We start from the raw sequence: 70,928 nt of genomic DNA, 5'->3' as shown, positions 1-70,928 counted from the left end.
ACAAAGGTCATGTGGTTTGGTAAGAAGAATGCTCCTCTCCGCACCGGTGTGATAACTACCTCTGAGGGTTTAGCGCTTGAGGTAGTCACCTCATACAAGTACTTGGGAGTATGGCTAGACGGTACACTGTCCTTCTCTCAGCACATATCAAAGCTGCAGGCTAAGGTTAAATCTAGACTTAGTTTCCCTTATCGTAATCGCTCCTCTTTCACCCCAGATGACAAACTAACCCTGATTCAGATGACCATCCTACCCATGCTAGACTGTAAACTGGTCATCTCTGTATACCCCTCGCAAGACCCACTGGTTGATCCTTATTTATAAAACCCTCTTAGGCCTCACTCCCCCCTATCTGAGATACCTGCTGCAGCCCTCATCCTCCACATACAACACCCGTTCTGCCAGTCATATTCTGTTAAAGGTCCCCAAAGCACACACATCCCTGGGTCGCTCCTCTTTTCAGTTTGCTGCAGCTAGCGACTGGAACGAGCTGCAAAAAAACTCAAACTGGACAGTTTTATCTTAATCTCTTCATTCAAAGACTCAATCATGGACCCTTACTAACAGGCTGCTTCATGTGATGTATTGTTGTCTCTACCTTCTTGCCCTTTGTGCTGTTGTCTGTGCCCAATAATGTTTGTACCATGTTTTGTGCTGCTACCATGTTGTGCTGCTGCCATGTTGTGTTGCTACCATGTTGTTGTCATCCTGTGTTGTCATTTGTTGCTGCCATGCTATGTTGTTATCTTAGGTCTCTCTTTATGTAGTGTTGTGGTGTCTCTGTTGTCGTGGTGTGTGTTTTGTCCTATATTTTTATTTTAATCCCCCGTCCCCACAGGAGGCCTTTTGGTAGGCCGTCATTGTAAATAAGAATTTGTTCTTAACTGACTTGCCTAGTTAAATAAAGGTTAAATAAATAAATAAATCTCTCTCGTTTCACCGAAAACCGTGATATTAGGTTCTCAAAAACATATCATCAAAAAGGCAATTGTTTCAAAAAGTTAGTTGTTACACATGTAACAAGTTTGACTGAGTGCAGTACTTCCACATGGTACAGGAACTGAAATGTACTAATAATAAAAAGGAAACTATTTTACAGATGTGTTTTGTGGGACCAGTTCCTGGAACAACAACATGGTCTGTGATTTTAGTTCACTATGGTGACGCTAAGCTTGTGCGGCAAACAAACCGCATCTACGACCGCACAAATAATAGGACTGATTTTGACAGAGTTTAAAAGGTTATTTAATATATTCTTAGTGTTTTCTAATTGGTATACACACTACCCACTGGGCAAACACTGGTTTAATCAACGTTGTTTCCACGTAATTTCAAACAAAACATTCAAAGTCATGATTGGATTTACAAAAGGTCATCACCGTAAGGGAATTCTGTTGTTTTTTTCACCCAACTTTGAACCTAAATCCAATGACAGGGTGACATTTTTGGTTGATTTCACGTTAGTTGACAGCTCAACCAAATGTAAATCAAAACTACACGTTGAACTGACGTCTGTGCCCAGTGGGTAACTTATTATTATCACAAAATGTTATATTTTGCTTAATTTGTTTTACTACCCGAGTTTCACCATTTGCACCGAAGATATGACTTTGAATAGGTCTCCTGTAAAAGCACTCTTTCCTCCCTCACCTCTCGATTTTGCTCTTTAGTGGAAGAAATCTGCGGGGGGTCACCACAGCACACTACACAGCTAGCCGCTAACCTGACACAGTCAGACACAGCTGGAATCAAAGGGGGTGACAAGCTCTATCTAGATATTAAACTATAGCAATACCTACAAATGTATTATTTGCATACATGTGTCTGCTACAGTTTTCTATCATTCTATCATGACTCAGGATGAGACCCAGATGCAGACACGTGGGGCAGATGGTTCAAGTCTCTGAGATATTTTGAATATACAGGGGCAGGCAAAAGGCAGGTCGAGGACAGGCAGGGATTCGTAATCCTGGTAATAGTTGGCAGACGTAGACGGCAGGCAGGCTCAGGGTCAAGACAGGCAAAACAGGTCATAACCGGGGAGATTAGAACAACACAGTACATTTCACACACACACAAACATCTTATTCGAATGGCTTACCTGGTGGACATTTGTTGCAGCACCATTAGCTTACTGGCAGTGACCAAGCATACTGTGTCTCCTTGTTGCACGTGAGGGATTGGACAAGAGAGAGGAGAGAAGGGAGGGATAGAAAGATGTGGGTGATCCACCAGAAGAGATACATCTGAGAGGGATGAAGAGAAAAAGAGGAAGACAGTCAATATTTAACAGATATTTACGGGATATTTTACAAGACTTTCAGAACATCGACATATACCGCATTCATTAAGATACTGTATCATCAAACAATATATTATCAAGAGATAAAGCATTGCAATGGCAGAACATTATCTTAGACCCCTAACACTAGCTATAAGAGACAGTTTCAAGGACATGACAAACAGGAGACCACCTAATACATGATACAGTCTCCAGACAAAACATCTATATGCTGACAGTTAAAAACTTAGCGGTACCAAAACCTCACATTTCTTGTGCGGCTCACTCAACACTATTGTTCAGAATCTCTGTCTTTTACTGTTACAACAAACAAGGCCACCCAGGACTCTAACAAAAGACTTGAACAAAACTTGGTTCACTAGGATCGGACTTCCTGTGTCTCAGTGAGTGTAAGAGGATGAGCGATAGATAGCTGTGACCCTAGACCAGGGGTAGGTAACCCTGGTCACGGAGTGCCGCAGGCACTTCATGTTTTTTATTTAACCAACCTGGAAAACCAGGTGTGTTGAATTTAGGCAATCACTGAACTGATCAATTAGCTCAGTTGGTCAGGTGTGGTGCCTAGTTGGAACAAAAGCCTGCAATAGATCGGCACTCCAGGAACAGGGTTTCCTACACCTGCCCTAGACCCTTTGACTGAAAAGAGATTTGAGTGTGTCAGAGTACTCATCCCAACATGACAATCGACGGCTGCACCATCCACTCCAACTCCACAGTCAGGAACCTTGATGTTACATTTGACCCAAGTCTTTCATTTGAACCCCACACCCGGAACATCACCAAGTCAACCTTCTTCCACCTCAAAAACATCTCACGACTCAGACCCTCTCTCATTGACCCCACTGCTGAAACCCTCATTCACGCCTATGTTTTATCACACCTGGACTACTGCAACGCCATTCTCTACAGACTCCCCACCAAAACACTTTACAGACTTCAACATATTCAAAACTCAGCTGCACGAGTCCTCACATACACCAGACCTTGGGACCACATCACCCCCACCTTTATTAAACTCCACTGGCTCCCAGTTCAATACAGGATCATCTTCAAAATTGTTCATGCTCACCTACAAAGCACTCAATGGACTGGCGCCCACATACCTTACTGACCTCCTGCACCCCTACACTCATAGCCACAGGAAGTAAAGGTGCTGAGGGTGCTGCAGCACCCCCTGAAAAATCAGAATTGCTCAAAAGTTTTTAATTTTGTTTATATACACTACCGGTAAAAAGCTTTAGAACACCTACTCATTCCAGGGTTTTTCTTTATTTTTACTATTTTCTATATTGTAGAATAATAGTGAATCTATCAAATCTATGAAATAACACATATGGAATCATGTAGTAACCAAAAAAGTGTTAAACAAATCAAAATATATTTTATATTTGAGATTCTTCAAATAGCCAGTCTTTGCCTTGATGACAGCTTTGCACACTCTTGGCATTCTCTCAACCAGCTTCATGAGGTAGTCACCTGGAATGCATTTCAATTAACAGGTGTGCCTTCTTAAAAGTTAATTTGTGTAACACCAAGGTTCCTGACTGTGGAGTTGGAGTGGATGGTGCAGCCGTCGATTGTCATGTTGAGATGAGTACTCTGACACACTCAAATATTTCAGTCAAAGGGTCTAGGGCAGGGGGTAGGCAACCCTGTTCCTGGAGTGCCACAGGTATTGCAGGCTTTTGTTCCAACTAGGCACCAAAACCTCCTATTGGCTCAGCCGAATAACCCTTTTAGGTTCTAGATAGTACCTTTTTTTTCTGAGTGTAAAGACACACCTCTTCATACAGGCTTACCCAGATTCTCTGTTGTCTTAGCTTTTACCCTCTGTAGTTCACTTCCCTAGTTAGTCTGTTTAGTGTTCTCCATGGTTAGTCTGTCCTCATGTTTAGTGTACTTTTATATACTTACTTATTTTAATGTGCGATTGTATTGCTTTTTATCCTGCTGATGTTCTTGTGTATGTAAAGTGACTGAGTGTTGTGAAAAGCAATTGAAATAAAATGTACTGTTATTATTATTATTATTAATGTCAAAGATGAGTATAAGGGAACCTCTCTCTCTCTGAACCACTGTGCCACTTAAAACCCTAAACTTGCCCACTTCCTCACCCTTTCTTTCCACTGCCGCCTGCCTGCCTGTCGTATATCTCTAATGGCTGCTCAGTGAAACGACCTGTCCTGATTTGTCATTGACGCTTGCTAAAAAACTTTAATGAGCAAGCCTTCCTTCATGACCTGGCCTCTGTAAATTGGTATAGAATCAGCTTGATCCCCTCTGTCGAAGACGCTTGGACCTTCTTTTTTTATATTTTCAGTGGTATTGTTAACAAACGCCCCCATAAAGAAAATTAGAATTAAAAACAGTTTCAGCCCCTGGTTCAACCATGATCTGGCAGAGTTACTCCACCTCAAGAATTCCATTTGGCGAAAGGCTCAGCCCACGTATACTCAGGCTGACTGGCTCTCGTTCAGGCAAATGAGAAATAAGTGCACTCAGGCTATCCGGAAGGCCAAAGTTAGTTACTTTAAGGAGCAGTTCTCTCTCTGTGGGTCTAACCCCAAGAAGTTCTAGAAAACTGTTAAAGGGGGGGTGTCACCACAGCCACTACACAGCTAGCCGCTAACCTGACAGACTGACACAGTCAAACACAGCTGGAATCAAAGGGGATGACAAGCTCTATCTAGATGTGAAACTATAGCAATATTATTCCAGTCATCTGTAATCATCTGAACCCTGTTAAATCTTGCACAGGAGCTGATATCCTTGCTATCAATTATATTCTGAGTAATTGCTTCATTACCAGAGTAATTATGCTTATTTCTCCAATCATCAACTTGACAGAGGTGTACATCCACAGACATGGTGTGTCTGTGTGTGTTTGGCCACTGGGGTGATGTGTTGTGTGTGCTCTGCTGTAGCCTTTGTGTGACAGAGATGAGTTTGTAGAGTCCACAACAGATCCACACAGATATATTTCTATATATGGTCTGGTCTAGATGTGTGTGTTGAGGATGTTGTAGCGTGTGATCCCTATAGTGTGTGTTTGTGTGCGTGTGTAGGGGACAGGCATATAACTCTTTTACATAGTCTGCTGCACTTTTGTGGGTTTCCTGTGTGTCTCTTTGCCTGAGGCCTTTTAAGCTTAAAGCGCTGGTTTCATACTAGTATTACTCAGTGCTTGACTTGGGCCCGAGCTTACCTGAGCGGAATACAGCTTGAGTTCCGGTTCCTCTTATAAAATATTAAATCAAAAAGTATTGTGGAGCTCCTGCACCTAAATATAAACAGTACCGGCACCCAAAATGAGTACCGGCACCTATTTCAGTCAAGCACTGCTATTACGATCAATTATGTCATATTGTGTCTACGGCTACTACACACAGACCACAAGGGGTGGGAGGTTGCCTAGCGGTTAAGAGTGTTGGGCCAGTAACCGAAAGGTTGCTGGTTCAAATCCCCAAGCTGACTAGGTGAAAAATCTGTCTGTGCCCTTGAGCAAGGCACTTAATCATAATTGCGCCTGTAAGTCACTCTGGATAAGAGTGTCTGCTAAAACGCAAGGGAGATTCAGCGCTGAAATGGTGGCCAGTCAGACCACGGGATCAGATCCTATTAGCAACATATAAAACCAGTATTACTTTGTAATAACTGTGCTCAACCATGTAGTGTGTCTAAAGCCTGACTGATTTGATTTGTTTTTTGAAATAATGAGAACTTGTATAAATAAATAAATATTATTGGAAATATTGAAAAATAAGAAATTTCCATGGTGATGGACCCTGATGCAGAGTGGGAGTGACTCATCCAGCAGATGAAGATAATTTGATTGACAGTGAGACGGTTAAAGACCTGGAGAATAAACCCTCCTCCTCACAGCTGCCCATGTACCTTAATGTTGATGATGTGGTTGTTACTGATAAGGAGCACATGGCTGAGCTCTTTAATCACCACTTCATTAAGTCAGGATTCCTATTTGACTCAGCCATGCCTCCTTGCCCGTCCAACATTTCCTCATCTACCACCCCTTCTAATGCGACTAGCCCTGATGCTCCTCCCTCTTTTTCCCCCTCTACAAAGTTTCTCCCGGCAGGTGGTCACTGAGTCCGAGGTGCTAAAGGAGCTCCTTAAATTTGACCCAAAAGAAACATCTGGGTCAGATGGTTTAGACCCTTTCTTCTTTAAGGTTGCAGTCCCTATCATCGCCAAGCCTATCTCTGACCTTTTTAACCTGTCTCTCCTCTCTGGGGAGGTTCCCATTGCTTGGAAGGCAGCCACGGTGCATCCTTTATTTAAAGGGGGAGATCAAGCTGATCCAAACTGTTATAGGTCAATTTCTATTTTGCTCTGTTTATCAAAAGTTTTGGAAAAACTGACTGACTTTCTTGATGTCTATAGTATTCTCTCTGGTATGCAATCTGGTTTCCGCTCAGGTTATGGATGTGTCACTGCAACCTTAAAGGTCCTAAATGATGTCAACATTGCCCTTGATTCTAAGCAATATTGTGCTGCTATTTTTATTGACTTTGCCAAAGCTTTTGATACGGTAGACCATTCCATTCTTGTGGGCCGGCTAAGGATTATTGGTGTCTCTGAGGGGTCTTTGGCCTGGTTTGCTAACTACCTCTCTCAAAGAGTGCAATGTATAAAGTCAGAACATCTGCTGTCTCAGCCACTGCCTATCACCAAGGGAGTACCCCAAGGCTCGATCCTAGGCCCCACGCTCTTCTCAATTTACATCAACAACATAGCTCAGGCAGTAGGAAGCGCTCTCATCCATTTATATGCAGATGATACAGTCTTATACACAGCTGGTCCCTCCCCGGATTTTGTGTTAAACGCGCTACAACAAAGCTTTCTTAGTGTCCAACAAGCTTTCTCTGCCCTTAACCTTGTTCTGAACACCTCCAAAACAAAGGTAATGTGGTTTGGTAAGAAGAATGCTCCTCTCCCCACCGGTGTGATAACTACCTCTGAGGGTTTAGCGCTTGAGGTAGTCACCTCATACAAGTACTTGGGAGTATGGCTAGACGGTACACTGTCCTTCTCTCAGCACATATCAAAGCTGCAGGCTAAGGTTAAATCTAGACTTAGTTTCCCTTATCGTAATCGCTCCTCTTTCACCCCAGATGACAAACTAACCCTGATTCAGAGTCCATCCTACCCATGCTAGACTGTAAACTGGTCATCTCTGTATACCCCTCGCAAGACCCACTGGTTGATCCTTATTTATAAAACCCTCTTAGGCCTCACTCCCCCCTATCTGAGATACCTGCTGCAGCCCTCATCCTCCACATACAACACCCGTTCTGCCAGTCATATTCTGTTAAAGGTCCCCAAAGCACACACATCCCTGGGTCGCTCCTCTTTTCAGTTTGCTGCAGCTAGCGACTGGGAACGAGCTGCAAAAAACTCAAACTGGACAGTTTTATCTTAATCTCTTCATTCAAAGACTCAATCATGGACCCTTACTAACAGGCTGCTTCATGTGATGTATTGTTGTCTCTACCTTCTTGCCCTTTGTGCTGTTGTCTGTGCCCAATAATGTTTGTACCATGTTTTGTGCTGCTACCATGTTGTGCTGCTGCCATGTTGTGTTGCTACCATGTTGTTGTCATCCTGTGTTGTCATTTGTTGCTGCCATGCTATGTTGTTATCTTAGGTCTCTCTTTATGTAGTGTTGTGGTGTCTCTGTTGTCGTGGTGTGTGTTTTGTCCTATATTTTTATTTTAATCCCCCGTCCCCACAGGAGGCCTTTTGGTAGGTCGTCATTGTAAATAAGAATTTGTTCTTAACTGACTTGCCTAGTTAAATAAAGGTTAAATAAATAAATACATCTCTCTCGTTTCACCGAAAACCGTGATATTAGGTTCTCAAAAACATATCATCAAAAAGGCAATTGTTTCAAAAAGTTAGTTGTTACACATGTAACAAGTTTGACTGAGTGCAGTACTTCCACATGGTACAGGAACTGAAATGTACTAATAATAAAAAGGAAACTCTTTTACAGATGTGTTTTGTGGGACCAGTTCCTGGAACAACAACATGGTCTGTAATTTTAGTTCACTATGGTGACGCTAAGCTTGTGCGGCAAACAAACCGCATCTACGACCGCACAAATAATAGGACTGATTTTGACAGAGTTTAAAAGGTTATTTAATATATTCTTATTGTTTTCTAATTGGTGTACACACTACCCACTGGGCAAAAACTGGTTGAATTAACGTTGTTTCCACGTAATTTCAAACAAAACATTCAAAGTCATGATTGGATTTACAAAAAGTCATCACCGTAAGGGAATTCTGTTGTTCTTTTCACCCAACTTTGAACCTAAATCCAATGACAGGGTGACATTTTTGGTTGATTTCACATTAGTTGACAGCTCAACCAAATGTAAATCAAAACTACACGTTGAACTGACGTCTGTGCCCAGTGGGTAACTTATTATTATCACAAAATGTTATATTTTGCTTAATTTGTTTTACTACCCGAGTTTCACCATTTGCACCAAAGATATGACTTTGAATAGGTCTCCTGTAAAACCACTCTTTCCTCCCTCACCTCTCGATTTTGCTCTTTGGTGGAAGAAATCTGCGGGGGGTCACCACAGCACACTACACAGCTAGCCGCTAACCTGACACAGTCAGACACAGCTGGAATCAAAGGGGGTGACAAGCTCTATCTAGATATTAAACTATAGCAATACCTACAAATGTATTATTTGCATACATGTGTCTGCTACAGTTTTCTATCATTCTATCATGACTCAGGATGAGACCCAGATGCAGACACGTGGGGCAGATGGTTCAAGTCTCCGAGATATTTTGAATATACAGGGGCAGGCAAAAGGCAGGTCGAGGACAGGCAGGGGTTCGTAATCCTGGTTATAGTTGGCAGACGTAGACGGCAGGCAGGCTCAGGGTCAAGACAGGAAAAACAGGTCGTAACCGGGGAGATTAGAACAACACAGAACATTTCACACACAAACTAACGTCTTATTCGAATGGCTTACCTGGTGGACATTTGTTGCAGCACCATTAGCTTATTGGCAGTGACCAAGCATACTGTGTGTCCTTGTTGCACGTGAGGGATTGGACAAGAGAGAGGAGAGAAGGGAGGGATAGAAAGATGTGGGTGATCCACCAGAAGAGATACATCTGAGAGGGATGAAGAGAAAAAGAGGAAGACAGTCAACATTTAACAGATATTTACGGGACATTTTACAAGACCTTCAGAACATCGACATATACCGCATTCATTAAGATACTGTATCATCAAACAATATATTATCAAGAGATAAAGCATTGCAATGGCAGAACATTATCTTAGACCCCTAACACTAGCTATAAGAGACAGTTTCAAGGACATGACAAACAGGAGACCACCTAATACATGATACAGTCTCCAGACAAAACATCTATATGCTGACAGTGAAAAACTAAGCGGTACCAAAACCTCACATTTCTTGTGCGGCTCACTCAACACTATTGTTCAGAATCTCTGTCTTTTACTGTTACAACAAACAAAGCCACCCAGGACTCTAACAAAAGACTTGAACAAAACTTGGTTCACTAGGATCGGACTTCCTGTGTCTCAGTGAGTGTAAGAGGATGAGCGATAGATAGCTGTGACCCTAGACCAGGGGTAGGTAACCCTGGTCACGGAGTGCCGCAGGCACTTCATGTTTTTTATTTAACCAACCTGAAAAACCAGGTGTGTTGAATTTAGGCAATCACTGAACTGATCAATTAGCTCAGTTGGTCAGGTGTGGTGCCTAGTTGGAACAAAAGCCTGCAATAGATCGGCACTCCAGGAACAGGGTTGCCTACCCCTGCCCTAGACCCTTTGACTGAAAAGAGATTTGAGTGTGTCAGAGTACTCATCTCAACATGACAATCGACGGCTGCACCATCCACTCCAACTCCACAGTCAGGAACCTTGATGTTACATTTGACCCAAGTCTTTCATTTGAACCCCACACCCGGAACATCACCAAGTCAACCTTCTTCCACCTCAAAAACATCTCACGACTCAGACCCTCTCTCATTGACCCCACTGCTGAAACCCTCATTCACGCCTATGTTTTATCACACCTGGACTACTGCAACGCCATTCTCTACAGACTCCCCACCAAAACACTTTACAGACTTCAACATATTCAAAACTCAGCTGCACGAGTCCTCACATACACCAGACCTTGGGACCACATCACCCCCCACCTTTATTAAACTCCACTGGCTCCCAGTTCAATACAGGATCATCTTCAAAATTGTTCATGCTCACCTACAAAGCACTCAATGGACTGGCGCCCACATACCTTACTGACCTCCTGCACCCCTACACTCATAGCCACAGGAAGTAAAGGTGCTGAGGGTGCTGCAGCACCCCCTGAAAAATCAGAATTGTTAAAAAGTTTTTAATTTTGTTTATATACACTACCGGTAAAAAGCTTTAGAACACCTACTCATTCCAGGGTTTTTCTTTATTTTTACTATTTTCTACATTGTAGAATAATAGTGAATCTATCAAATCTATGAAATAACACATATGGAATCATGTAGTAACCAAAAAAAGTGTTAAACAAATCAAAATATATTTTATATTTGAGATTCTTCAAATAGCCAGCCTTTGCCTTGATGACAGCTTTGCACACTCTTGGCACTCTCTCAACCAGCTTCATGAGGTAGTCACCTGGAATGCATTTCAATTAACAGGTGTGCCTTCTTAAAAGTTAAATTGTGTAACACCAAGGTTCCTGACTGTGGAGTTGGAGTGGATGGTGCAGCCGTCTATTGTCATGTTGAGATGAGTACTCTGACACACTCAAATCTTTTTTCAGTCAAAGGGTCTAGGGCAGGGGTAGGCAACAGGTTTTAGTTTAGTGTTCTCCATGGTTAGTCTGTCATCATGTTTAGTGTTCTCCATGGTTAGTCTGTCCTCATGTTTAGTGTACTTTTATATACTTACTTATTTTAATGTGTGATTGTATTGCTTTTTATCCTGCTGATGTTCTTGTGTATGTAAAGTGACTGAGTGTTGTGAAAAGCAATTGAAATAAAATGTACTGTTATTATTATTATTATTATTATTAATGTCAAAGATGAGTCATAAGGGAACCTCTCTCTCTCTGAACCACTGTGCCACTTAAAACCCTAAACTTGCCCACTTCCTCACCCTTTCTTTCCACTGCCGCCTGCCTGCCTGTCGTCTATTTCTAATGGCTGCTCAGTGAAACGACCTGTCCTGATTTGTCATTGACGCTTGCTAAAAAAATTTAATGAGCAAGCCTTCCTTCATGACCTGGCCTCTGTAAATTGGTATAGAATCAACTTGATCCCCTCTGTCGAAGACGCTTGGACCTTCTTTTTTTATATTTTCAGCGGTATTGTTAACAAACACCCCCATAAAGAAAATGAGAATTAAAAACAGGTTCAGCCCCTGGTTCGACCGTGATCTGGCAGAGTTACTCCACCTCAAGAATTCCATTTGGCGAAAGGCTCAGCCCACGTATACTCAGGCTGACTGGCTCTCGTTCAGGCAAATGAGAAATAAGTGCACTCAGGTCTAACCCCAAGAAGTTCTAGAAAACTGTTAAAGGGGGGGGTGTCACCACATCACACTACATAGCTAGCCGCTAACCTGACACACTGACACAGTCAGACACAGCTGGAATCAAAGAGGATGACAAGCTCTATCTAGATTTGAATCTATAGCAATATCATTCCAGTCACCACAGCACACTACACAGCTAGCCGCTAACCTGACAGACTGACACAGTCAGACACAGCTGGAATCAAAGGGGATGACAAGCTCTATCTAGATATGAAACTATTGCAATATTATTCCAGTCATCTGTAATCATCTGAACCCTGTTAAATCTTGCACAGGAGCTGATATCCTTGCTATCAATTATATTCTGAGTAATTGCTTCATTACCAGAGTAATTATGCCTATTTCTCCAATCATCAACTTGACAGGGGTGTACATCCACAGACATGGTGTGTCTGTGTGTGTTTGGCCACTGGGGTGATGTGTTGTGTGTGCTCTGCTGTAGCCTTTGTGTGACAGAGATGAGTTTGTAGAGTCCACAACAGATCCACACAGATATATTTCTATATATGGTCTGGTCTAGATGTGTGTGTTGAAGATGTTGTAGCGTGTGATCCCTATAGTGTGTGCGTGTGTAGGGGACGGGCATATAACCCTTTTACATAGTCTGCTGCACTTTTGTGGGTTTGTGTGCGTCTCTTTGCCTGAGGCCTTTTAAGTTTAAAGTGCTGGTTTCATACTAGTATTACTCAGTGCTTGACTTGGGCCCGAGCTTACCTGAGCGGAATACAGCTTGAGTTCCGGTTCCTCTTATAAAATATTAAATCAAAAAGTATTGTGGAGCTCCTGCACCTAAATATAAACAGTACCGGCACCCAAAATGAGTACCGGCACCTATTTCAGTCAAGCACTGCTATTACGATCAATTATGTCATATTGTGTCTACGGCTACTACACACAGACCACAAGGGGTGGGAGGTTGCCTAGCGGTTAAGAGTGTTGGGCCAGTAACCGAAAGGTTGCTGGTTCAAATCCCCAAGCTGACTAGGTGAAAAATCTGTCTGTGCCCTTGAGCAAGGCACTTAATCATAATTGCGCCTGTAAGTCACTCTGGATAAGAGTGTCTGCTAAAACGCAAGGGAGATTCAGCGCTGAAATGGTGGCCAGTCAGACCACGGGATCAGATCCTATTAGCAACATATAAAACCAGTATTACTTTGTAATAACTGTGTTCAACCATGTAGTGTGTCTAAAGCCTGACTGATTCGATTTGTTTTTTGAAATAATGAGAACTTGTATAAATAAATAAATATTATTGGAAATATTGAAAAATAAGAAGTTTCCATGGTGATGGACCCTGATGCAGAGTGGGGCCATGGAGTGACTCATCCAGCAGATGAAGATAATTTGATTGACAGTGAGACACTTGCATTCACATAATGTGGAATTCAGGTCTTACTGTCACTGATTTTTAATGTAAATATACTTACAATAATAAAAATGTCTTAAACTCTTCACAATATAGAAATAAGAAATCACGTGTAATAAAAAAATTTGCATTTAGAAATATTTGATACTGGAAAAATTTCATTAAATAAATGTGATTCAATTTCATTAAATAAATGTGATTCATAAATCACAAACAATGGTAAAACTCTTATGAGCATCATTTATAAAAAGGTTTGGGCTCCCTCTGTTGGAGAGAAAATATTGATAATGAACATACATGTAGTGGGAATAATAACAATGACAGCAGCAATTTACCCGCTGGCACAATGTGCAAAATGTAATGCATGTTGACACAGCATTCAATCATGTATACTTTACTTTGCATAATTTGTACCAATTCAAAAGCAACGTGTATAATACATGGTTGTACACCCTAAACTCCGCTAGGGACTGTTGTGCACACACACACCCACTCTATTGCGGAAGGAAGTCAGAAGGGAGGTTACAGTTGGAACTCCAGGTTACGGCTCTCCAAAAAGGCAAATTTTACCTGTTTCCAAACTAAAGTTTTGTGTTGGCGTCAACAAATCTATAAATAATAAAGGTAAACCGTCTAACAGAACGGAAGAGTGTCTCTGGACAACTGTCAGCGTATAAAAAGGAGTATTTTGAAGAAAGCGAAAGTAAACTTTACGCGTTATCTGAAGGGGCCTGCAGAGCGGACAGCGACACCATGGCTGAATGTGCTTGGAATGAGGAAATGTCAGAGGGTCCATTCTTCCTTCAGGAGGACCTGACCTGTCCGGTGTGTAAAGATCTTTACCGGGAGCCCGTGCTTCTTTCCTGCAGCCACAGCTTCTGCAAGGAGTGCTTGGAGCAATGCTGGAAGGTGCCGGGGCAGAAGTGTCCCGTGTGCAGGAAGAGCTGCGACGGCGAGCAACCAATCTCCAACCGGGCGCTGATGGCCGCCACCGAGTCCTTTCAGAAAGAGAAGGGCTGGCGGGGACGGAACGCAATCAGTAACGTGTCTCTTTGTAACCTGCACCGTTTGGAGCTTCAACTTTACTGCGTAAAGGACGAGGAGCCGGTGTGCGTCGACTGTGTCCCTCTACATCGGACTCACGAGCTGCTGCCACTCAACATGGGGGCGCCGTTTTGTAAGGTGAGAGTGAGGAGATTCGATTATCTGGGCCGGGTTTCCCCGGTGGGAGGTGTCTTGTTTTGTACGCTTTGTACAAAATAATAAAATGCAGGACGACAGGATATTTATAAACGTACCTCTTTATTAACTAGCTATAACGTGCATGTCCATGTGTCTCTGGCCATGATCATCTTAGAATGACCTCACCACCTGGGTGGTCTTAACCAATCATTGCACAGTATGATGCATCCAATTACAATTCAGTATGGTGACACATATGAATATTACATCCCCCTTCTTTAAAAAAAAAAGAAAAAATATGTGGAACAATAAAGCGTTTCTTTTGAATATATGCTCTGTAGTTTGAACTCGAGGTAAGTAACCATTTAAACTGCACCAACTGCATCAACATAACAGACAAACAATGATTCAGCATATTGTTATTTTTAGAACAAATATTTCTCAGCAACTCAGCTTTTCACTGTAGCAATGACATCTCAACATATCAAACAAATACAATACCAAAGCATTTCAAGTTAACTTTCAATAACAAGTTTACAGTCTGGAAACTCTTTTAGGGCAGCGATCCGCCTACACCCTTTGACATTTCACAGGTCTAGGACAGCTCTAGGCTTGACCTCTCTTCCTGACCTTGTGTGATATGAAGCTGAGCATGCTTCTGTGTCAGTCAACAGTTCTTGTGGTGTTGCAGGTAAGTATGGTGTATGTTGTGTTGTGTCTGTGTTTAGTCCATCCCGTTCTCTTTCAGGGGAACAGTTCATCTCGTCAGTGTGTTGTTCTTTTTGTGTTCAGTAGGTGACGACGATTGCGGCGGTACACCGCTCCTTCTGCGGTGCGAACGTGATATGAACGTTCAGTGTCAGCTGGTTGGATGACGACTGCTGGCTTCCAGTAGCCATGCTCCTGGATTCTAACTGACTCTCCGTCGTTCAGTGGTGGCAGTGGTCTGGCTGACCTGTCGTAGTATCGCTTTTGCTGTTGCTGTCTCTGTGCACGTTTTGCATGCACTTCCTTGTAGCTGACGACCTCAGGTTGCAGCTGCTGGTTGGTGCTGGGGAGGATTGAGCGAAGTCTGCGGCTCATCAACAGCTGGGCTGGTGATTTGAAGTTGTCAACTGGAGTGTTGCGGTATTCAAGGAGACTGAGGTAGGGGTCTCTCTTGTCTGCTTTTGCTTTGTCCATGAGTGATTTAGCGATCTGCACAGATTTTTCAGCAAGGCCATTACTTTGAGGGTAATGTGGGCTTGTGGTGACGTGTGTGAACTCCCCATGCTTTTGTGAAGGATTCAAACTCATTTGATTTGTAACAGGGCCCATTGTCAGATATTAAAGTCTCTACAATGCCATGCCTGGCAAAGGCTGCTTTCAGCTTGTGTATCACAGCTGCAGATGTGGTGCTGTGAAGCTTGTCGAGTTCAAAGTATCTGCTGTAGTAGTCCACTGTTATAATGTAGTCCTCGTTGTTCCACGTGAACAGATCGGTTGCCACGACCTGCCAGGGTCGGTCTGGGATACGGTGAGGGTAACATTGGCTCTTTGGTGTTCGAGGGGCGTCGTTCAAGACACGTGGGGCATTTACCAACCATGTCCTCTATTTGTTTGCACATTCCGGGCCAAAACAAAATGTCCCGTGCTCTCTGTTTGCACTTTTCCATGCCCATGTGTCCAGCATGGATCTTTGTCAAAATCTCTTCTCTGAGACTGGTAGGAATGATGATTTTCTCTCCTTTGAAAATGATTCCGTTGATCTGTGATAGTTCGTCACGATGGTTCCAGAACTCTGAGACGCTCTGAGGGCATTTTCTCCTCTCCTCAGGCCATCCTGACTGTATGACTTTCCTCAGCTGTGTGAGTTGTGTGTCTTTTTCTGTTTCTGCTCGGATCTCCTTCAGTTTTGTGTCACTAACTGGTAAGTTGCTGTACACAGTTTGCACCTGCATGTCCATGCCTTCACTGAGGCTGCTGTCCTTGTAGGTAAGAAACTTCCTGGAGAGTGTGTCTGCGACAGGGATGTCTTTGCCTGGACGGTGAGTGATTGTGAAGTCGTATTTTTGTAGTTGAAGGATCATTCTCTGTAGCCTTGGCGGGGCTGCGGCTAACGGTTTCCTCATGATTGACTCGAGGGGCTTGTGGTCTGATTCCACAATGACTTGTCGTCCATAGACATACTGATGGAAACGCTTACATCCGAACAGAATGGCGTACAGCTCCTTTTCGATTTGAGCGTAGTTGATTTCACAGTCTGTGAGAGATTTGGAAGCGTAGCCGATGGGTTTTCCTTCTTGCAGTAGCACTGCCCCTAGTCCATACTTTGACGCGTCCACCTGGAGTCTGAGCTCTTTGTTGGGGTCGTAGTAGGCAAGGATTGGTCCTGGTTCTCTCGTGATCAAGTCTTTCACTTTCTGGAAAGCGATGTCGTGTTGGTTGTCCCAGAGGAACTCACTGGACTGCTTTAGCAGCTGACGCAGGGGTGCATTAGCATTGGAGAGGCTGGGTGCGAACTTGGCTAAGTAGTTGACCATGCCAAGCACTGTTTCCAGCTCTGCGCGGTTCTTTGGTGGCTCCATTTCCTTTATGGCTGAGATCTTCTGCGGATCTGGCTTGATTCCATTCGCTGTGAGAAGATGCCCGAAGTAGCTGACCTCTGTAGCGCCGACTGTGCTCTTCTCGGGGTTGAGCCGGACTCCTCTCTCGCGGGACCTTTGCAGCATCGCGCTGAGGTTTCTGTCGTGTTCCTCTTTGGTTCGACCATAGACAAGGATGTCAGTCCACAATTGCCACGACTCCGTCGAGGCCTTCGTACACCTCGTCGATCTTTCGCTGAAACTCGTCTTGGGCTGAGATAATCCCAAAAGGCAGGCGACGGAACCTGTAGCGTCCAAACGGTGTGTTGAACGTTGTGAGCTTAGATGACTCTTCTGTGAGCTTGATAGCCCAGTAGCCTGATCTGGCGTCCATGACACTGAAGTAGCGTGCGCCCGCTAGCTTGTGTGTGATGCCATCTAGCGTCGGTAAGGGGTAATGGGGGCGTTTGATAGCCTTGTTCAAGTCTCTTGGGTCGAGACATACTCTGAGCTTGCCTGTCCGTGGTTTCTCCACCACCACTAACGCGTTGACCCAATCCGTCGGTTCTGTAACCTTGGTGACGATGTCAGATTGCTCCATGCTCTCCAACTCTTTCTTCAGACGGGCGCGGAGAGCAAGTGGAATCTTTCTCGGTGGGTAGATCACAGGGGTTGCGTCTGGGTTAAGGTGAATGGTACATTCTCCTGGGAATAGTCCTATTCCTGTAAAAACATCAGCAAACTCCTCCATGACATTCTCTATCTCTACTGGTGCTGTCACTGATAAAACTAGCTTGATAAGGTCCATGTCTAAACATGCTTTAAGACCTAGCACTGCAGGTGCTCGAGTGTCAACAACGTAAAAGTCCAACATCATGTCCCTTTCCTTGTATTTGCATTTGAGAGTGCATGTGCCTTTTACTGGGAGCTGTTCACCACCATAACCAGTCAGTCTGCGCGTGGTGGGCTGTAGCTCACACTCAGATGTCAAGCTTCTGTACTTACTCAGAGGAATAATGTTTACTTGTGCACCAGTGTCTAGTTTGAATTTTAGCTCTGTGCCTTGTCTTCCTATCTCAATGTCAGCAAAGGCTTGCTCTGTCTCTGATATCTGACTTTTCTGTGTCACTGAATCAATAAACAGTTCATCAGCATTTGACTCTTTGATTGACATTTCATCTTCACTCACTGTATGTACTGTTTTTCCACGGTAAACTCTGCACACTTTTGCAAAAGTGATTCCATTTTCCACATTTAGTACACTGTTTGCCTTTAGCTGGGCAATTCCCCTGTTCGCCATGCACTTTGTATCCACAATATCCACATGTTTTGGGGGCGTTTGGAGTCTGTGTCGCTCTGTTTTGGAGTTCTGTCTGTCTCCGTTCTGAAACATGCTCTCTGGGCACTGGAGGTGTGCTTTGATGTCTGCCTGACTGCGTGCACTGCTTGTTCACGTGATGCGCTCATGCTGCCGCCTGGAAATGGTTTTCATCTGAACCTGTGCTAGCTCGTGAGATCTGGCTATGTCGATAGCTTTGTCCAGCGTTAACTCTGATCCAACATTCAAAAGTTTCTCTCTCACTCGCGGTGATTGTATTCCAAATACAATACGGTCCCTGACCATCTCATCCTTGTTTGCATAATCACAGTCTTTCACAAGCAGACGCAGCTCAGTGACAAACTGTTCAAACGATTCACTAGCGCCTTGTACTTTCTCATGGAATTTGTACCTAGCGAAAATTGTATTGGTCTTTGGCAAAACATATGCTTCAAAACGATCGTAGTATGTTTTCAGTACCTTTGATTCAGCCTCGGTAAGTGTCCATGTGTTGTAAATGTCTCTCCCTTTTTCACCGATCCAGAGGAGCAGGTAGCTGCACTTTTCCTCTTCTCCTCTTTCCTTCAGAGGACCTCGTGAACATCAGCTCCACATGCTGTTTGAACTTACGCCATGCATCGGGTAGATTTGTAGACCCCCAATCCATTCGGAGGTGAAGGAACTCCAGCAAAATCCATCTTTTAGTCCTTTTACTCTGACACCATGTCTTGTTTTGTACGCTTTGTACAAAATAATAAAATGCAGGACGACAGGATATTTATAAACGTACCTCTTTATTAACTAGCTATAACGTGCATGTCCATGTGTCTCTGGCCATGATCATCTTAGAATGACCTCACCACCTGGGTGGTCTTAACCAATCATTGCACAGTATGATGCATCCAATTACAATTCAGTATGGTGACACATATGAATATTACAGGAGGAGGTTGTGGGCGGGTGAAAAGTGATTGCATTCGTTTTGGACCGGTTTGCCTCCCGGGCTTGAGCCAGGTGCCACGTTCTGGCCGACGCCGAAGTCGGCTCAAAACAAAAATTGACATAGGTTAAGCACGTGGAGTAATTAATAGGATGCTGTGTTTTGACATACAAAGTGATTGCTTTTGATAAAAAAACGCTTTATCTGCCTTCCCAATGAAAACTATTTTGAAAATTATAACATTTATTTTATGGAAAATAGATGTTGTATGCACCATGCTGCCTTGTTGACAACATGACAAAGCGCTGCAGATTACTGTTCATTTGAGAAGGGCGCTACTCCCTCACCGCTTTGGCCCTTCATAGGATGTTTGAAGTCAGATACAAATCTGATTCCTGGGCATGCGACTTGTGTCTGAACTGCTGTGGCTAGCCAAAAGTGACTCGTTTTGAAAGTTGGATCATCTTAACCTTTGAGGCTTTAAAAGTGTTATTACACTATGATTTTGAACATTCAAATCACCTGGGAAACGTCCATGGCAGGCCTTCTTCTTCTTCAAGATTGTATTGGCGGACTACATCCAAAAGGCATATTGTCGCCACCTACTGGGTGGGGTAGAACTGAGAACGAAAATTAATAAATAATAATAATAATAATACAAAATAAAACACTCATATTATTCTCAAAAAACAAAACAAAAGTCAATGTACTCCTTCACTTAGTCAAATGTACTCCGATCCCTACACAGGTTCTGGGGCCTGAGAGGGGGAAGCATCTTCAGACATTATTCCCTGCAATGTTTCAGATGTGAAATCCTGGTGATCTAAGAAACTTTTAGCCGCTTTCACAATGATTTCCAGTTTCTTTGATTTTTTTTGGTGTTAGTTTGTCCTGTACAATTAAACACCTGCACAATGAACGCAACAAAATCAACCTTCACGATCAGTGTTTCATGATCTCTCAACTGACTGACATCCACAGACTGTTGGGTATCCACTGCCATAGCTTCATCATCTCTACTCACTGCTTCGACAATTTTCACTGACTCTGAATAAGGGACCTTCTCAACAGCCCTGATCCTTGCTACTTCATCCTCCTTCACCCTAACAGGGCACTCAGGGAACTCTGGAACGTGATTCCCATCACAATGGCAACATTGTGCATCCTCAGACTCGTCATCAATTATATTCCGTTTGCAAACACTTGACACATGGCCAAACTTTTTACATTTATGACATTGAAGTTGCTTTTGTACATAAGCTCGCACCACATATCTCATATAGCCCAGCTTTACATGGGTTGGGAGAAATTCTTCATCTTCAATAACACAGAAAGGCTTTCCTCCTTTCCATTCACAGTGTGGGTTAAGCAACATGAATCAACTATTCCTGGCATGTACATGAAAAACCATGAAGCCTCAATAGCCATAGAGATGCCAGATATGACACCTTTTATTGGTGACCTACTCCGATAATCATAGCATTCCACTTCATAGATTGATAATTTGTGCTTTCTCCTTTTGTTCTGTTGACACACATGAAATCAACATCATACCACTCCTGGTCAATCTGACTCCACTTCTCCCAATGCATACTTCACCATCTTTGTGACCGCAAACGGGTTTCCCCAAAAAACATCCTTGCTCATGAATCACACTCCAACAAGGAATGAGGCGTTATCATACCGAAGCTTATCTTGATTTACAACTTTAGCCCTTTTAGCTCCATTCTTAGAGGATATTAGTGAAATACTGAAATATCTATCTTCACTCGTACCAACAGAATCAAGCGTTGCTTCTGCTTCCGCCATTGCTCTCCCACCCCAAGTTAGTGCTTATAGCAATAAAACTTTCCCGGCAGGCATTGTTGTCTCCTTAGCTTGCTACATAACTTCTGAGTGATAGGAACCACGAGCACCACCACCAATCAGCCTACACCACTGTGGCCACACCTGTCGTTACTATGACAACTAGCGTAGCCATGTCAGCAAATGACTGCTGTCTGAACACACACATCTGATTTGGTCACTTGTAACTTGCTGTTTGGACAGTCAGCATTCCAAAACTGATTTTAAAAACAAAACTGATTTCAGCATTAAGGCCTGCAGTGTAAACAACGCTTTATTGCCCCGAGTCCCCCCTTAGTCAACACCCAATTGCTTAGGACCTGAAACAATACTGCAAATAAGTTGATGTATGTTTTTTATTATCTGGTAGTCACTAGATCACAAACTAATATGGATATTAATTGTGTTTTATGTGTTCTATTGCAGGAAGAACTGACCATTAAAGTCAACATATTGGAGGAGAAAGTGGAGTCCTTCAAGAGAATGAAAAAGAAATGCTCTAACACAGTCGATTTCATAAAGGTACTATAATATTGTATCTGCTTGACCTGCTGACATCTACACAGTAGGACCTAACCATTACCATGACTAATGCCCATGTGTCAATGTCATGTGGACAAATCTTGGTGAAGGTTTTGTGTAAGATAATGGGATTTGTTAGAACTCTTTGATGCCCTCACTAGTTATATCTAGATGTGTGTGCCCTATCCAGAGCCCAACAGTTTGATGTTCATCATACTGTCATTTGTTCTGTAATGAGATATGTGAACCAACCTGTTTGACTGGTTATGAGTATGGACAAGCTGAGAGTCCTTGAGCCTCCAGAAAGAATGGGAAATAAACAGAATAGTTGACTGTAGATCAAACCTAGGGCCTGGAGTCCTAACAAGGAAAAACTCCAGGAAAGCCTCTAGATGAAACTATAATTATAGTCTATAGATGAGTAATGTTGTATGAGATATGAATGACGAGAGGTATGTCAGTATCATTACAGAACATCACTCTTCCTCCAACCTCTCTCGTACCCAGAGCCAGGCCGAACAGGCAGAGAAGCAGATCAAGGCAGAGTTTGAGAGGCTCCATCAGGTGCTGTGTGTAGAGGAGGCTGCCAGGCTGAAGGCCCTGGCAGACGAGGAGGAGGACAAGAGATCCAGTATGGAGGACAGGATCAACTCCTTGACCCATGACATCGCTGCCCTCACTAAGCTGGTTCAAACAGTGAAGAGGGAGATGGGGACAGAGGATTTAACCTTCTTGAAGGTAAGCAGGAGGGGTCCCATGGGGGGGGGTCTCCCTCTCTCATAGGGGTGGGGTCTCCCTCTCTCATCCTAACTGTACATTGTCACTGTGCATGACAGTGAGACATTTTTGAACGGATGCATTTGTCGATCTTATTCACAATGAACTAATGGATTCAATTGTGTTGTTATTTTTCAGAACTTCCCAGCCTTAAAGAAAAAGTAAGTACAGTAACATCCTATCAGTTGCCCTACAGTTCATGTACCCTCCCTCTAATATCATGGTCATCTTCTATGATGGCATGTTTTCACAGAGCCCAGTGGCCTCGTGAAGACCCCCAGAATCCTTCAGATGCTCTCCTGAACATGGCCAAGCACGTGGGCTCTCTGGGCTACAGCATTTGGAAGAGCATGCAGGCTCACGTCACATGCAGTGAGTACATGTACTAAAGGACAAGGGGTTAGGTTAGGGTTATAACTTGATACATAAGTTATGACACACAATACAATGGGTGTGGATGGCTATATAACGTGTAAGGGGTCAATGTTTTGAATGAAGGAGGAAACACTTTGAGCAACAGTTACGCTTCAATCATAATGTTTTGTAACACATCTCTCTCTCTCTCTCCAGTCCCAGTGGTGATGGACCCTAACACGGCCTCTCCCTGGCTCTCCCTGTCCCCAGACCTGGCCAGCGTACGGGACAGCCCAGAGCGGCAGTCCCTCCCGGACAACCCCGAGCGCTTCGACCCCTGTGTCTTCGTCCTTGGAGCTGAGGGCTTCCGCTCCGGCAAGCACCGCTGGGAGGTCCATGTCGGAGACAACCCAAAGTGGATCCTGGGAGTCTGTAAGGAGTCTGTGGCTCGCAAGAGGAAGTTCACCGTGTCCACAGACAGGGGCGTGTGGACCATCGGGCTGAGCAAAGGGGTGTACAACGCCCTGACGGGCAAACGCACAGTGCTGGCCGTGGAGAGGCGGCCGGAGAGGATCCGGGTCAAGCTAAACATGGATAAGGGGGAGGTGTCATTTTGGGACGCAGGCAACGGTGGGAAGCACCTGTGCACCTTCACACACGAGTTTACAGAGAGAGTGTTCCCCATATTTGGTCCTGGGCTCCACAGCACCCCGATGGAGGTTAACCCGGCCAAGGTGACCATTCATACTGCCTGACAGGGCAGTGTGACAGTCACTACAGAGTGCTAAGAGTCTGGTTCAATAGCTGATAGGCAGTAGTAGTACTCACTTATATAGAGGTCACATGTTATAGAAGGCAGCCTAACATGGATGTGTATATACAGTATATATATATATATATATATATATGTGTCTAGGGAGTCTATGTAGGGTCAGTGCAAGATGGAGTCAGTGCGGGTAGTTCGGGTACCATTCATTTACTAATTAGTCTATGCCAAATTGTCTTAGTCTTTGTACAAGCCTATTCTATATGATGCTTAATTTGCTCATCTAATGTAAAAAAAAAAATCTAATAAGGCACATGATTGCATATTTTCTTGACAGTGTTGTATGATATTATAGTGACTTGATGTAATGTTTCAAATAAAAATCTAAGTGACAATTTGATCATATGACATGAAATAATGCATTATGATAATTTCTTACTTTTCATTGTCTTAGGTTTGAGTGAATGCCGAAGTGTTTTGCTCTCAATCAAATTGATTTTATTTATATTATTCATTATTCATTCATTCTTTTCTTTTTTTTAACATACTATGGGAAACTAGAGTTTGTATTTTTATAGTCTGCCATAAAACCTTAAAGAAGAAGAAGAAGCAGCGCGTACAATGGAATATTTTTTGTTTTTGTTTCAATACCCCGTACAGTAGGTGGCGGCAATACACCAATAGGTGTAGTGTGCCATAAAACTTTAAAGAAGAGGAAGAGGAGCCTTTTGTGTGGGAGGCTGCCATATACAAAAACAACAAACATCACCTGGCGTCAGGCAATAAGCAAGTAACATTTCACGCTGGCTGGTGTGCTAAGGCGTAAGAGCATACATTATGGCTAAATTATGAAGATGTGTCTGAAGCTGCGACAGACATATTTCATTATTATGATTTAGCTAACCATCATTGAATAGATGGCCAACGACTGCGCTTTTGTATCTGGAGTAAAGTTAGCTTGCTCGCTAACTGGCTAGCAGCCAACCAGTAAGCGCGAGCCCCTACGGAGGGTGGTCCGTGTCCTCCCGTGATTCCGGACGCCGGGGACTGGAGGCCAGTGCTGGATTCCGACGACCCTCTTTGGTAGCCATTGCTAGCTAACCTTAGCTATCTCACAAGCAGTTTTGCATTGTGTCGCTCACAACTCACTGACAATGTAAAATATCATGGGGACGGAGACACGGGATCTGGTGAGTATCACAAATGCATGGGAAGGTAAGCTAATGTAACGGTTCTAGGCTCTACTAGTGTGGTGATTGGTGTCGCTTTCAAGATAACAGCAAATCCGCTACGCTAGCTAACGTTCAATAGTCGCTTGCTGGCTATCTGGTTATAACTAACTAGCTACTAGCAACGTGCAAAGTTTGTATTTAGCTATTCTGTTAACGTTAGCCAACTAATGACATTACGTTAGCTAGCCATAGCAATAACAGGTAACGTTAGCTAGTTAGTTAGCGTTTGTCTGCGGATAGTTAGCATTGTTTTGATAGCTACTAGCTAGCTGCTCGCTCACCGTTTCCTGGCATTTAGCTATATATGCGTTTTTGTATTCTTTAAAATGATTTGCGAAACGTGATTCAATTGAGATGTTTGCTGATTAGTAAGCTAGAAACAGAGCAGCACCCATAGACAGAATAACTGCGATGATGATTCGCTATTAATATCTATCTAGAAAACGTATTAATTTATTAAAGTGTAACTAGGAACTATTTGAATATGTCGGAAATTTTAATAAATGAGATTTTGTCATATTGACAGAAGCCGAATCTTCTACAATGTGGGGGTGACACGTTGTCAGTTTACTATATAACCTCTGGCTCTGACTGTTGTCACTTTACAAAATGTGAATAATTAATTTACCTTTCTTAGAGACATAAATAATTGGATCAGTAGTAACACTAGTCTCATATGAAAAGCACATTCCTTAAGTTGTCACTGTGCCATGGACATAAATTAAATAATCTCTTCTCTACCTGCCAGCACACATTTTTTAGCTTGTTTGGTTACTGCTGTATGTGACTGCAATATATATTTGGCAGATTTTTGATTGCAAGTTATTGCCTAATGCCAATCGAGTTTTAGATATTTGACTCTGTGCATATGGTGCTGTAACAAGAATGCAACACTGATGTGACATATAGGCAAAACTAGAGCATCTTTCATCCTATGTTGAAATGTAACCTCTTTATAAAATATTTGTAGCAATGTAGTCCATCTCACTGAAGTTGCATTGCTTTTTTAACCATTTCTAGGTTCCCGGCTTGTGAGCAAGATAATCGGACAACCCCATCTTCTTCACCTTCTCCACTTATTCCAGGTGGGGGAGAGGATGGCCTCCCTCCTCCATGGCCCCCTGCTGGGGTTGCTGCTGGTGACTGTGGCCCCTGGGTGTTGGGCAGGAGACTGTAAGGGCCACAGACAGGTGCTGAGGGGCCCCCCAGGGTACGTCACAGATGGGCCAGGGAACTACTCTGTAAACGGGAACTGCGAGTGGCTCATCAAAGGTGAGTGAGACACTGGTGGGAAAACTGAGTGCTGTGATAAGTGTGTGTTGATAGATTAGTTGTCTTGGTTGATTGTCAGTTTAATGTGAATACATGGATCCCAAAGATATGCCAAGGAAATTCCTGTGTAGAGCAAATTAAGTAAACTCTAAATTATATCAGACTGACGTTTCTTTCCTGTATTCTCTCCAAGCCCCCAGCAGCAATTACCGTATCGTCCTGAACTTCACCTTCATGGAGACAGAATGCACCTACGATTACCTGTTCGTCTACGATGGAGACTCCTACCAGAGCCCCCTACTGGCCAGTCTGAGTGGCACCACCCTGCCGCAGCCCATAGAAGCCAAGTCTGGCAAGGTAACCACATCATTATCTATGGAAGGGGGAATTAGACATGTTCTGAGATGTCGGATATCAACCTCCGACTGCTGGGGATTTGAGTGGGGAAACTTTTCATACCAGCATTAAATGGATGGATGGATGGATTGATGGGTTTCTATGGCCTCAATTCATTTCAGCACACATAATTCAGAGTGACAGCTAGAGGTTTCTGACTCGACGGGCTGGATGGATTACAATATCATGAAAAAAATTAAATAAAGTTGTTAATTGCCCCCTTCACATCCTTTCTCTCTTCTCCTCCCTCCAGATGCTGCTCCACCTCTTCAGCGATGCCAACTACAACCTCCTGGGCTTCAATGCCACCTACTCGTTCTCTGTGTGCCCTGGAGCCTGCGGAGGTCACGGGCGCTGTGACACAGCCTCATCCCTGTGCCAGTGCCACCTGGGCTGGGGAGGAGCCGACTGCGCCACCCCTCTGTGTCCCCAGGCCTGCATCCTGCATGGCACCTGTGACAAGGTAAGAAGATGAAGGGAGACTTTATTATCCACATTGAAAACTGTGCAGTTTTTAGACAACATACAGACAACATGTTGGTTTATTACAGTGCAATAAAACAAAGGTTGGGATGAGTTAGGCGAGGATGGAAAGTGGACAGCCAACTGAGATGCTGGAGACAGCTAGCTGAGGGAACCTATGTACAAGGCTACCTAAGGAGTTAATTATTAAGCAGGGTATACATTTGAGTTCAAACACAGAAGGGGAAACCAGCACAGCAGCAACATAAATAGGGGTTGAATGACCCTCCTTTCCTTTACATATTGTAATATCGTTGATTGCTGATTTCTCTCACACTTTCTTTCTTTCTCCTTCTTTCTCTTCCTCTCTCAGAGAGGAGAGCGTTGTCTCTGCAGCTCGGACTTCCTGGGCCAGAGCTGTCAGTTGGGTCTCCGTGATGACAGTGGGGCGGGGCAGTGGTGGCAGGTGAGCGGGGGCGACCCCTACACTCCCCCCCGGACCGGCTCTGCTGGGGTCTACCTGTCCTCCACTGGAGCCATGTACCTGTTTGGAGGTGAGGGATAGAACACAACTGTTTGTTTATTTTTATATAGTGGTGGATCCCATTGTACATAAAAAAAAATATTTTACATGCCGAAGGTATACCAATACTGTATACTATTCAAATTCAGGTCTTGTTAGTCAGGATGTTAGGGTTGATTTGTTTTCACTTTATGTGCTGATTCATTGTCTAACTGGACCCGGTATCGACCCAGTCAGGAGTATTGTTTGGCTTGGTTAACATTAACCCAGTTTAGATGAGGCGAGTACACGGCTTCACAGAAGACCTTATTGCTGTTGGACAACTGTCTCTGCATAGTAAGCATTGTGGCTTTCAATACATGTCATGATGTAATAGGTTAACTGGTTCTGTATGGTTGGTGCTGTTTGATATTTCAGGGTTTGACTTGAACCGAGCTCTGGGGGACCTGGTTAAATACAACTTCAGCATGAACCAGTGGGAGAACAGATCTTATGGACACTCCCCAGTAAGTGCCTGCCCCATGCTTATAATATATATGCATGATATAATCTTAATACAAGATGTCAAAGACTGTTCTCTTTTAGTTATTCTTTCCTGTGTTTATCTTATGCTTTGATATTTTATTGAAGATCCCAGCAAAATTTGGATTTTCATTTATCTGACTTTCATTTAACTACATGTCCAGCCCTTATATTTAGCCTCACAATATTTTCAAGACAACCAGGGCTACAAGTAGAACACAAAACAATTTGACATAAACAGTTGCATTCATGAGTTATATTGACAAATGTCGATAAAAAAATAAGGTCCGCCAAAGCAAAAACCTGATAAAAAGGAATTTATATGAATGCTGTAAGTACAGAAATGGTTTGCTCATTGGGAAATTAAATATCCAACTAGTCAGTGACAACTGTTTGGTGTTTGTGACAGCAACTATGTGAGCTTATTACAGTATTATAGACACTATGTCCTGGGATTTCCTATGATCTTCTATGTAGAAGAACCCCTTACCTTCTAACGACTCTTGTGTAGCTTGTGAGTGTCATAGAGCAAAATATGTTACATGTGCATGTTCGTGTGAGTCTCAGCTTTTAATAGTTTGTAGCTCAAACCATTTGGACTCTACAGATGGTTTTGTATAAAAGACCCCTTCGGGATCCGCCATTGTCTCACAAACACCACTCTAGCTTCGCCCCCATTATTCACACAGACTAAAAGGGGTTAGTTAAAAACGCGCCGGCGATGCGGTGGGACTCATTGGACTAAACCAATGCTCCTAAACATTTCTCTTTCCCTCCCTCTCCTGTGAACCACTTTCTACATCTCTCCCTATCTTACTGTCTCACTCTCACCCCTCCTTTTTCTCTTTCTTCTTGTTCCCACTTCCTCTCATCCTTCCCTTTCTTCCTCCTGCCCACCCCATCCCAACTGTCATCTCTCTTCTCATCACCCCCCTCTTCCTCTCTTCTTTCTTTCCCCCCTCCCTCTGTCAGGCGGCTCGTCACTCCCACACAGCAGTTGAGTGGAAGGGGAACATGGTGATCTTCGGAGGAGAGCTCGCGAGCGCCGCTTTAGCCAGCGATGTCTGGATGTACCGCCCAATCCAGGATGACTGGCAGCAGCTCGGCCAATCCCATTTGCACGGGGCACCGAGAGTGGCCAACCATGCAGCAGCTGTAGTGGACAACTATCTCTACATATTTGGAGGTAAATTACTAATTGAAATGCAATGTTGTTACCTGAATTTGTAGAATATTTTTAAACTGCAAACATTACTTTATAGGTGTGTGTATATGCAGTGAAAACCTCTTGCAGAATATGTTCAAGTGCTGCAAAGAAAGACTTAGTTAAGCTGCATCTGTTGTGGGGATGTTGGAGGGGAGGGGGGGGTATGGAATGGACCACAGGAATTATTTGCTAGGATAATAATTGCTTGTCAATGAATTAAATGTAATACAATGGCAATCCGGGTTATATGTTAAAATCCTATGCTTGAACTGCCAGCGTTATTACGCATATTAATTGATAATGATGGAAAATAGGATATGCATAATTTTTTTAAAATAGTTATATATATAGAGGTGACAGCATTGGAAATGCTTTTGGTGGTTAATCTGCTTCTGTTTTGTGGGTGGCACTGTGTGCTGTTTTCGATGGATGGGTCCTGGCCTCTCGGGGCCTTAGGGATCCGGAGGGACGTGGGTGGGATGCTGATCACTGGGATGACGGCTCAACTTGGGATGGTGAGGGGCTTTAGCAGGGGAATTAGTGGAGAACAATTGAAGGGTTACTCTGTAGCAATGCAAATATCACAGTACAGCTATATGGACACTCAATCATTACGGTATTTTTTATTGGTACATTTACAAACATATATAATGATAAATAGACTTGAAACTTGTATCTCATTATGGTGTATGGTGAAATAAGTATAGCCAGTTATAATTGTAATGGCTTAGTTGATAATAACAAAAGAAAAACAATATTTACATGGCTCAAAGAGAAGGAATATAATATCTATTGTATACAGGAAACTCATTCAACAATTCGAGATGAAGTTGCGTGGAAAAAAGAATGGGGGGGGGGGGGGAATATACTTCTCCCATGGGCAAAGAAATTCAAAAGGGGTGATGATATTAATTAATAGTAATTTCGATCCGAATGTGCAAATTGTCCAAATAGATACGCAAGGTAGATGGATTATTTTAAATATGTTATTGGACCATAAACAGATATGGCTCATTAACCTTTACGTACCAAATAATGATGATCCTCAATTCTTTGACAATATATATAATAAATTATCAACCCTGCAAGCAATTCAAGACAATATTATTATGGTGGGGGATTATAATACTGTTTTAAATAGCTCAATGGACCGTAAAAGAAATCACACCACAAACAATCACCCACATGCTCTTAAGGAAATCGTGAACGTCATGGATACATTAGAACTAGTAGATATATGGAGGCTTAAATCTCCTGAGTGGCGCAGTGGTCTAAGGCACTGCATCGCAGTGTTAACTGTGCCACTAGATCCTGGTTCGAATCCAGGCTCTGTCACAGCCGGCCGTGACCGGGAGACTCATGGGCGGCGCACAATTGGCCCAGCGTCGTCCAGGGTAGGGGAGGGAATGGCCGGCAGGGATGTAGCTCAGTTGATAGAGCATGGTGTTTGCAACGCCAGGGTTGTGGGTTCGATTCCCACGGGGGGCCAGTATTTAAAAAAAAATGTATTCACTAACTGTAAGTCGCTCTGGATAAGAGCGTCTGCTAAATGACTAAAATGTAATGTAAAATGTTAAATATCCTGATCTAGTGAGATATACAGTGGGGGAAAAAAGTATTTAGTCAGCCACCAATTGTGCAAGTTCTCCCACTTAAAAGATGAGAGAGGCCTGTAATTTTCATCATAGGTACACGTCAACTATGACAGACAAATTGAGAAAAAAAACAACAGAAAATCACATTGTAGGATTTTTAATGAATTTATTTGCAAATTATGGTGGAAAATAAGTATTTGGTCACCTACAAACAAGCAAGATTTCTGGCTCTCACAGACCTGTAACTTCTTCTTTAAGAGGCTCCTGTAGACCTGCACCAGGCTGGGAAGACTGAATCTGCAATAGGTAAGCAGCTTGGTTTGAAGAAATCAACTGTGGGAGCAATTATTAGGAAATGGAAGACATACAAGACCACTGATAATCTCCCTCGATCTGGGGCTCCACGCAAGATCTCACCCCGTGGGGTCAAAATGATCACAAGAACGGTGAGCAAAAATCCCAGAACCACATGGGGGGACCTAGTGAATGACCTGCAGAGAGCTGGGACCAAAGTAACAAAGCCTACCATCAGTAACACACTACGCCGCCAGGGACTCAAATCCTGCAGTGCCAGACGTGTCCCCCTGCTTAAGCCAGTACATGTCCAGGCCCGTCTGAAGTTTGCTAGAGTGCATTTGGATGATCCAGAAGAGGATTGGGAGAATGTCATATGGTCAGATGAAACCAAAATAGAACTTTTTGGTAAAAACTCAACTCGTCGTGTTTGGAGGACAAAGAATGCTGAGTTTCATCCAAAGAACACCATACCTACTGTGAAGCATGGGGGTGGAAACATCATGCTTTGGGGCTGTTTTTCTGCAAAGGGACCAGGACGACTGATCCGTGTAAAGGAAAGAATGAATGGGGCCATGTATCGTGAGATTTTTGAGTGAAAACCTCCTTCCATCAGCAAGGGCATTGAAGATGAAACGTGGCTGGGTCTTTCAGCATGACAATGATCCCAAACACACTGCCCGGGCAACGAAGGAGTGGCTTCGTAAGAAGCATTTCAAGGTCCTGGAGTGGCCTAGCCAGTCTCCAGATCTCAACCCCATAGAAAATCTTTGGAGGAGTTGAAAGTCTGTGTTGCCCAGCGACAGCCCCAAAACATCACTGCTCTAGAGGAGATCTGCATGGAGGAATGGGCCAAAATACCAGCAACAGTGTGTGAAAACCTTGTGAAGACTTACAGAAAACGTTTGACCTGTGTCATTGCCAACAAAGGGTATACAGTGGGGAAAAAGAGTATTTAGTCAGCCACCAATTGTGCAAGTTCTCCCACTTAAAAAGATGAGAGAGGCCTGTAATTTTCATCATAGGTACACGTCAACTATGACAGACAAAATGAGAAAAAAAAATCCAGAAAATCACATTGTAGGATTTTTAATGAATTTATTTGCAAATTATGGTGGAAAATAAGTATTTGGTCAATAACAAAAGTTTCTCAATACTTGTTATATACCCTTTGTTGGCAATGACACAGGTCAAACGTTTTCTGTAAGTCTTCACAAGGTTTTCACACACTGTTGCTGGTATTTTTGCCCATTCCTCCATGCAGATCTCCTCTAGAGCAGTGATGTTTTGGGGCTGTCGCTGGGCAACACAGACTTTCAACTCCCTCCAAAGATTTTCTATGGGGTTGAGATCAGGAGACTGGCTAGGCCACTCCAGGACCTTGAAATGCTTCTTACGAAGCCACTCCTTCATTGCCCGGGCGGTGTGTTTGGGATCATTGTCATGCTGAAAGACCCAGCCACGTTTCATCTTCAATGCCCTTGCTGATGGAAGGAGGTTTTCACTCAAAATCTCACGATACATGGCCCCATTCATTCGTTCCTTTACACGGATCAGTCGTCCTGGTCCCTTTGCAGAAAAACAGCCCCAAAGCATGATGTTTCCACCCCCATGCTTCACAGTAGGTATGGTGTTCTTTGGATGCAACTCAGCATTCTTTGTCCTCCAAACACGACGAGTTGAGTTTTTACCAAAAAGTTCTATTTTGGTTTCATCTGACCATATGACATTCTCCCAATCCTCTTCTGGATCATCCAAATGCACTCTAGCAAACTTCAGACAGGCCTGGACATTTACTGGCTTAAGCAGGCGGACACGTCTTGCACTGCAGGATTTGAGTCCCTGGCGGCGTAGTGTGTTACTGATGGTAGGCTTTGTTACTTTGGTCCCAGCTCTCTGCAGGTCATTCACTAGGTCCCCCCCGTGTGGTTCTGGGATTTTTGCTCACCGTTCTTGTGATCATTTTGACCCTACGGGGTGAGATCTTGCGTGGAGCCCCAGATCGAGGGAGATTATCAGTGGTCTTGTATGTCTTCCATTTCCTAATAATTGCTCCCACAGTTGATTTCTTCAAACCAAGCTGCTTACCTATTGCAGATTCAGTCTTCCCAGCCTGGTGCAGGTCTACAATTTTGTTTCTGGTGTCCTTTGTCAGCTCTTTGGTCTTGGCCACAGTGGAGTTTGGAGTGTGACTGTTTGAGGTTGTGGACAGGTGTCTTTTATACTGATAACAAGTTCAAACAGATGCCATTAATACAGGTAATGAGTGGAGGACAGAGGAGCCTCTTAAAGAAGAAGTTACAGGTCTGTGAGAGCCAGAAATCTTGCTTGTTTGTAGGTGACCAAATACTTATTTTCCACCATAATTTGCAAATAAATTCATAAAAAATCCTACAATGTGATTTTCTGGATTTTTTTTCCTCAATTTGTCTTTCATAGTTGACGTGTACCTATGATGAAAATTACAGGCCTCTCTCATCTTTTTAAGTGGGAGAACTTGCACAAATAGTGGCTGACTAAATACTTTTTTGCCCCACTGTATAACAAAGTATTGAGAAACTTTTGTTATTGACCAAATACTTATTTTCCACCATAATTTGCAAATAAATTCATTCAAAATCCTACAATGTGATTTTCTGGATTATTTTTTCTCATTTTGTCTGTCATAGTTGACGTGTACCTATGATGAAAATTACAGGCCTCTCGCATCTTTTTAAGTGGGAGAACTTGCACAATTGGTGGCTGACTAAATACTTTTTATCCCCACTGTATATAGGTTGTATGTTGGGAGCTTTTGGAAAAGAGCACAGTTAGAAAGATATGGCATATAGAAGCAAACCGGATGGACATAAAGAAAATGATCGGAGAGGTTGAGAGTAGAAGAAGTTCAGGAGCAAAAAAAAAATATGGATGGATGGATGGATAGGCCGGAAGTAGAGGCCTGGGCATTGTTGTTCACTAATTTACTCCAAGTAGGGAAAGGATGGCGGGGTTGAAAAGTAATAAAGGGGAGTATATATATAAAAAACATGGGGGATTGGAAGTGATGCAGACAATTACATTGATAGAAGTTACAATCTATCTGCAATATTAAGCTGATCCATCCCCCAGGAAAAAAAAAATAAAGACCTAGTTAAGCTGCAGCTGGTGTGCCACGTCTTGCTCTTCATTGTAATCAGAGGGCTAATATAAATACTATGCATGCCAGTCTTTCTTGGCTAAGAGTTGAGGAGAGACTGACTGCATCACTTATTCTTTTTATAAGAAACATTAATGTGTTGAACATTTCAAATTGTTTTTGTAGTCAACTTACACAGAGCTTTGACACTTACCCCACTAGACATGCCACCAGGGGTCTTTTCACAGTCCCCAAATCCAGAACAAATTCAAGAAACTGTACAGTATTATATAGACATTATTGCATGGAACTCCCTTCCATCTCATATTGGCAAATAAACAGCAAACCTGGTTTCAAAAACAGATAAAGCAACACCTCTCCCCTATTTGACCTATATATTTTGTGTGTATTGATATGTAGGCTATGTGTGCTGTTTTTAAATCTATCTGGTTCTGTCCTTGAGCTGGGCCAATTGTGCCGGGCCAATCACGGCCGGATTGTGATACAGCCTGGAATCGAACCAGGGTCTGTAGTGACGCCTCTAGCACTGAGATGCAGTGCTTAGACCGCTGCGCCACTCGGGAGACCATTTACATACAGGACCAGTCAAAAGTTTGGACACACCTACTCATTCAAGGTTTTTTATTTATTTTTACTATTTTCTACATTGTAGAATAATAGTGAAGACATCAACACTATGAAATAATACATATGGAATCATGTAGTAACCAAAAAAGTGTTAAACAAATCAAAATATGTTTTTGATTCTTCAAAGTAGCCACCCTTTGCCTTGATGACAGCTTTGCACACTCTTGGCATTCTCTCAACCAGCTTCACCTGGAATGCGTTTCCAACAGTTGAAGGAGTTCCCACATATGCTGAGCAATTGTTGGCTGCTTTTCCTTCACTCTGCGGTCCAATTCATCCCAAACCATCTCAATTGGGTTGAGGTCAGGTGATTGTGGAGGTCATCTGATGCAGCACTCCATCACTCTCCTTCTTGGTCAAATAGCCCTTACACAGCCTGGAGGTGTGTTGGGTCATTGTCCTGTTGAAAAACAAATGATAGTCCCACTAAGCCCAAACCAGATGGGATGGCGTATCGCTGCAGAATGCTGTGGTAGCCATGCTGGTTAAGTGTGTCTTGAATTCTAAATAAATCACCCACAGTGTCACCAGCAAAGCACCCCCACGCCATCACACCACCTCCTCCATGCTTCACGCTGGGAACCACACATGCCACAGAGTAGGTGAACGGAGATCATCCGTTCACCTACTCTGCGTCTCACAAAGACACGGCAGTTGGAACCAAAAATCTCAAATTTGGACTCATCAGACCAAAAGGACAGATTTCCACCGGTCTAATGTCCATTGCTCGTGTTTCTTGGCCCAAGCAAATCTCTTGTTCTTATTGGTGTCCTTTAGTAGTGGTTTCTTTACAGCAATTTGACCATGAAGGTCTGATTCACACAGTCTCCTCTGAACAGTTGATGTTGAGATGTGTCTGTTACTTGAACTCTGTGAAGCATTTATTTGGGCTACGATTTCTGAGGCTGGTAACTCTAATGAACTTATCCTCTGCAGCAGAGGTAACTCTGGGTCTTCCTTTCCTGTGGCGGTCCTCATGAGAGCCAGTTTCATCATAGCGCTTGATGGTTTTTGCGACTGCACTTGAAGAAACTTTCAAAGTTCTTGAAATGTTCCGGATTGACTGACCTTCATGTCTTAAAGTAATGATGGACTGTCGTTTCTCTTTGCTTATTTGAGCTGTTCTTGCCATAATATGGACTTGGCCTTTTACCAAATAGGGCTATCTTCTGTATACCCACCCCTACCTTGTCACAATACAACTGATTGTCTCAAACGCATTAAGAAGGAAAGAAATTCCCCAAATTAACGTTTAACAAGGCACACCTGTTAATTGACATGAAGCTGGTTGAGAGAATGCCAGCAGTGTGCAAAGCTGTCATCAAGGCAAAGGGTGGCTACTTTGAAGAATCTCAAATATATTTTGATTTGTTTAACACTTTTTTGGTTACTACATGATTACATATGTGTTATTTCATAGTTTTGATGTCTTCACTATTATGCTACAATGTAGAAAATAGTAAAAAAATAAAGAAAAACACTAGAATGAGTAGGTGTGTCCAAACTTTTGACTGGCGCTATAAGTATTCAGACCCTTTGCTATGAGACTCAATTGAGCTCAGGTGGATCCTGTTTCCATTGATCATCCTTGAGGTGTTTCTACAACTTGATTGGAGTCCACCTGTGGTAAATTCAATTGATTGGACATGATTTGGAAAAGCACACACCTGTGCCTTTTTCTCCTCTCCACTCTTCAGGTCGTACGGAAGAGGACATGTTCTCGTCATCACTGTATCGGTTTGGTCTGCGGGGTTCTGGGGTGTGGGAAGCGGTGCAGCCCACCGGTGGGAAGCCCCCCGCCACAGCAGGTCACTCCATGGTGTTCCACCCCCCGTCCCGGGCCCTGCTGGTCTACGGGGGCCACAGGCCTACCACCGCCAGGTACAGTTGGAGGAGGGGATTGTGGGACTGTCTTGTGTTTATTATCCAAGTTAAAGTACACACTGAGAGTACACATTGAGTCGTGTGTGTGTGTTTAGTGCTATTTGGTCATGGAAGAACAGGTTCTCGCTAGGTTCTTGGCTTCTCCAAGGTTCAGTGTCCATGTGATTCCCAATACTGTTTGGTATCTGTTTGTGTCTCAGCAAGTCTCTGTGTGTTAATGTTTGGGAGTGTTTCTATAGTCTCTCAAATCATCTGCCTCCTTCCTGCCTCTCTCTCCCCCTCAGGTTCAGTGTACGTGTGAACTCCACGGATGTATTCCACGTGGACCGGAGGTTCTGGACCTCGTTCCGCTCCCGTTTCCCAGCCACAGGCCCCAGGGAGAGAGCCTTCCACTCAGCCACCGTCATCGGCAACTACATGGTGGTCTATGGTGAGGGGACATATGATAGAGATGGAGATGGTCATCACAGAGATTAAAGGATAGGGATGGAGACCTCCTGAATGGATTCATACAATTGTTTGCTGTCCAGCCGCTTTACCGTCTAATATCGCTCCTATTCTCCCTATTCCACCCCCCCCTCTCTCTCAGGGGGGAATGTGCACATCCACTACCAGGAGGAGAAGTGTTATGATGAGGGAATCTTCTTCTACCACCTGGGCTGTCACCAGTGGGTGTCTGCTGGGGAGAGCCTCCAGCACAGTGAGTCCCTACACACGCACACATTCTCACTTGCTCATACAGACATTCATGTTGCTTTATGTTGAATCATCTCTCTCTCTTTCCCTTCAGGAGGAGAGGCTGTGAGAGGGCGGTACTCCCATGTAGCTGCTGTGATGGAGGGCAGGGTGCTGCTGGTTGCCGGGGGATACAGTGGTATTGCCCGTGGAGACCTGGTGGCGTACAAAGTTCCTCTGTTTGTGAGCAGTGACCCAGGAGACCGGGTGAGTCAAGATGTAAGGAGGAGAGAAGGAGGGAGGGATGGAGAGTTTATTAAGGAATATTATTGCATGGTGGACAGGGGCATATTGAAAGGGGGAGAGGTGGATGGTTGAAACTGCAATGCTCTCATCTCCTGAAGCACAATGTTTTTCAGTGATACTGTTTTTTTGTGGTTGAAAGCAGGATTTGTAAACATTGTATTTCTTGTGCACAATTTTTGGTTAGTTCACTGTGGTGCAGGTCTCTCCAACCCTGTTCCTGGAGCGCTACCCTCCTGTAGGTTTTCGCTCCAACCCCAGTTGTAACTAACCTGATTCATCTTATCAACCAGCTAATTATTAGTATCAGGTGCCCTAGATTAGGGTTAGAGCGAAAACCTACAGGACGGTAGCTTTCCAGGAACAGGGTTGGAGAGACCTGCTGTGGTGTGTGTATCTTTGTCTGACTGTGTGTTTCTGTGTGTGTCAGGACGCTGTGTGTGCCGAGGCACCAGACGAGAGCGTGTGTCTGAAGAACCCAGAATGCAGCTGGTGTGAGGGCCGCTGTCGGGAGTACCAACCCACCAACCCGGTAACACACCTATCCAACACCCTACTTTTTGCATCCCTTTTTCAACCCAAACCTCATCCATCTGTCCTCCCTATTCACCTTCTCCTAAGAACCTAACATGACCATGGATAAAAACAATGTTGTTTAACCTGAGTTCCCTGTTGTATAAAAACAATGTTTAACTGTCTCTCTCCAGTGTGGCAGCACAGGGTGCCTGGGCCTGGCCCGCTTCCTTTCTGACTGCCAGTCCTGCCTGGTGTTCAGTGGGGCTCCAGGTTCCCTGCCCCGCGCCCCCGGTGACTTCGGCTGGTGTGTCCAGAACGAGTCCTGCCTACCTGTGTCAGGTGAGATGCACAGATGGAGGGAGGAGGGGAAATACAAATATCAAAAGCTAAAATGCATGGGAGATGGACCACATGAGAAACAACAATACTGAGCTCTCGGTATTGCAGATCAAAGTGCTTGCCGTGTGGACCAGATCTCAGGGGCGTACGGCTGGTGGGGGGAGCGTACCCGTTTCCTCACCTCAATCCTTTCCTGTCGCACTGAGAACTATGTCCCGGGACTGCACCTGCTCACCTTCCAGCACCCCCGCAACGACTCCCAGCCTGACAAGGTACAGAGGCCCCGCGAAGTAGGGTTGTCACGATACCAACATCAGGAAACTACGATAACTGATTTTCCATAGCAAAAAGTTAAACACAAAGCAGACTCTTTGGTCCTTTAAAAACGTACTGTACGTAAATGATTGTGTACTATAGCATGGAAAAGAAACAGGATTCTGGGAGACAACATCAGGCTGCTTGTTTTCAACATTAGGACTTGTTTCCTCAGAACATTTAGTGCGCTTCTTGTTTTGTTTCCTTGCCACGATACCTCTGAGTATCACGATACTGGTATCATGACAACCCTACTGCCAAGTATTGTGGTCCTGTGTGGCTCGTGGGTTTGATTCCCGCTGGGGCCACCTATACGTAAAATGTATGCATGCATGACTGCAAGTCACTTTGGATAAAAGCATCTGCTAAATGGCATATATTAAGTATTGCAGAGGGGTGGCCTCCCGAGTGGCGCAGCGTCTAAGGCACTGCATCGCAGTGCTAGAGGCATCACTACAGATCCGGGTTTGATCCCGGGCTGTGTCGCGACCGGGAGACCCATGAGATGGCGCACAATTGGCCCTGCGTCGTCCAGGTTAGGGGAGGGTTTGGCCGGCTGGGATGTCCTTGTCCCATCGCGCTCTAGCGACTCCTTGTGGCGTGCCGGGCGCATGCAAGCTGACTTCGGTCGCCAGCTGTACAGTGTTTCCTCCAACACATTGGTGCGGCTGGCTTCCGGGTTAAGCGAGCAGTGTGTCAAGAAGCAGTGAGGCTTGGCGTGGTCGTGTTTCGGAGGATGCATGGCTCTCGACCTTCGCCTCTCCCGAGTCTGTACGGGAGTTACAGCGATGGGACAAGACTGTAACTACCAAGTGGATATCATGAAATTGGGGAGGAAAAGGGGGTAAAAAGTACCAAAAAATATATAGATATTTATATTGCCCAGGGGTGAGGTAGATTTCTTTCCGGTACGGGACCTTGCATGCACCCACATTTTTAAGGGGGCCTACTCATAGAATTATATATAGAATCCATGTTAATTTAATAGGTTCTCTGTGGGCCTAGTCGTAAAGATTTGTCAGTTAACCTTTAAAATGTGTTACGTTTTATTGTAGCATAAACACAACCAGTCAAGATGTTTTCATCTGATTGTCAAACAATCAGGCCACCCTGGCACATTCATCCACTCTCAACATATTTCCAGCCTCCAAACAGTGGTGAATGGAAAGAGGCATCTTTTACACAAAACACCAAAAAGTGTAATGAGATTTGGCTATTGTCATTAAGCCAGAATTTATGCGTCCACTGCTGTCCCCACGTCCCGGTGTCAACCACTCAACTTTGCCTTAGCAAAATGTCAGTGTTCTCGTCGAACCACATTGCATTTTGGAGTGTAGGCTAATACCACCCATTTATTTTCAAGTCCATTCACAAATATTGCGGTAATGATAAATAATGGTGTAATAGCCTACAGTTTCCTTGACACATTTTATTTTTCTGGGACACTGTACCACCTTGCTTTCACCCCTGGTATTACCTCTACTTCTAGCTATACTGCGTCTCTAAAGCCCCTCTAAATACTTACCCTCCTCCCGCCCTGCTTAAGATACTGTGGGCTTCCCAAACTCTTATCTGACTGAATGTAAGGCTGTTTTGTTCTTCTCTCTCTCTCTTCTCTATTCCTCTGTACTCTATTTCCCTTTGTGCACTACTTTGGACCAGAGCCCATAGGGTTTTTCATAGGGTTTCCCTATGGGTTCTGGTCCAAAGTAGTGCTCTTCATAGGGAATAGGGTGCCATTCTTGCACTCTTGGTTCTTTTAGGATTTTCTTAGCTTTCTCTGCCTTTACGTTTGACTTCTGTACCTTGCTGTGAGACGTGCCACTCCTAATGTCAGTTGTAACACCTCCATCCCCCTTGAACCTCCACCCCTTCAGGTGTCCATCCTGCGCAGCACCTCCATCATCCTCAGCCCCACCACAGAGATGGACGTCACCCTGCAGTTCCGGGGCTTCATCCACCCCCTGTGGGGTGCGCCTCCACCTGCACCCCCTCCCACCGAGACAGTCTCCATGTGGGCCCGGATACAGAGGCTACACTTTGAGGCCCGCATGGCTGCTGGACCCAATTCCCTGCAACTGGTGAGAGAGGGAGAGAGAGAGGGAGATGGGTGCTTACATTACACGTTTTTGAGAGATACGAGTAGAGCCAGACAGTCATTTGTTTTTACTGAACTCTCTCCCAACCTCCTCCTCCTACCCTCAGAAGGAGGTGGTAGGTCGCTGGGCAGCTCACCAGGAGAAGGAGACGAAGCTGCTGTCCCGTCCTGACATGGGTCGTCTGTTTCCCAACCTGACCCGAGGGAACCGCTACCTGGTCCAGGCCGAGGGATACCTCAACAACTCAGGCTCTGGACAGACCAGTGAGATGGCCCTGACCTGGAACAGAACCACCCTGCCCGGCGGAAGTGTGAGTACCAGCTGACAATTACAGATGTTATAAACAAAAGGTTTATACTGTAATACTAAGGCTCGATACCCTTAACATCAATATTGAAGACGTTTGTTTCTCCCACTGTCTCTCTATCCCTTTTTTTCCTCCTTTCTTTCTCTCTGTAGGAGATTTCCTTCTTGTTCTTGGAGCCGTACCGTTCTGGCTCTTGCTCGGGGTACCAGTCGTGCTTGGCGTGTCTGTCAGACCAGTCCTGTGGCTGGTGTCCGTCTCTGGGCCGCTGTCTGTTCCGTGCCCTGCCTGACCTGGAGCCCTGCCCGGAGGACCAGGGGGAAGGGGAGCGCCACCTGCTGCTGGCCCCGCCGCAATGCACCCTCTGTGAGGAGTACAGGGACTGCTCCGCCTGCACTCAGGTAATAAACATACAAAACACCTCACTGCCATCAGCTTAATAAACATTTTTTTTTTTTATTACTCCCCTTATAGATCTTGTAGACCTTTGACCTTTATGATCTTTGGCCGACAGGACCCCTACTGTGAGTGGCAGATAAACTCCAGCAAGAAGGGTGACTACCAATGCAGCCGACGGGGGAGACTGGAAGGATCCATTCGCGACCCAGTGGGGTGCCCTAAAGTCTGCAACCAGTGAGTACCCACTGTCGGGCTGATCGTAATATAATGTTGCTTGGGGCAATTACTCATACACTATGCAACTCTCTCACTCTCTCTCTTAACCTCTCCCCGGTAACAGGAGGAGGACATGTGGGGAGTGTTTGTCTAACTCCAGTCAGTGTGCGTGGTGTGAGTCGGCCCAAGCCTGCTTCTACTTTGCGGCCTACCTCACTAAGTACCCCTACGGAGAGTGCAGGGACTGGTATGACAGGTAAACCATTAGAACCAATGAGCTGAACTCCTGTAGTCAACAACGAAACTTGGAACCGTTTAGAATGGAGATTTAATCGTATTTCCCTTTTCTCTTTGCAATCTATTATGTACCAACAACGTGCAATAATAACCTTCTCTGTCTTCCTCCCTCTCCCTCCATCCCCTGTCTCCATCCCTCTCTCCCCCACTCCAGTGTCCACTCAGTGCCCCAGTGTAAGCAGTGCTCAGCTCTGGTCACCTGTACAGACTGTCTCCAGACGTTCCAGTGTGGCTGGTGTGGAGACTACAACAACCCCACCATCGGCAGGTGTCTAAGAGGAGACTGGGCAGGGATGGACGACCCCTCTGTGTATAACTGCAGTGTGGCTGTGGCTGAAGTACGGGCTACCAGGTATGATGACCAGCAAACCACCCACACTTCAAAATGCTTACTTACCCAGGTTTGACTTCAACTGAGGACAAGCCCACAAAACGGGCTGTGGTGATGAAAAAAAATAATTAGCTGAGCAGGTCAAGTGTAAGTAATGCCTAAGTCCAATGGAGCTGCCTGTGGAGTTACCATGTCAATACCAGACCATCTCTCTGCATTAGGAGATAATACTGAACCTTGTTATTCCTCCTCCCCCTCTAGTCCTGAGCCCCAGACCTTGGCCCCCCCGCGGCCCATGGAGATGGAGCTGGAGCTGGAGCACCTGGAGGAGGGGGAGAGGGATGCAGTCTGGTCCTACCCCACCTGTCCCGATGTGGAGGAGTGCAGGCTGGGCCTCCACAGCTGCCACCCCTTCGCCACCTGCGTCAACACCCCCACCTCCTACGAGTGCCACTGTGAGAGGGGCTACACTGGGGACGGCACCCTGCACTGCAACCAGACGTAAGCCTCTCTCTCTCTCTCTCCATTTCACTCCCTGTCACTCTTTCTTTTCCTCCATCTTTCTCATCCTCCCTATCATGACAAGCCCTTGTTCTGTCTACTAGCTTTTATAATGTCTCGTTCTCTGGATAACTCCATTCTCCTAAAGCTGACCTCTCTCTCTGCTCCAGTTGTTATAATGAGTGTCGTGAGGGCCAGTGCAGCGGCAGCCCGCGGTTTGAGTGTGAGTGTTCCCTGGGCTGGACATCTGACCCAGCCACCCTGGTGCTGAGCGGGGTGGAGTGTGACGTGGACTGTGGCTGTAACTTCCACAGCACCTGTATCACCGCCCCAGGCATCTGTGACCACTGCCAGGGTGAGACAGACATAAAATATCAACCCATTACAGTAACACACCAAGATGACCAGAAAAACAACATATTTTATTAATTTCATAGGACATCATTTTTTCTCATTAGTTCATGCTCTCTCCGTTCTCCGTTCTCCTTAGATTGGACAACGGGTCCCCAGTGTGAGCACTGTCGACCAGGGAGTTTTGGTTCTGCGCTGGCCGGGGGCGGGGGCTGTGTGCCCTGCCAGTGCAACGGCCATGGAGACCCCCTCCAGGGCTACTGCCACAATCAGACAGGCCAATGCTTCTGCACACACCACACCCAGGGACCACACTGTGAATCCTGCCTGCCCGGATACTACGGAGACCCCAGGTGAGGGGGACAGACAATGGGCTCTGGATGGATGGATTTATTTTTTGCAGGATCTGTTTTATAGAACAGTATGTGTACTGTGCATCAGCAACTAGTTGCTATGTGCTCTGTAATTTAAGAACCTGCTTCACTATACATCTGAATGATTGAATTTCTCTCACTTAATGCATATCACTTATCCAACTCTCGCTCTCTCCCTCAGGAATAATGGCACCTGTTTCCGTCAGTGTCAGGGGCGCTCTGTGATCCTGTCCCACCAGTCACCCCTCTCTGAGCTCCCCATCTCGTCCTCCCTGGGGTGGCGAGGGGGCGTCGGGGGGAAGGGGGGACTCTCCCACTGTCTGTGGGTCCTGTCTGTCTCTGAGAACCTGGCCCCCTGTGTGCCGGGCGAGCTGTGCCCTCCTGTGGCTCTCACCCTGCACCCAGACTCTCACACACAGTGCACTGTGAGTACTGACCACACACACACACTAACTCCTACAACACAGACTGATGTTTATTGTGCTGTAGTGAACAGAGCCATTAGTGTTCCCATGGCCTGAGATGTCCTTTCTGTCTCTCACACACAGAGCTCCTACGTTTACGTGTTTGACGGCCTGCCTCGTTTCTTGAGCAACGGGGTGGTGCACTCAGACCACAACCTGATTGGAGCGTTCTGTGGGACGACCCGGACTCAGCCAATCACTGTGGAGGCCACTTCAGGTTACCCTAGCGATTTGTTTGTTTGTTTATTAAAACTTCTGGTCATTTTTTAAAAACGTTTTAAAATAAAGTTTTTCTCCTACTTATTTTCTGACTGCAAATATCATGAGTAGTATTGAAAGATTCCCTCTCTGATTCCTCTGTTCTCTCTCTCTCCCAGGTGTGATCTCTGTCTACTTTGAGGCCAACGTCTCGTCCGACCACCCTCAGGGTTTCAACGCCTCCTTCTGGGTGCGACGCTGTCGAGAGGGTTCTGAGGCAGGCGAGGATGGGTCACCGGTGTGCCAGGGAGGGGCGCAGTGCAGTGGGGGGCTGTGCCAGTGTCCTCAGGGGTACGGGGGGCCGTACTGCGACAGGCCCCTCTGTCCCGAGGACTGTGGGCTAGCAGAGGTCCGAGGCTCCTGCAACTTGGTGAGTGCAAGACTGTGTGAATGCAAATTGTTGTTTTTGTTGGTGTTTTGATGTTTTCCTCTTTGCTTATCCTGGTCCTATATATTGCAGTCTCTTGTGTGTCTCTAATGTTAACTCTCTCTGTCTCTGTCTCTCTGTGTGTGTTTTAGTCTCTGGGAGTGTGTGTGTGTGCAGACGGTTGGGGCGGCTCGGACTGCTCCACTCCTCTGGACTCCAGTAGCCTAGTTTGGGAAACCCTACTGGACACACAGCTCACAGCGGTAAGAACCAGGACACACACATATATAAAAACACTCCCACCACAGAGTGTCACAGTGTTAAGCTTCCCCCTCCCTCCACAGAATCAGGCCCACAGGTTCCTCCACCGGATGGGCCATTCTCTAGTGTCTGGGCCCCAGGGGAACCTCTGGATGTATGGAGGCCTCTCTCTCTCAGAGGGCATCCTGGGAAACGTCTACAGGTGGGGGGATGACTTTAATGGTGTTGTTTTTAGTAGCGTTCATTTAAAGATGCCTTTTGTGAGACAGCGAATTTTTTAAATAATTGTCTGAAATTACCAGTAACTCATATCAGTTAGTTTGTCAGTATGTCTCTCTCTCTTTCCTCTCTGTTGATTGGTGGGTTCATGTCCTGTCTCTGTGTTGGTTGGTGGGTTCAGGTACTCTGTGTTGGAGCGGCGCTGGACTCAGATGCTGACCAGCTCAGTGGAGGAAGGCTCCACCCCCAGCCCACGCTACCACCATGCCTCTGCCCTTCTGGCCAGTCACCAGCCTCTCTCCGGCGCCCAGGGAGCCACTCACAACCTCATGCTGGTGGTGGGCGGTGTCACGCAGAAGGGCGTCGCCCTGGATACGTGGAGCCTCAACCTCAGCAGTCTGGTGTGGAGACAGCACAAGGTCAGAGTTGGTTTGTTTGGTTTTAGCAATCCACTATCTTGCTTTACTTGGGAAAATATATGAACAACAAAACACTAAACATAAAATATTGGTAGTTAACGGTCAGCCTACACCCCACGATTCAATTTACTATAGACTTGTTCTATGTAACCAATTAGTCTGTGTCCTCTCCCCCCACAGAGCTCAGTGCTGCCACCGGTGGCAGGTCATACTCTAACGGTGCGTCGGGACTCCTCTATGCTGCTCATCGGAGGTTACTCTCCAGAGAACGGCTTCAACCACCACCTGCTGGAGTTCAACATCCACTCTGGCAACTGGACCGTCGCCCCCCACACCGGCACGCCTCCTACAGGTCAGAAGGACCCATCTCCACCTACACTCATTAGCAACGTATTGTCATTAACTCACTTTGTACCTGCCAATCTGGAAAGTCCCTACTCAGCTTTCGTGGAACCTCTGTCCCACTAAATATGCATAGAATATAAAGATTGAGGTGCATCCATTCTGGTTGGAGCAAAGAGTCATTTCTGACAACATGAACCACAAACTCCTGTCCCTTATGATGTTGCATAATTGACAAGTTCGTTTAACCCTTAACCCTCCCATGTTGCCTCCTGGCTGACTCCTGTGTGTCCTGTCCTCTCTTCAGGTCTGTATGGCCACTCTGCTGTGTACCACGAGCAGACGGACGCCGTGTACGTGTTCGGAGGCTACCGCTTCCACGTGGAGACAGTGGAGCCCTCAGGAGAGCTCTACAGTCTCTACTATCCCAATCTCACCTGGTCCCTACTGGTCCCCTCACAGGGGAATAAGGTAGGTACTACCACAGCAGCTCTACCACGAGAACAGGCTTCTTTCACAACTAGCTTACCGGTATTTCAACCGTTTTTACATGGTCCCAGGCTGGCCTTAATTGATGACATCGTCATTATATCGGAACATTAATTTTTCTTATATTAACACTCTGTCTCTTTTCTCTCTCCCTCTCTCCACAGCCCCTGTCTCGTTTCTTCCACGCTGCAGCCCTGATAAAAGACACCATGGTGATCGTGGGAGGGAGGACAGGAGAGGAGGACTACAGCAACACAGTGTCTCTGTACCAGATCAACTGTAACACCTGGATACAGCCAGGTAACTGTCTGACTTACACTACATGGGGCTGGCCAAAACACGGCATATATGCTCAGTTTGATGATGTTATGGAGATTATTCTAAAGTTTCTCCCTTCCTATCTCTCAGACTCGGCGGTGGGTGAGCCAGTTAACCGTTCAGTGTCTCTGGCCATGGCGGGCTGGGGTGGGCGGCTGTTCCTCTCTGGGGGTTTCAACGGGGTCACCCTGGGGCGTCTTCTCACCCTGACCCTTCCCTCTGACCCCTGTGCCCTGCTGTCCATGCCCGAGGCCTGCAACACCACCACAGGCAGCTGTGTCTGGTGCAGGGGCACCTGCGCCTCCTCTAATACCGCTGAGAGGTACAGCTATGGTTATTATGGGAATGACTGTTTCCAAGTTGTTGACTGTGTCTTTCTTTTATTTTGGAGGTGTTTCTTGGGGTTGATACTTTGTGTAATCATATTTATTATTTCCCTATCTCAGAGTTATTGACCAACTATCCCTTCTCTCCCCCTCTCTATGGTGTTTTGTCCCTCTCTCTCAGACTGGGCTGTTCAATTGGTCAGTCTCCCTGCTCCCCCACCCCTCGTCTACCAGACCAGTGTCGAAGACTGAAGACCTGCAGCGAGTGTCTGGCACGCCACCCCAGGACCTTCTCTAGCCCCTCACAGGTAATACACATTTCCACACACTCAAACGCACACAAACACCAGCCCAGACAGTACCCCCCACACACACACACACACACACAGACACACTGCTAACCTCCCCTCTCTGTCAGTCCCAGTCTGCTCTGCAGTGTAAGTGGTGTACAAACTGTCCAGAGGGAGCATGCATCAGCAGTACTGTCAGCTGCACCTCAGAACATGACTGCAGGATCAACCAGAGAGAGATCTTCCTGTCCAGCAACTGTACTGAGACCAGCTGTGAGGCCTCCGACTGCCCCAAGTGCACCGCCTCAGGGAAGTGCATGTGGACACGCCAGTTCAAACGCACTGGTGAGGGACACCTCCATTCACCTTCTATTGCTAGCGACAGAAGTCTTAGGTTGACCACTAGACTAAGTTGTGGCTGAATAACTGAGAACCACTCTCTTACATTTTGTGTTGCGGTTCCTTCAGGGGAGACCAGGCGCATCCTGAGTGTGAACCCCACCTACGACTGGACGTGCTTCAGCTACGCCCTGCTCAACGTGTCCCCCATGCAGGTGGAGTCCTCCCCCCCTCTGCCCTGCCCGCCCCCCTGTTACCACCTCAGCACCTGCAGCCTCTGCCTGGGCTCCCGGGGCTCAGATGGGGGCTGGCAGCACTGTGTGTGGAGCATGGCACTGCAGCAGGTAAGACAGAGACAGACTGAGTGTGTCTCGTGTGGGTGGTGGGGTGGGTGGGTGTGTGGGTTGCTGGCGGGGTAGGGGCATATCTGTGTCTTATTTTTTTCATGAAAATATATTTCTGCATTGTAGCTTCAAAAACAAATGAATAAGAATATATTTATTCTTGCTTCGGCAGCACATATACTAAAATTGGAACGATACAGAGAAGATTAGCATGGCCCCTGCGCAAGGATGACATGCAAATTTGTGAAGCGTTCCTTATTTTTCTATTTGTAAGTCGCTCTGGATAAGAGCGTCTGCTAAATGACATAAATGTAAAATGTATTTCTGCCCTCCCTTCCCCCTCTCCTCTCCTCCAGTGTGTGAGTCCATCCTTCGTGCCTCTGCGCTGTGAGGCGGGTCAGTGTGGTCGTCTGCTGTCTGGTGGGGACTCCTGCTCCCCACAGTGCGCCCAGCTCACCCAGTGCTCCCAGTGCATCGCCTGGCCCCAGTGTGGCTGGTGTGCTGCACGCGGGGGCAATGGGGCTGGACGCTGCCAGCAGGGAGGCCTCGACGGTGAGGGGAACAGAATTGAATAGACCTTTTGAATATTGTTTTATAGGCTAGAATAATAGATCCTCATCCAGTGTGTGTGTGTGTGTGTTATGATTAAAATATAACAAAGCTTTATAGAATATAACTTTATTGTCCAACATTTAGGGTTATATTCTCTACTCTACTGTTTTAGGTGTGAGTGAGGGAGTGTGTCCCCAGAGGAACAGCAGCTGGTCATTCCTCCACTGCCCGGAGGAAGATGAGTGTGCCAACGGCCACCACCACTGTAACAGCACCCAGGACTGCCATGACCTGACCCAGGGATACCACTGCACCTGCAAGCAGGGCTACGTTCTCAGCCGGTAGGAAGGAACACGTCACAATCATCAACATTAATGGCAGAAGAAGTAGCACTTGGATACCTCAGCAGCTATACACACACAACCACATCATCATCACAATCATCAGTACTACCACCTGTCCTGCAAACAGGGCTACATATTCAGTATGTATACATACATAGTATCCTGAAAAGGTTCTACAGCTGTACCATTGAGAGCATATTGACTGGCTGCATCACGGCTTGGTATGGCAATAGCACCGCCCTTGATCGCATGGCGCTACAGAGGGTTGTGCAGACAGCCCAGTACATCACTGGGGCCGAGCTCCCTGCCATCCAGGACATCTAAATCAGGCGGTGTGAAAAGAAGGCCCGGAAAATCGTTAAAGACTCCAACCACCAAGCCATAGTCTATTTTCTCTGCTGCCGTATGGCAAGAGGTACCGGTGCATCAAGTCTGACACCAACAGGCTCTTGAACAGCTTCTATCCCCAAACAATAAGACTGATAAATAGCTAACAAAATAACTACACTGACTGAGTTTCCCTTGTATCTTTATTGACCTTTTATTTCAATATTTGCACTGTCTCTATGCACATTCATAGGGCCCTACATACTCACACACGGTCACTCCAACACACACACAAACACTCACTCCATCATCTGCTCACTCACACATAATATGCACATACATTTATACTGACTCTACACACATGCACACCCACTCACATGCAAGCTGCTGCTACTCTGTTTATCTTATATCCTGTTGCCTAGTCCCCCCATCCCTATACATATCCACCTCCATCACTCCAGTATCACAGCACATGTAAATATGGAATCGGAACTAACTTTTTTAATATTTATATAGTATCCTTACTTACTTTATTGTGTATTTCATATTTCCTCTTCTTATTTCTTGTGTGTTTTATTCTAGTAATTCATTGATTATTGCATTGTTGGGTTTTGAGTTTGCAAGAAAGGCATTTCACTGTACTTGTGCATGTGACAGTAAAACTTGAAACTTGAGAACAAACAGGGCTACATATTCAGTAGGTATACATACATACATACATAGTATCCGTTTAAGTTTCTCCTCTTTCTCTGTACTCCCTCTCTGCAGTGTGTCAGGCCAGTGTGAGCCGGTGTGTGCTCAGGGTTGTGTCAACGGGACGTGTGTGTCCCCGGGAGTGTGTCAGTGTCACTTTGGCTTCGTGGGGGACAACTGCTCGTCTCAGTGTCGCTGTAACAAACACAGCAACTGTAAAGGAGTGTCTGAGACTGACAAGTGTCTGGAGTGTAGAAACAACACCATGGTGAGTGGGGCACACACACACACACACACAGTACCAGTCAAAAGTTTGGACACACCTACTCATTCCAGGGTTTTTCTTTATTTTTACTATTTTCTACATTGTAGAATAATTGTAAAGACATCAAAACTATGAAATAACACATATGGAATCATGTAGTTACAAAAAAAGTGTTAAACAAATCTAAATATATTATATATTTGAGATTCTTCGAAGTAGCCACCCTTTGCCTTGATGACAGCTTTGCACACTCTTGGCATTCTCTCAACCAACTTCATGTTAATTAACAGGTGTGCCTTGTTAAAAGTTAATTTGTGGAATTTCTTTCCTTCTTAATGCGTTTGAGACAATCAGTTGTGTTGTGACAAGGTAGGGGTGGGTATACAGAAGATAGCCCTATTTGGTAAAAGGCCAAGTCCATATTATGGCAAGAACAGCTCAAATAAGCAAAGAGAAACGACAGTCCATCATTACTTTAAGACATGAAGGTCAGTCAATCCGGAAAATTTCAAGAACTTTGAACGTTTCTTCAAGTGCAGTCGCAAAAACCATCAAGCGCTATGATGAAACTGGCCACAGGAAAGAAAGACCCAGAGTTACCTCTGCTGCAGAGGATAAGTTCATTAGAGTTACCAGCCTCAGAAATTGCAGCCCAAATAAATGCTTCACAGAGTTCAAGTAACATCAACTGTTCAGAGGAGACTGCGTGAATCAGGCCTTCATGGTCTAATTGCTTCAAAGAAACCACTGCTAAAGGACACCAATAAGAAGAAAATACTTGCTTGGGCCAAGAAACACGAGCAATGGACATTAGACTGGTGGAAATCTGTCCTTTGGTCTGATGAGTCCAAATGTGAGATTTTTGGTTCCAAGTTGGTGAACGGATGATCTCCGCATGTGTGGTTCCCACTGTGAAGCATGGAGGAGGTGGAGGAGGTGGTGTGGGGGTGCTTTGCTGGTGAAACTGTCTGTGATTTATTTAGAATTCAAGGCACACTTAACCAGCATGGCTACCACAGCATTCTGCAGCGATACGCCATCCCATCTGGTTTGGGCTTAGTGGGACTATCATTTGTTTTTCAACAGGACAATGACCAACACACGTCCAGGCTGTGTAAGGGCTATTTGACCAAAAAGGAGAGTGATGGAGTGCTGCGTCAGATGACCTGGCCTCCACAATCACCTGACCTCAACCCAATTGAGATGGTTTTGGATGAATTGGACTGCAGAGTGAAGGAAAAGCAGCCAACAAGTGCTCAGCATATGTGGGAACTCCTTCAAGACTGTTGGAAAAGCGTTCCAGGTGAAGCTGGTTGAGAGAATGCCAAGAGTGTGCAAAGCTGTCATCAAGGCAAAGGGTGGCTACTTTGAAGAATCTCAAATATAAAATATATTTTGATTTGTTTAATACTTTTTTGGTTACTACATGATTCCATATGTGTTATTTCATAGTTTTGATGTCTTCACTATTATTCTACAACGTAGAAAATAGTAAAAATAAAGAAAAACCCTTGAATTAGTAGGCGTGTCCAAACTTTTGACTGGTACTGTATACACACACACAGTATTTCAGCACATCAACTGTAAGATTATGCATGTCACAGCCCAATGTGTTTCTTGAGTGCCAAAACACTAGTGACACACTGGTGCTGATCCCAGGTCAGATTCTCAGTTCACTCAGTGCATCATATACTGATGATTGCGGTTTGTGCCTCTCTCTCCTGTTCCAGGGTGATCACTGTGAGAAGTGTAAGCCCCTGTATGTGGGGTCGGCGGTGGGTGGGGGGACGTGCCGCCCCTGTCGGGAGTTCTGCAGGGGGAACAGCGCTGTGTGTCTGTCCCGGGACGAACACAAGAGGGCGGTAGACCACCCCCAAGACCACCCTCTGGACCAAGACAGCGTAAGTGGCTCACTGTCTGTTTTTGTTCATTTATATGTTCTCTCTATCTTCCTTTGAGTTTATTAATGGATTACTTTGGATCTGATCAACAGCATCTTTTGTGGTCATATCAGGATTTATGTGCTAGCTAGAAACTCACTGTGTAGGAACAGGTATACCATCTTGGATGTCATTTAACTGCATTTCTTTTGTTGAACTCCCTCTCCTTCCCTTTATCAGATTGTTCAGTGGGTGTCGGAGGGTCCTACAGAGGACGCAGCGGTTTGTGTGAGCTGCCAGAACAACAGCGTGGGGGACAAGTGTGAGAGCTGCCTTAGCGGCTACTTCCTACTGCAGGGGAAGTGTGACAAGTGAGTAGTGATTCCTTTAAAATTAACCTCTAGCCACATCTAATTCACTTGTAATTAAAGGATGAAATTGATGAAAGGGACATGGAGCAATATTGTGGTGTTCACACCCATTCGATTCTTGAGTTTTCCAGACTGTGCACTTCAGAGGAGTGTTCTTGATGAAGGGGTGATTCTGTAAAAATCACTTTGGAGGGCTGAATCCCAAAGAAAGCTGAAATGCTATTTGTTCCTCCCACCTGCAGGTGTCAGTGTAACGGCCATGCTGACACGTGTAATGAACATGACGGCACAGGCTGCCCCTGTCAGAACAACACAGAGACCTCTTCCTGCCTCAGCAGCCCGCAGAGCGACAGGAAGGACTGCTACAGAACACAGGTATGGATAGGACTGATGCAGGCACTAGGCACAGTTTACAAGCAGGTATACTAATACAGCAGAGGGAGAATTGAATAAGGATACCTTGAATTTCCTGGTTGTAAAGACCACAATAAGCACAGTACTTACATGCACTTGTATTTCTTGTTTCTTCTCCCTCTCTGGAATCCTCCTCGCAGTGTGCCAAGTGCAAAGACTCCTTCAACGGCACACCGGTAAACGGGCGCCAGTGCTACCGGCAGTTCAACGTGGACAATGAGTGCTGCTTCGACCCCACCTCCCAGACAAACTGCTTCCACGACCCCACCATCCGCAATCTGCCCAAGGGACGCACCGTCTTCTTCGCTGCCCAGCCAAAGTTCACCAACGTGGACATCCGGGTCACCATCGACGTGACCTTCGGGGAGGTGGAGGTGTACGTGTCCAACTCCCACGACACCTTCATCGTAGAAGTGGACCGCCACACAGGCATCCACGCCGTCAAGATCGAGGACGAGTCAGCGGCCCGAGGTGGGGTGAGCGGGGGGGATAAGGAGACGCCTCCATCACCTATGAAGGTGTATGCCAACTCCTCATCCAGTCTGGGTGGGCCCATGCTCCCCAACACCCCCCTGCAGCTCCACGCCAAGCCCCAGGGGGCGGACAGGGAGGTACGGGAGGCCAGGACGGAGGGGCTCATCTCCTACATCACGGTGTGGAAGCCCCAGACAGTGCTGATCGTTCGAGGTGTCCGTGACCGCGTGGTCATCACCTTCCCCCATGAGGTCCATTCCCTGAAGTCCAGCCGCTTCTACATCGCCCTGCGCGGGGTAGGCACCGACGAGAGACAGGGCGAGTCCCAGGGCCTGCTCTTCCTCCGCCAGGACCAGGCCCACATCGACCTGTTCGTCTTCTTCTCTGTTTTCTTCTCCTGCTTCTTCCTCTTCCTCTCCGTCTGCGTCCTCCTCTGGAAGATTAAACAGTTCATGGACTTCCGCCGAGAGCAGAGGCGTCATATCCAGGAAATGACCAAGATGGCATCCAGGCCCTTCGCCAAGCTCACTGTCTATTTGGAGCCAGAGGAGCCCCAGCTCATCTACCTGCCCTCCACAGGGGGCGGAGGTGTGGGGGGCAGTGCCGTGTCCCTGGCCCATGCACGCACAGGCAAGCTGGGGGGCATTGTAGTTGGCCAGAGGGGGAGAGCTGGAGCCGTCTCCTACAAACACGAGCCAGGCTCCGGCCCCACCGTCCACCACCACCACCTTACTCTGGGCGGAGGGGGCAACAGTGGGCAGCACCTGCCCCTGCATTACCTCAACACCCACCACTATGTCCCCACCACCGCCAACACCACGGCCTCGCACCACCACCACCCGTCCTCCCACAGCGGGTACCAGCACTTCTGCCGCTCTGACCCCTTCCTGTCCCAGCTCATGGGCTTCTCCTACTCCACCTTCAAAGTGGGACCCATCACCCTGGAGCCCACGGACGACGGCATGGCCGGGGTGGCCACCGTCCTCATCCAGCTGCCGGGGGGCATCCTGGCCCCTAACCGCGCCTGCCTGGGGTCCGCCCTGGTCACACTACGGCAGAACCTCCAGGAGTACTGTGGTCACGGCAATGGAGGGGGACACCCCGGAGCGGGAGGGGTGCGCAAAGGCCTGCTAGGGCATCAGCACCTCACCACCATGGCTATGTAGAGAAGAGAGGGGGGAGTATGTGAAAAGATAGAGAGGGGTATGTGGTAGTAAGATGTTAAGGGGTTAGAAGAGAGATGGGGAGTTACATGAAAAAGGCCATAAAGGAGGAAGTTATATTAGAGCCCGTTGAAGTTGATAAGATCGTGCCTGTATATACACTGTTTCAATATTGAGTGTATTTTATTCTGTTATGTATCACTATATTTCAAACGCTACACGTGACCAAGCCAGCTGTCTCTAGAATGCACTACAACTACATGTTATATCAGCTCAACGATTCAGTTGCATCCTGTCTTCGTCCACTATCGAGGTATGAGTGCAGTCGACAACCAGACACATAGAGAGAGACTTTTGCTGCACTGTCGTTTTTGGAATAAAAGTAGGGATGATAACTACTGGGGTTGGAACCAGCATGTGCTTTATACCCCAAAAAGTGACAATCAAATATTGCCATTAAAAACAATCAAATTGACGGAATAGGGGAAAAAAGAAAAAGTTATGCTAGTTTGTCAGATGTTTTTTAGATCATGGTAGTAATGATGAGTGAACTTAATATATGGCAGGCTTTTAAGCTACGTGTCTGGTTATTAACTCAAAGCCAAAAGTATATATTTGTGCATGTTCATTCACACGACCTGTTACATGATTCTTTATCGGTTGCTGTTGTATTTGTTTCTCTGCTCGTCTGCCTTCGGTTCTTCTGCCTTTGTGAACTCCCAGGCCTACACCTAACAATCCTGTTGTGTATAGTTTCCTATTGTGAGGCTTATGGAGCACATATAAAGCAAAGCAACACATTTGACACATTTCATGTCTGTTTAAATTGATTTTGTTACAAATGAAGGATTTAACTTGGTTGTTATCAGACTTCTGTCCCTGTAGCCAATTTATGAGTGGATAACATAAAACACTATGTAATGTTTAGTTTCTAAGCCTTTTATTTTAGTTATTTGATATGAACTGTATGTGAACTTGTATGGTTTTGTTTTTGGCTCTCTGGATTGGATGATTGTTATCAGCCAATGAGAGCTATGATTAGAACTTAATTCGCTTTTTTGATTTGTCTTGTGACAAATGGAACAAGAAAAAAAATTCAGTATGTGGAACAAAAAATGGTATGGAAATTGTCAGATTATAATGGAGACAAGGAAAGGGACAAAATATGTGCAAAGCTGCATCTTCCTGGTGAGAGAGAACATGAATGAAAAAAGTGTTATTTTCAAGGAGGGTGTGTTAATTTTTTTTGCAGTCTTCGGAAGGAATTTGCCTTCCGTTTTCCTGAATCACTACGAGATGAATCCCCCCATTGTTCCAAGATAATCTGAATGGTGCTACTGGATACACTACACAAAACAACCATTAGGCTACAAAATGATTGGTCATTCAGAGAGAATTCTCATTTACATGTATTTAATCGAAATATATATATATATATATATATATATATATAACAAAAATAACAGCTTGTGTAGTAGCATTTCACCCAATTTAAGGAAAACTGTAAAACTATCTTTAGCTACCCTCGAGTCTGGTCATAAGCATTATTAGACTGGTTAGATTGTTATAGTCTTGTTTTGTGTTTGTTGCTTCGTTTACTTGTTATTTAACACCTTTTTTTATTTTATTGTATTTTTCATTTGCTCTTGTTTTTTTAAAGAAGGGAACGGTGATGTACAGAAGATGCCCGACTCTCTGTCCTGGTGATGAGTAGGCTACAATATTAAAAGTCCAGGAAAGATGACACACCTGTGTGGTTTTGTGCATGTTTTCTTTTAAGTGACGGCAGGTAGCTTAGTGGGTAAGAGCGTTGTGCCAGTAACCGAAAGGTCGCTGGTTCTAATCCCCAAGCCGACTAGGTGAAATATCTGTCGATGTGCCCTTAAGCAAGGCACTTAACCCTAACTGCTCCTGTAAGTCGCTCTGGATAAGAGCGTCTGCTAAATGACTAAAATGTAAAAATGTAAATGTAAGTGGAATAAGAGACATCAATGTGGTGAGAGTAGAGTAGGAGATCTATACCAGTACAGTGGGATAGGCAAGCAAGTGATATATGTTTCAGTAAGATTGGGTTTTTAGCGTTTTATAGCAATGGTTATTAATTGTACTGCAGGGATGGAATGCAAATCGAAGAAAATTGAGGTTGTGGTGGCAGCTGCAGAGAGATATTTGGGTGTGCGAGACTTGACAGCAGAAGAGTTACAGGGAGTGTTAAGTGGTGATATCCCATCATTTCAGGTTGAGGGCATGAGGTAGGCAGGGACGGCTTGTTCAATAGGGCGATATGGGCGACGCACTGCCAAACGGGAAAAGGAAGGGATTTTTTTTCTAATCAATTATAAAAAATAAAAAATATATATATATATAATTTTTTTTATAAATTTATAAAAAAATTATATCACGGCAACAGCAGTTATCAGTGTTCACGTCTGATCTGCCAGCCACTAAATGTCAAATCAGGCTAAAGTCGTGCTTCAAATGGCCCCGCCGCTTTTTTGGGCGATTTCAGTCAGGTTGAAAATCGCCCAGAAGTCTCTCATAGCCTGTCATGTAAAATCTATTTTTTTCACATTTCAAAGCTTTCAATACATTCTCTATGGGTGTCTGTGTGCATGCACTTACGCGCTTTCGTCATACGTGACGTAACGTTGAACGTAACTAAGACAATGGCGGCTATCAGCGTCTATGTTGCGACCTGCAGTGTGGCGTTATTTTATGTTTTTAATTTGTAGACTTAGTTTACAAACATTCTGCAAACATTCTGCTTTGGACTGATCTTCGGTTTTGGACTGATCTTGTTGATCGTGTTTCGTGTACATACCCGCTACGAACGGACTAAATAATGAAAACGCTGCTGGCAGAGAGGTGGAGCCGGCCACCTTCACCCTGGTCAGAGCGGACCGCGATCCTGGTAAGAGAGCGACTGTACCCCGACATTGAACTGCTTTCTGTGTCATTGAACCTTACTATTGTTGATAAAACAAGTTTACTGGAGAACGGAGAAAAAGTAGAGACTTTTGGACAAGGTGGATAATTGTATAATATAAGGCAGTTTATTCAGAGGTAAAGATATCTGCAATCGCGTTCACGGACCCGTTCGTCAAACTCTTAGGGAGCTATAAATCAAGCCCCATTACTTACCATATCAGATAAGAGAAATTGCTGCAGCTACATATATTTTACATCCTGGCCCTACATAGTTCACTATTTGCATCACTTACCAAAATATTACATGTGGTCATATATGCTTGGAAAGTGGAGATGCCATAGAACGTCAAAAAAGTAAACATTGCTGGAGACACATTGCGTTTGCTAGCGAAGAGATTTGTTGTGGCAAATGAACTTGGGCTGGGAATTGCCAGGAACCTCACGATAAGATATATGCATCAGCATTGCGAGTCTCATGATTCTATACGTATTGCGATTCGATACTGTGATTTTATTGCGCACCATATGTCTGTTGCAGAGGGATCAGAAAGCCATGAGAACGAGTTTTGATCAGTCATGGAAATAAAAGTGCTGAAAACAAATTGGCTCCCAATGTGAAAAGATTGAGAACAAGCTATGAAGGAACAATAATGGTGTTTTGGTGCAGGTACAGCCAACTAGCGCTAAAATATTGCGATATTGTCAATACAGTATATCGTAAAGTATCACTATGTAACTCGATTTCTTTCACCCCAATCCCTCAAATTAACGGTAAATAACTGAATTGTTTGCCCCACATTTAGCTAAGATGATTAGCTAGCCAGCTAAAATGTTTTATTTAGTTAGCAGTCGCATCTACAATAGTTTACTGTCAATAACATGTCTCCAAAAATGACGTGGTGTCTCCAATTGTGTTGACATTTTACAATTGCAATGCGCATCCATGAGTATCCACTTTCTGTAGCTCAGCTGGTAGAGCATGGTGCTTGTAACGCCAAGGTAGTGGGTTCGATCCCCGGGACCACCCATACACAAAAATGTATGCACGCATGACTGTAAGTCGCTTTGGATAAAAGCGTCTGCTAAATGGCATATTATTATTATTATTATTATTATCTGAAGAGAGCCCCGAAACATTGTGTGCAGACATTTTATGCAATAAATGAAGTAGGTTCAATCTAGTAGTTCTGATCTTCTGATTGGTCCTGATGAGTTGGGCGAGGTCCCCTCCAGGCTACTGTCACTGTTGCATTGGCTCTGAGTCGGGTTCTCTGTCTTCAAATGTTCAGCCTAAGAGAGGGGATTTTTGTGTGTGTGTGTGTGTGTGTGTGTGTGTGTTTAACAGTGATGATGTGTGTGTGTGTGTGTGTTTAACAGTGATGATGTGTGTGTGTGTGTGTGTGTTTGTGTGTGTGTGTCCTCAGAGCAAGAACTCGTGAGTTGGAAGAACTGAGAGGCCTATGGCGTGGGTGTTGTCCTTGGCCACCTGCTGACAAGGCTGACAAGATAGGACCCTTTTGTCCATTGTTATTGGATAGGAACATAACTTATAACCAGCTCCTGACCTAAATAGATCTTAGCACAACATTTTACTCAACATATCATATTCCATATTCACTATAACAAATATATTTACTACGACATTAGCAAGAACCGCCACATCCTCAGCCGGCTAATCCAGTGTGTGAAGTTTTGCGGAGTGTTTGAGTTAGCTTTGCGAGGCAAAGATGAAACTGAGGGCTCCACCAACCCTGGTAAGCCAACACTTTTGAGATCAGTCAATAAATGCTTCTGGTATTGACTTATATGCTGCCCCTGTCTTCATGTTGTTGCTGGACATATCTTTTTTTAAATGTGTGTAGGTCACCTAAATCATCAGAAAAATTGCCCCTCCTGAGAATTTTTTCAGGAGCCGCCACTGGGTAGGAGTGAGTATATTTAAATAGTGGAGAAGGGTGGGGTTCATTATTAGTAGTAGTTTTGAAGTTGTGAGTGTAGTGTTAGATGGTAGGATATTTCTTTGTTTTATTTTATTTTTCAAGGACAGATAAGGGAGTTGTACGCCAGTCTAGTAGGTGGCGGTAATTTAACAAATTGGATGCCAACCGCCGTTAAACCTCATTGAAGAATAAGGAGAGGTCGTTATCTGATTGGTCATGTTTCACCAATGCAAAGGAAGTGCAAACAGCGGTCTTCCGGTCACTGTGTTTGGTTTGAATCGAATTAGGTAAGTGAAGCTATTTTCCCTTCTGTCCGTGAACGTTTTGCTTAGAAAACAATAGTTTACTCTCATCGTTGATGTCTTTATAAAAAAGTGACACGTTGGGTGGGTGACCATCGTCAAATGTAGCAAACTCCGTAATTTGGTTTATCCAAGTTTCACCAAAACCACGCCACGTGATATGTGTTTTTGTAGCTAGCTCGCGCCGTTTTAAACCAGCAAAGACCACATCTACTAGCTAGATTCTAAACAGCTTGTCTACGGTAACTTGAATTTAACGTCGTCTCAAATAGCTGCCTGTCCCCTTTAATAGCTGGGCAACGGCACACATTTCAGCAAATATACGCCTTTTTCAAATAAACGCAAGGTCTAAATTAATTAAGTGGTTAACATGTATTGTTTACGAGGTTTAATGTTTGATTTGTTACATTTCAATTATTCAATAATGACTTAAAGGCCTTTTCGCAAGTACAAAACTGTGTTAGTACAGATCCCTAAAAATCGGCTGATTGCCCTCTAGTGGCGGAAGTAATGACTACCGAAAATGTACATTGAAAGAGAAAAATAATTATTGTCAAGGAATATATTTTTATTTAGCCATACTAAGACAATAGAAACGTGACAGTGTAAGTGATACAATTTATTAAAATGTTGGAAGTGAATGCTGGAATTAAACAATTAACTATGCAAAGCTTTGTGCATTAAGAAAATACACTGAACAAAAATAAATGCAACAATTTCAAAGATTTTACTGAGTTATAAGGAAATCAGTCAATTGAAATACATTAATTGGGCCCTAATCTATGAATTTCACATTACTTGGAATACAGATATGGATCTGTTGGTAACATATACATACATTTAAAAAAGTAGGGGCGTGGCTCAGAAAACCAGTCAGTATCTGGTGTGACCACCATTTGCAGCATGAAACATCTCCTTCGTGTAGAGTTGATCAGGCTGTTGATTGTGGAATGTTGTCCCACTCCTCTTCAATGGCTGTGCGAAGTTGCTGGATATTGGGGGGAACTGGAACACGCTGTCGTACACTGCGATCCAGAGCATCCCAAACATGCTCAATGGGTGACATGTCTGGTGAGTATGCAGGCAATGGAAGAACTGGGACATTTTCAGCTTTGAGAATTGTGTACAGATCCTTGCGTCATGAGGTGAATGCGGCTGATGAATGGGCCTCAGGATCTCGTCACTGTATCTCTGTGCATTCAAATTGCCATCGATAAAATGCAATTGTGTTTGTGGTCCTTAGGTTATGCCTGCACATACCATAACCCCACTGCCACCATGGGGCACGTTGACATCAGCAAACCACTCGCCCACAAGACGCCATACAAGCTGTCTGCCATCTGCCATGTACAGTTGAAACTGGGATTCATCCGTGAAGAGCACACTTCTCCTGTGTTCATCAACGGTGAGCATTTGCCCACAGAAGTCGGTTACGACGCCGAACTGCAGTCAGGTCAAGACCCTGGTGAGGACGACGAGCACGCAGATGAGCTTCCCTGAGTTTCTGACCGTTTGTGCAGAAAACAGAAATAAAGTATGAAATGTATGCACTCACGATTAAGTTGCTCTGGATAAGAGCGTCTGCTAAATGGCTAAAATGTAAATGTAATCATGCTGTTTAATCAGCTTCTTGATGTGCCACACCTGTCAGGTGGATGGATTATCTTGGCAAAGGAGAAATGCGCACTAACAGGGATGTAAACACATTTGTGCAACAGTGTTTTTAGAGAAATAAGCATTTTGTGCATATGTAAAATTGGATCTATTGTTTTATCTCATGAAACATAGGACCAACACTTTTTTGCATTCATATTTTTGTTCAGTGTAGATGCCAGGCTCAAATAGAAGCCTGTCTCTAATAAGCGCCTATTGTATAGAGTGATTTAAGAAAATAAATGCCCGGCCCATTAATTTAAGTTTTATGGTCATTTAACACTACTAGCCTTGTTAGTTGAGTGTTTTGACTTTTGGCTAATAATGCATGATTGTGTGTTCTTCATCTTTGCATAGCAGCCTAAGTCTGCAGTGTTGTGTGTGTGTGTATAGGCTGTTATGGTCCCGGGACACACTCTTTTCATGGCACTTCGATACCAAGTGATTTTCGTAGCAGGTATGGAGAGCATTTTCCTAAACTTAATTTCAGTCTCCTAACGTGCTACGTTAATTATCCTAACCTGCTGTGTAAGTTCTCCTCACCTGCTATGAAAACGTCACTAAAGTATCAAAGTGCCATGAAAAGAGTTTCCCTTATGGTCCCTGACCTAGTCTAGCTCTTGTCTTGGTAAGGCTGATGCTCACTGAAACTCTGCTTCTCTTTTCACTCAGAATGCCAGTAAGGAGGAAAGTGTTTACATTAGAGGCACTTTAGTCAACAAGATGAAGCTCAAACAATGTGCAACAACTAAACCACTGCACACAAATAAGGGGACTGAACGTCATGGAAACCTGGGTATAACACACACAGAACATGACCCACAGTCAGGCGATGACTCCACCGGCAGAGATGAATCAGACTTTACCCAAGCCCTCTCAAAGAGCACCAATTCAAATCCTCATTCAGATTCTAGTCCACTCCACAAGGATCCTGTGGTAGTGCTAACCAGGTTGGCTGATGTAAGTAGGATTAGTGTTTTCTAATGTGTCTAGTATTGTGGCAATATCATTAAGATTGTTAATGAATACTTGTAATTTCTGTCTCTTTTTAATCCACAAGGTGGTGGTTAAGACACTTCTGAGAGACATTAAAGTGTGTTTGGTGAAGGAGGAGACTGATGTCAGGAGGGATGAATGCAACAATGGAGGTAGGACATACTGTTTATCATACTCCAGTCTACGCCCAACAGTGCAATTTAGATGGGTGATGGTTACTGGAACATTCATATTAACCTCTACGTGATCGGTGTCCTGTATACGGGACGGTTGAGTTAACGTGCGCTAATGTGATTAGCATGACTGTTGTAAGTAACAGCAAACTTTCCAGGACATAGACATGTCTTACATGGGCAGAAAGCTCAAATTATTGTTAATATAACTGCACTGTCCAATTTACAGTAGCTATTACAGTGGAAAAATACCATGCTATTGTTTGAGGAGAGTGCACAACAACAACTTGCATATCCTTGCTTCAGGTCTTGAGCTACAGGCAGTTAGATTTGGGTGTCATTTTAGGCGAAAATTGAAAAAAGGGGTCGGATCCTTAAGAGGTTAATAAGGTTTTAATTTGATATGGGCAATGACTATTGTACACAGTTCCCTTCCTCCCCTCTTGTCATACCCATCTCTTCTCTCCCTCTCTATCCCTCACTCTCAGGTTCTTCTCAGTTTTTTCCTTGTCCACACTGCACCATCTCCTTCACTGACTGTTACTTCCTGGAGAACCACATCAAGACCAAACACCAGAAGCAGTACCTGGCCATGTTGAAAAGCCAAGTCTCAAAGAGTAAAACCGTGTACGGCCCCACACACAGCTGTCCCCACTGTAGCTGCATGTTCCATACACCACGACAGCTAGACATTCACACCCGCAAGGCCCACCCCTCTGCCCTTCCCCAGAAACCTGCCCCTCCCCAGAAACCTGCCCGTCCCCACAGGGTTCAGGAGAAGTTCCACACCTGCCCGCAGTGTTCCCGCAGATTCAAGTACCTGGGCAGCCTGCTGAAGCACTGCAAGAGTTTGCACAAAATGGCCGTTGCTCTCACCGAAGGACACATTAGTTGCACGGACTGTGGGAAGAGCTTTGAGAATTGCTGGGGCCTGGGGCCTCACCGGTGTCATGAACCAGAGGGTTCTAAACCTAAGGACACTAAACCGATGGTCTGTCTGGAAGTCGGCTTCCAATGCTTAGAGTGTGGCAAGATCCTCACTACTCCTACGAGCCTGAACACTCACATGCGCATCCACACCGGAGAGAAGCCTTATGTCTGCAAGGAGTGCGGCAAGCGCTTCTCAGATACCAGCGCTTACCGTTATCACTTGTTAATACACAATGGGGTCAAGCCATTCAAATGCCAGGACTGTGGGAAGTCTTTCAAACAGAAGTCGCTCCTCAGGAAACACATGACTGTTCACTCTGGTGAGAGGAAGTACTCCTGCTCCCAATGCGACAGGCAGTTTGCATACAGGGAGAGTCTGAAGCTTCACCTGCGCACACACTCAGGGGAGAGACCTTTCAAATGTACGGTGTGTGGTAAAGACTTTGCTGACAAAGGTTATCTGAAAACTCATCTGAAGATCCACAGCAACCAGAAAAACTACCATTGTGGGGTTTGTGGGCGGAAGTTCATAAGGATTGGGGTGCTGAACATACACCTGCGCTCACACACCGGGGAGAGGCCTTACCACTGCACAGTGTGTGACAAGCAATTTTCCCGACTCGACCACCTGAAGAACCACCAGCGCACTCACACAGGTGAGAAACCATACACCTGTACAGAGTGTGGTAAAAGCTACACTCAGTCTGGAGATCTGGCCAAACACAAGCGCCTCCACACTGGGGAGAGGCCATTTGAATGTTCTGAATGCCACAAACGGTTTATCTGCTCTGCTTCTCTGACCCTGCACATGAGGACCCACACTCACCGTGATGTAAAGCCATACTCCTGCCAAGAATGTGGGAAGAGCTTTTATGAACAGAGTCACGTTAAAGGCCACATGAAAATACACAAGGGGAAATGTTATTCCTGCCCCCACTGCTTTGTCAGCTTTGCTCGCAAGTCCAACCTCTCCAAACACCTGCTTAGATGTTGTAAACCTAAATGATTCTGCTGTATATTTTTAACATGACTCCTTTTATGAAACTCAGTTACTCTTATGAATTAATAGGAGGGGCGTCTGATCTCTTTAGTCAGTGATAGATGTGACAACAAATGCAAATGAAATTTTGCTCCCCTGTTTATGGTAACGCCACAATGTTTTAGCAATCCTCCAGTTGGGTCACACAGTGAGCTCCAAAAGTATTGGGACAGTGACATGTTTTGGCTCTGTACTGCAGCACTTTGGATTTGAAATGATACAATGACTATGAGGTTTAAGTGCAGACTGTCAGCTTTATTTTGCGGGTATTTTCATACATAGCTGGTGAACCGTTTGGAAAGAACAGCATTTTTTTGTACATATTCCCCCCCCCCATTTTAAGGGAACCAAAAGTATTGGGACGAATTCACTAATGTGTAGTCAAAAGTGTATTATTTGGTCCCATATTCCTAGAATGCAATGCTTACATCAAGCTTGTGACTCTGGATGCATTTGCAGTTTGTTTTGGTAGTATTTTGTGCCCAATAGAAATGAATGGTAAATATTGTGTAGTGTCATTTTGGAGTAACTTTTATTGTAAATAAGAATATGTTTTTAAACACTTCTACATTCATGTGGTCCTCTGTAGCTCAGCTGGTAGAGCACGGCGCTTGTAACGCCAAGGTAGTGGGTTCGATCCCCGGGACCACCCGTACACAAAAAAATGTATGCACGCATGACTGTAAGTCGCTTTGGATAAAAGTGTCTGCTAAATGGCATATTATTATTATGTGGATGCAGCCATTATTACGGACAGTCCTGACTGAATCGTGAATGAGTGAGAAAGTTAGGCATATCATACCCCCCCACAAAAAAAAAATCCTAACCTCCCCTGTTATTGTAATGGTGAGAGGTTAGCATGTCTTGGGGGTATGATATTTGTGCGTCTACTCTTTCTCACTCATTAATCACGATTCATTCTGGACGATCCATAATCATGGTAGCGTCCAACAAGTTTGTAGGGTAACAATCTTGATGTAATCGTTGCGTGCCATGAATATGGGACCAAATATTAAACTTTTGACTAATTTTAATACACAAGTGAATTTGTTCCAATACTTTTGGTCCCCTAAAATGTGGGGACTATGTTCAATAAGTGGTGTAATTTCTAAACAGTTCATACTCAAAGAAAGGTTAAAATCTCACCTTTTTGGTAAGAATAGTTCTAAATTGCTGAGTTGTAGTCACTTTTGAGGACACAAGCTCAAATACGCAGTACAAATATGATTCAATTATGAAATGTTATGTATTTCCTATTCAACAAAATTGTATGAATAAGGCTTGAAATGACTGATGCTTTCTAAACGTAGCATAATGAAATTCTAAAATGACTAACGATAGAATGTGACCTTCATAACTGTAAATTACATATTTGTATGTTTAGTGTTAGAGAAAATGTGCAAATTTTCTAGAGGTTTCTCTTGATCGTAACGTCTGACCCCATCGCTGTGAACATCTCACAGAGCTCTAGATTGGCTTCATGAACTTGTTAGGAACTCTCCTTCCATCTCATATTAATATTGTTTTGTTTAAAATCTATGAATTATTTTAGGTTAATGGCTATAAATCGATCTCTTGAGTGTGCTACTGTGATGAAACCACTGTCTATTTGGAGCCAGAGGAGGCCCAGCTCACCTACCTGCCCTCCACATGGGGCGGAGGGGTGGGGGCAGTGCCGTGTCCCTGGCCCATGCACGCACAGGCAAGCTGGGGGGGAATTGTAGTTGGCCAGAGGGGGAGAGCTGGAGCCGTCTCCTACAAACACAAGCCAGGCTCCGGCCCCACCGTCCACCACCTTACTCTGGGCGGAGTGGGCAACAGTGGGCAGCACCTGCCCCTGCATTACCTCAACACCCACCACTATGTCCCCACCACCACCCGTCCTCCCACAGCGGGTACCAGCACTTCAGCCTCTCCGACCCCTTCCTGTCCCAGCTCATGGGCTTCTCCTACTCCACCTTCAAAGTGGGGCCCATCACCCTGGAGCCCACAGACGAAAGCATAGCCGGGGTGGCCACCGTCCTCATCCAGCTTCCGGGGGGCATCCTGGCCCCTAACCGCGCCTGCCTGGGGTCCGCCCTGGTCACACTATGGCAGAACCTCCTGGAGTACTGTGGTTATGGTAATGTAGGGGGACACCCCGGAGCGGGAGGGGTGCGCAAAGGCCTGCTAGGGCCTCAGCACCTCACCTGAAAAAGAAAAGGAAAGCTGCACACTCTAGGAGCTCAGATGCAATAATTTAATATCCTAATAATCAACGTTTCGACAGACAAGCTGTCTTCATCAGGGTATAATGACAAACACTGGGGGTCACTAGTTTATATAGTGTCAAAGGACACACGCAGGTGTCTGTAATCATGGCCGGGTGTGGCCTAATAGCATTGGCCAATTCACAGATAAAAACAACATACAAAAAAACATGGATAGCATATGTCATAGATACTTGGCTACATAGGCCCACAACATTTACAATGAATAGCAAAATCACAAGAATGGCTTCAAATCAAAGTCTACGTTGAGACCGAAGGGAGCAAGGGTCTTTAAATTAAAGATCCAGGCAGCCTCTCGTTTTAACAATAAGTTGTCGAGGTCACCCCCTCTCCTAGGGAGGGTGACCTGTTCGATGCCGATATAACGTAGGGAAGAAATCGAGTGGTTCACTTCTAAAAAAGTGGGCAGCGACTGGGTATGTCGAGTTTTTGCACCTAATGGTGCTACGATGCTCCGAGATTCGTAATTTTAATTCGCGCTTTGTTTTACCTACATAATTTTTACCACAAGGACAAGTTATAAGATAAATAACTGCCTTAGTGGAGCACGCAATATTTTTTTTTTATTATTTAACCTTTATTTAACCAGGTAAGCCAGTTGAGAACAAGTTCTCATTTACAACTGCGACCTGGCCAAGATAAAGCAAAGCAGTGCGATAAAAACAACACAGAGTTACATATGGGGTAAAAAACATAAAGTGAAAAATACAACAGAAAATATATATACAGTGTGTGCAAATGTAGCAAGTTATGGAGGTAAGGCAATAAATAGGCTATAGTGCAAAATAATTACAATAGTATTAACACTGGAATGCTAGATGTGCAAGAGATTATGTGCAAATAGAGATACTGGGGTGCAAAAGAGCAAAATAAATAACAATATAGGGATGAGGTAGTTGGGTGGGCTAATTTCAGATGAGCTGTGTACAGGTGCAGTGATCGGTAAGGTGCTCTGACAACTGATGCTTAAAGTTAGTGAGGGAGATAAGAGTCTCCAGCTTCAGAGATTTTTGCAATTCGTTCCAGTTATTGGCAGCAGAGAACTGGAAGGAATGGCGGCCAAAGGAGGTGTTGGCTTTGGGAATGACCAGTGAGATACCTGCTGGAGCGCAGACTAGGGGTGGGTGCTGCTATGGTGACCAATGAGCTAAGATAAGGCGGGGATTTGCCTAGCAGTGATTTATAGATGGCCTGGAGCCAGTGGGTTTGACGACGAACATGTAGTGCGGACCAGCCAATAACACCTTTGATTGGGATCTTTGGGGGTGTTTGAAGGACCTACATTTGTAAGTGCCATTGCACATCCGGGAGAGGCGCAAATAGACGTTGTGCAGGGATATTTAGGGGTGGTAAATCAGAGTTTACCAATTGATCTCTGAGATTTCTGCCCCGCGAGAATACAACCAAGGGAGGGTCTGAAAACACATTACTAATACTGTCATCGGATCTTAGAATGTGCCAATGTTTGTGAACGATTCCCTTAATTTGTTCAGAGCACTTTGAATAGCGTGTGGTTAGAACGCAAGAATGCTTCTTTTTGCGAGACTCTCCTTGAAAGAGATCAGGTCTTGATTTGTTTTGAATTTTCTCAATGGCAGTATTAATCTGACCATTTTTGTACCCCCTCTCCTTGAATTTTCTTTGCGTCTCAGCCATATTACGGTCGAAATCTGATTGTTTTTTACAAATTATTTTGATTCGACAGAATTGGCTGTAGGGCAAACTGTTTTTCAAGGAAAGCGGGTGACAACTGTCCGCCCTCAACAAACTGTTACGGTCAGTAGGTTTCCTGTAAAGATCAGTGTATAGAACATTATCCTCACACAAAATCAGAAGATCAAGGAAACTGATTTGACGTGTGTCAGATTGCATAGTACATCTCAGGTGCTCAGAACAAGAGTTAAGAAAAGCATGGAATGCCTGGAGCTGTTTCGAATCACCCCTCCATAGAACAAAAATATCAATGTACCGTTTCCAAATAATAATGTTAGGCAAGAAAACATTTTTGAGAGGATTGAAAATTGACTGTTTCTCAATGTAACCCACATACAAATTAGCATAGTTAGGAGCCATAGGGGATCCCATAGCTGTACCCTTCGTCTGAATAAAGAAATCATTTAGAAACATGAAGTAGTTGTGTGTGAGTACTATTTCAGCCAATGTTATAATGCATGCACTGGAAGGTAGTTCATTAGGGTCACGTTGCAGAACAAAATGTTCCATGGCTTCAATACCGCCCTCGTGTGGAATATTCGTGTATAACGACTCAACATCAAAAGTAACTAACAAGGTATTATCAGGGAGAGGATCAAGAGATTCAATAATAGAGATCATACTGCTGGTGTCCTTTACAAAGGAGGGGAGCTGTTCTGCGAGAGGTCTAATAAAAAAATCAACAAAGGTCGATAAAGGGGCTGTTACTGCATCAATGCCTGCTACAATAGGGCGCCCTGGAGGTTTTGTAACATTCTTGTGTAATTTCGGCAAAGTATAGAAAGTGGCAATTTTAGGGTGTTGAATAGCCAAAAAATCGTGTTCTTTTTTGGTGATTTGACCAGAACTTAAATACCCATCTAGGACAGAAAAGATAGTGTTCTGAAATTGGGAAGTGGGGTCACTTCTGAGTTTCTTGTAAAATGTGTTGTCAAGCAGTTGTCTGTGACACTCATTTACATAAACTGTCCTATCCATGAGTACAACTGACCCACCCTTATCAGCAGGGCGGGTAAGAACTGACGAATCGGATTGTAAATCAAGCAAAGCTTGTTTTTCATCCTTGGGTAAATTTTGAAAAGATATGTACTCCGGTTTGTTCTTAAGGAGATTACCAACATCTTTTTCAACGAGTGCAATATGTCTCAATAGAGTGATTGCGATTGGCTGGAGGTACAAAATAACGCTTACTTCTGAAAGGAGTCGGAGTATGTGCAGGTGAGCCACCTACATGTTCAGTTGACATATCACGATTAGGGGAGCTGAAGTATTCCCTTAAACGGATGTTTCTAAAAAAAAAACGTAAACATGTCTACATTAACATCGAAATCGTTGCACTGAGTCGTAGGCACAAAAGATAACCCTTTATTAAGCAAGGAGACGTGGGCAGGACTCAATATCTTGCTTGATAAATTAAAGACACTCAGTCCCGTGGGTTCTGGGACCGTGTGAACGGCCCCCTCTGCCTCTGGTTGTCGTTTCTTCTTACCCAGTCCTGTACGGCATCTCGTCGATACACGTGACCGCGGCCACCTCCGCGCTTCCGTCGGCCCAGTCTCTCGTTGGATAAAAAACTGGCACTGGAAGCGGATGAGGCGCTGGTTGTAGAGCGTTGGTCAGACGGGAGTGGATAGAAGTTAGCGGCCCCCCTCCTGCGTCTGTCATGGAGAGGAGGAGCAGGACTTATTTTGTCAGGGTTTCTCCAGAAGTAGACTTTGTCCTCGGCCTTGTCTTTTTTGTCTTGGTTGAATTTCTTGATTTTAAGCTCCTTTAATTCTATAGACAACTTGTCCTGGAGCGCTTGGTTATTTTTCATCAATTCATTGAATATGCCATCATCATTAACAGCTATTTGCAGAGCTGTGTGTTTCTCTTCAATCGTGGGAACCATTTCAATAAAATCATTTTTCAACTGGTCAACAATTAATATCATTAAATCAATAGAGCATTTATTTGTTCAGGATGGCACACCAGCGCTCACAGAAATCATCTGTGCGCTGTCCCAATGATGGTTCTTTTTGCCACCTGAGTCCCCGTGGAATAACGCCTTGACGCACATAATCACTAAGAGTGACTATATGTAGATGCAGTTTCTTTCGCCTTTATCTTAACCTCAGCACCTCACCACCATGGCTATGTAGAGAAGAGAGGGAGGAGAAAAGGCGGCAGGTAGCTTAGTGGTTAAGAGCGTTGTGCCAGTAACCGAAAGGTCGCTGGTTCTAATCCCTGAGCCGACTAGGTGAAAAATCTGTCGATGTGCCCTTGAGCAAGGCTCTTAACCCTAATTGCTCTTGTAAGTCGCTCTGGATAAGAGCGTCTGCTAAATGACTTAAATGTAAAA

General features: G+C 44.8%; 3 protein-coding genes and 1 non-coding gene across 8 annotated transcripts; all 4 read left to right on the top strand.

Moving 5' to 3' along the window:
* Positions 1 to 13,597: 13,597 nt before the first annotated feature.
* Positions 13,598 to 23,951, top strand: trim35-28 (tripartite motif containing 35-28). Its single transcript, XM_041852451.2, has 6 exons — positions 13,598 to 14,465; positions 21,559 to 21,654; positions 22,162 to 22,392; positions 22,570 to 22,592; positions 22,685 to 22,803; positions 23,002 to 23,951. Exons 1-6 carry the CDS (start codon positions 14,037 to 14,039, stop codon positions 23,538 to 23,540), a joined length of 1,437 nt encoding a protein of 478 aa, XP_041708385.2. The 5' UTR covers positions 13,598 to 14,036; the 3' UTR covers positions 23,541 to 23,951.
* A 331-nt stretch (positions 23,952 to 24,282) lies between these two features.
* LOC121542864 (multiple epidermal growth factor-like domains protein 8) lies at positions 24,283 to 54,654 on the top strand. 5 transcript variants are annotated; one of them, XM_045208615.1, is made up of 43 exons: positions 24,283 to 24,741; positions 25,869 to 26,055; positions 26,249 to 26,412; positions 26,705 to 26,914; positions 27,287 to 27,467; positions 27,854 to 27,942; positions 28,931 to 29,144; positions 36,518 to 36,701; positions 36,989 to 37,134; positions 37,294 to 37,404; positions 37,495 to 37,658; positions 38,113 to 38,214; positions 38,390 to 38,537; positions 38,646 to 38,809; positions 40,730 to 40,933; positions 41,058 to 41,261; positions 41,411 to 41,656; positions 41,770 to 41,888; positions 41,995 to 42,126; positions 42,322 to 42,519; positions 42,760 to 42,999; positions 43,170 to 43,354; positions 43,490 to 43,703; positions 43,906 to 44,149; positions 44,273 to 44,405; positions 44,566 to 44,816; positions 44,966 to 45,076; positions 45,158 to 45,276; positions 45,475 to 45,712; positions 45,893 to 46,064; positions 46,362 to 46,525; positions 46,708 to 46,843; positions 46,952 to 47,183; positions 47,369 to 47,495; positions 47,606 to 47,822; positions 47,946 to 48,160; positions 48,517 to 48,712; positions 48,885 to 49,053; positions 50,152 to 50,344; positions 52,072 to 52,242; positions 52,462 to 52,592; positions 52,835 to 52,967; positions 53,147 to 54,654. In XM_045208615.1, exons 1-43 carry the CDS (start codon positions 24,718 to 24,720, stop codon positions 54,644 to 54,646), a joined length of 8,682 nt encoding a protein of 2,893 aa, XP_045064550.1. In that variant the 5' UTR covers positions 24,283 to 24,717; the 3' UTR covers positions 54,647 to 54,654. The 5 variants fall into 5 exon arrangements, with proteins under 5 accessions (XP_045064550.1, XP_041708384.2, XP_045064551.1 ...); XM_041852450.2 differs by having other exon boundaries at positions 25,804 to 26,055; XM_045208616.1 differs by having other exon boundaries at positions 24,283 to 24,766.
* LOC121544000 lies at positions 48,321 to 48,423 on the top strand. Its single transcript, XR_005996065.1, has one exon. It is a non-coding gene; the product is annotated as a U6 spliceosomal RNA (small nuclear RNA).
* A 6,590-nt stretch (positions 54,655 to 61,244) lies between the features above and the next one.
* Positions 61,245 to 65,067, top strand: LOC121542863 (gastrula zinc finger protein XlCGF57.1). The gene is made up of 4 exons (XM_041852448.2): positions 61,245 to 61,278; positions 62,139 to 62,426; positions 62,527 to 62,614; positions 63,124 to 65,067. Exons 2-4 carry the CDS (start codon positions 62,190 to 62,192, stop codon positions 64,569 to 64,571), a joined length of 1,773 nt encoding a protein of 590 aa, XP_041708382.2. The 5' UTR covers positions 61,245 to 61,278; positions 62,139 to 62,189; the 3' UTR covers positions 64,572 to 65,067.
* The last annotated feature ends 5,861 nt before the right edge of the window (positions 65,068 to 70,928 follow it).

The sequence above is a fragment of the Coregonus clupeaformis genome, chromosome 28 (genome assembly GCF_020615455.1).
Source record: "Coregonus clupeaformis isolate EN_2021a chromosome 28, ASM2061545v1, whole genome shotgun sequence".
Taxonomy (NCBI): Eukaryota; Metazoa; Chordata; class Actinopteri; order Salmoniformes; family Salmonidae; genus Coregonus; species Coregonus clupeaformis.
The sequence above is the reverse complement of the archived record's forward strand: the minus strand, read 5'-3'. Positions and strand labels throughout refer to the sequence as shown.

What these genes read in the sequence shown, in the direction of transcription:
- trim35-28 (XM_041852451.2), top strand. Translation starts at nt 14,037, where the DNA reads ATGGCTGAATGTGCTTGGAATGAGGAAATGTCAGAGGGTCCATTCTTC. An exon ending in TGGGGGCGCCGTTTTGTAAG is followed by an intron (nt 14,466 to 21,558) that starts GTGAGAGTGAGG and finishes GTTCTATTGCAG; the next exon opens with GAAGAACTGACCATTAAAGT. An exon ending in AGGATTTAACCTTCTTGAAG is followed by an intron (nt 22,393 to 22,569) that starts GTAAGCAGGAGG and finishes GTTATTTTTCAG; the next exon opens with AACTTCCCAGCCTTAAAGAA.
- LOC121542864 (XM_045208614.1), top strand. Translation starts at nt 24,718, where the DNA reads ATGGGGACGGAGACACGGGATCTGGTGAGTATCACAAATGCATGGGAA. An exon ending in CACTGTGGAGGCCACTTCAG is followed by an intron (nt 44,406 to 44,565) that starts GTTACCCTAGCG and finishes TCTCTCTCCCAG; the next exon opens with GTGTGATCTCTGTCTACTTT. An exon ending in AGGACTGCTACAGAACACAG is followed by an intron (nt 52,968 to 53,146) that starts GTATGGATAGGA and finishes TCCTCCTCGCAG; the next exon opens with TGTGCCAAGTGCAAAGACTC.
- LOC121542863 (XM_041852448.2), top strand. Translation starts at nt 62,190, where the DNA reads ATGAAGCTCAAACAATGTGCAACAACTAAACCACTGCACACAAATAAG. An exon ending in TGCTAACCAGGTTGGCTGAT is followed by an intron (nt 62,427 to 62,526) that starts GTAAGTAGGATT and finishes TTAATCCACAAG; the next exon opens with GTGGTGGTTAAGACACTTCT. An exon ending in GGATGAATGCAACAATGGAG is followed by an intron (nt 62,615 to 63,123) that starts GTAGGACATACT and finishes CCTCACTCTCAG; the next exon opens with GTTCTTCTCAGTTTTTTCCT.